Source organism: Thalassophryne amazonica, chromosome 17, assembly GCF_902500255.1.
Source record: "Thalassophryne amazonica chromosome 17, fThaAma1.1, whole genome shotgun sequence".
Classification (NCBI taxonomy): domain Eukaryota; kingdom Metazoa; phylum Chordata; class Actinopteri; order Batrachoidiformes; family Batrachoididae; genus Thalassophryne; species Thalassophryne amazonica.
The window spans coordinates 4,366,147-4,438,235 of record NC_047119.1 but is presented as its reverse complement, the minus strand read 5'-3'; the positions used below and the strand labels follow the sequence as shown (position 1 = coordinate 4,438,235).

The window sequence follows — 72,089 nt, the reverse complement described above, 5'->3', positions numbered from 1 at the left end:
CCACAAATGAACACAGTTTTTTGATTAGTTTTTGAGAACATTTTTCCCATACAGTCAGTGAATGTTTCAATACTAGATCCTGGTGCTCTATATATACAGCTGACTAATACATTTTTGCTTTTTTCTTCACATATTTCAATAGTTATACATTCTAATAAGTTATCAATCACAGTTGTCATATTGTCTACTATTTTATAATCCATGTTCTTATCCACATACACAGCCACTCCTCCTCCACTCTTATTTTTTCTGTTTACACAATTAAATTCATATCCATCCAGTTCAAAATCCATTCCTTTATCTTCATTGATCCATGTTTCTGATATAGCAATTATGTTAAATATTTTTTTAAACTGACTTAAATATTCTTTAATGTTGTTAAAGTTTGCATATAGACTTCTGCTGTTGAAATGGATTATTGATAATTTGTTATCCGTTTTAATGATCCGATTAAACTGTTCATCTGTATAATAGCAACAACTGTCATTGATATTTGAGAAGAAATTATTGTCCGGGTCTATATCGTGCTCCAAGTCCAATACATTGTGGTCTGTGTATTTAAATGTTCTCAGTTCTACTTTTCCATGATCAGCAATCCTTTGAGTTATATCCTTCTTGTCTCCAGATGTAGATGAATAGGTAGTAGATGAATAGGTTCCTCTGGTCTGTGTCATGGTGTTGTGATGTGTTTGTGTCCTCATACCTTATTGGTCATATCTGTCCAGATCCTCGCTTTAAGAAACACTATTGGTCATATTTGTCCAGCTCCTCGATGTTCCTTATTGCCATGACTTTTGCTTGTTCTGGTGATCCGTTCAGTTTGATGAATATTTTACAGTTTGAAGTCCATGTGTGCTGGATTTTTCCCTGTTTCTTCAAGAAGCGTGCTTTCCTGGCGATGTCGGCATTCCGTTTGGTGAGATGTTCATTGATGAATACGTTTGTCCCTTTCAGTTTTCTTCCTTGTTTTAACAGTGCTGTTTTGTGTTTTCTGTTGATGAATCTCATGATGACGGTTCGTTTATCACCGTCATTTCTCCGGGGCAGAGGGTGGCACGCTTCAATGTTATTTAAATCCATTTCTATACCTTTAGATAGGAGGAAATCAGCAACCTGTTTTTCCACAGAGCTGACCTCCTGTTCACTGGGCTCCCCTCCGCTCTCATCTGTTACCGCCCGTGCGTAGGACCGTGGTTTGATGTGAAGACCTGTGATGATGACGTCGTTATTCTGGTGTACTGCTCCAATTCAGCCACTCTATTTTCCAGCTGCACCAGATGCCGGTCTTTCTCGGCATTCTGGAGCCGTAATGCCTTCACCTCCTCCACCAGATCCATGATTGATTTCTGTTGCTGCTTCACAACAGAAATCTCCTCTGATAAAAAGTCCAGAGATTTTTTAATATCGTCACCTTCCTCCGCTGTCAGAACCTTCTTAGGCCCCATGGTCGGCTTATGAGCAGCTTGTCGATCGCCGATGTTAACAGCCTGCGTTGTTTGTCACCGGGATGGATCTGCACTGCGCTGGTGCCGCGCGGCCTCGGTGTTTCCGCGCTGATGGATGCGCGGTGGCTGCACGAGGCCTCGGGGAAGCGGCACTCGTGACGCGCGGTTCTAATGACGCAGCGCGCGGCCTCAGTGAATTCACCACGTTGGGCCTCGGACGTTGTTGCTGTCCAGTCGCGGGGCTAAGTTGCCGGTTGAGGTGGTATTCCCACTGTCCGGGTTGGCAAACACCGGCGTGGCAGATGGCAACTACAAACACCACCTCTGAAAACTCAGGTACAAACTTTTTGCAGCTCACTCTGACGACACGCAGCTCTGACTGACTGTGACTCTGGAATGTGGAATGTGGAATAATCTGGAATGTGCCCGAAACAAAAGGCCAGTGACCTCTGACCTGCAGAGCCTGAGCCAAAGACAGGATAAGGGTTCACTCACACATCATAACCCCCTGACTTCTGTGTGCATTCTGACAGAAGGACCTCAAACACACAACCCAGCGGTGCACAGAGCAGGGTGCTGCAGCCACTAAACACAAGGCTCGGCACAACCAGCCTCGGCACAACCGCTGGATGCACCCTAAGTGTGGTACTGAAGAGCCACACCATTAAAAAAAATATACAAAATCCTCCAGATGGGGTTTGGAAATTAGTAACCAGTGTTGATAACTTCAGCAATATCAGCATTGCCCTCAGAGCTAAGAGATTACAGACATGGATGCTATTGTATTGAAAATTGCTGACTTTTTTTTAAATAACATGACAAATTAAATCCTTCATGGACTAGTGCCTTTGTATATAACCAGTCTAATCGAACCTTATGTACCGGCCCTTGCTATGCATTCTCATGATGCAGGATTAATATGTTTTAAAGGTTAAAAAGAAGTCAGCAGGCCACAGAGCTTTTTTCTTATAGTGTACCTGTTCTGTGAAACAATATATTCTGATTCTCTGGAGAAATTCAAATCCAGATTAAACCCCCATCTGAGCTCCCGCTCTTGAGGGTATATCGGTGGTATACTGAACTACTTTTCCCCTCCATCTTAATTTTACTAACAATGGAGCAGGTCTCAGTCTCAACTTTTTGTGACACAAAGGGCTCGCTGCCGGTGACCACATTAGTTCTCTGTGATTCTGCTTATTTTACTGTTGGGAAATCGTGTTCGAGTTGTTAGTTCCAGCGGATGATGCTACTCTCCCTTTCTCAGTTTGAGGTGTGGTCATTGGATTCTTTGATTCTTCGTTGAGGAAGATTTTGGATTTGGATGAAAACGAAAGGATGAGAACCTGACCTGTTTTATTTTCTGTTCATGTTTGCATGTGTGAAAATTCTTTGGTATCTGATCTTTGTTATTATTAGTTTAGCCTAAGCAGTTGCCCCCCACCCCGTTTGGTCTGCTTGAGGTTTCTTCCTCAAAACTTACCTGGGGGAATTTTTTCTGACCACTGTTGCGAACTTGGTCCTGGTTAGTACTTGGATGGGAGACCTCTTCCAAAGACCAGGGTCTGTGTGTGTTTCTCCAGCTAAAACTGGAATTGCATCAGGATGGGCATCCAGAGTAAAACTTGTGCCAAATCCCAAAGCAGATCTGTGCTGGATCTGCGGTGGTGATGCAGCTCAAAATGGGAAGGAGTCGAAAGGCAAAACAAAACTGTTGCCTGTGTGGTTGCTCAGGGGGGTTGGTAAGTTTAGACCTTACCCTTGTGAAGCACCTTGGGGTGAAATTGAATAAACTGACACATTATAGACACATTTTAAACAGATGGGTGATTCTTAGACTACGGGCACTTATGTCCTTTGATCATATTGTATGAAAAACAGAAAAAAGGGGAAATTTCACACTTTTATAGTTATCTTTACAATGAAAGTGTGTTAAGAAATTTGTTCTAGTAGTCTATGATGACTTTTTCACCTTTTTTCAGCATCATTATATGCAAATATTGCCGTTTTGTGCTTGTTCCACACCCAGACTTTTGATATTCAATGATAAAAATGAATGGTAAAGAAACGTTTTTTCTAATGTTTTAAAATATCTCTGAATAAAATATCAGTAAAATAATCAAAACATAATTGGGGTATTCAATGTCATACAACTGTTGTGATTTTTTTTAAACAAAATGTAGTTGTCCCACACTATTGCCGTAATTTCCACCACAACACTGTAATGTCCCTTTAAACAGTTTGTATGAAAGATTGTTTGGGTAGTTTCTATGGAGATAAACAGTGACATCAGAGCACATGTATATAGCGCCAAATCACAACAAACAGTTGCCCCAAGGCGCTTTATATTGTAAGGCAATGGTCTGGTGGAAATTACATTTACAAGGCCAATAGTGCCCGTAGTTAAAGAATCACCCAGATGAGAACTAAAAAGATTGAGAAAACTAATTTCAAACACTTTTTCTCTAGATGGGCTGAGTGTCATCGCCCTCTTGTGGACAGCTGCCTCCTGATATACGTACGTTATTTTGTGTATTTAAAGAGAAAAAGAGTGTGTGTGGTGTGGGCGAGCCTGGCATGTAGACACATTTGTGTGTAAAGCAGTATGTGAGTGTAATTAATGATGTTCCCCTTCTTCATGGAGTAACAGGATTTCCCACCCCAGGCGGTACAGAGAGTAGGAGGGGGATGAAAACAATGCTGCATTTTCCAAGTGTGTGTGTGGAGGGACGAGAGAGAAAGTGTGTTTACAGAAATAGCGAAGGGAAGCCTCATGTTGATATGCCAAGCAGTTCTTGACACACTATTCCACTCAGTTGAATGAGATAGTGTGTACAAATGTTTGACTGGTACTGTACATACGTACAGTACGTCATCATCAACATACGTACATTCATCAATAGCTGATATGAGGGCTTACAATACAATACGATACACTTTATTGTCCCTTCTGGGAAATGTGTCTTGGACTCCAAGAGCTGCACAAATAAAGCTGCCATGGCATAATTACATAACTCATGCATGTTGCCCATAACTTAATACACACACCAATATTGCACACACCCCTACTGCACAACAATCTCACACAGATGGTTCATGCATATTGCACATATCCCTAATACACACATACCCCTATTGCACAGCAGTCTCACACAGATGGCTTACTTTGGGAAACCTTTGTCAATCACCACAATAGGGAGTTACATTCACAAATGCCACCTAAAATGTTACTGTGCAAAAAAAAAAAAAAGAAGCCTTATGTTAACCTTGTCCATAAGTAGCATTGACTTCCATCACACAGTGGAAATGTCCATCGTTATCAGACAAATCAGTATTCCACATCTTATTTGGATAAAAGTACACCATGTGGTCCAGGCCAAGGGTGAAAATGATGCTCAGACTTCAAATTCAGGGTCTGTCACGATATGTGGGCGTGTTAGTGCCCTTGACAAAGTTAATTTACATCTCTGTGATGTCAGCATTAATGCGGAAATGTACACTGAGATTTTAGAGGAACATATGCTGCTTCAAGATGACATTGTTCCCAGGGACGTCCATGTATTTTTCAGCAAGACAATGCAAAACCACATTCTGTACAAATCACAAAGTCCTGGCTGTATGATTAGTGGACTGCCCTGACCTGTCCACAGCAGAGAATGACAAATGGGGAAAAAAGAGACAAAGTTGATAGAAAACTGGTCAGGAAGCATTAAACACCACTAAACTCCATGCACAGGCAACAGTCAGACAGCAAACAAGCGCAGCAGTCACATAATGCGCAGTCAGAGGCATTCCCGCCAAGTACCAGTGGGTATAGCATACTAGGGTAGAGCCAGATACTTGTTTCAGACGAGTATCCAGTACGGATAAAGCATTTTTGATGAGCACGAACATGATACGAGTAAAACTCATCAATATCTGTGCTCGTGCTGAAGGAAAATCCTGACTGGCTGACTGTCTTCACACTCTGTGATTGGTCAGTCAGTCAGTCAGTCAGTCAATCAATCAATTTTTTTATATAGCGCCAAATCACAACAAACAGTTGCCCCAAGGCGCTTTATATTGTAAGGCAAGGCCATACAATAATTATGTAAAACCCCAACGGTCAAAACGACCCCCTGTGAGCAAGCACTTGGCTACAGTGGGAAGGAAAAACTCCCTTTTAACAGGAAGAAACCTCCAGCAGAACCAGGCTCAGGGAGGGGCAGTCTTCTGCTGGGACTGGTTGGGGCTGAGGGAGAGAACCAGGAAAAAGACATGCTGTGGAGGGGAGCAGAGATCGATCACTAATGATTAAATGCAGAGTGGTGCATACAGAGCAAAAAGAGAAAGAAACAGTGCATCATGGGAACCCCCCAGCAGTCTAAGTCTATAGCAGCATAACTAAGGGATGGTTCAGGGTCACCTGATCCAGCCCTAACTATAAGCTTTAGCAAAAAGGAAAGTTTTAAGCCTAATCTTAAAAGTAGAGAGGGTGTCTGTCTCCCTGATCTGAATTGGGAGCTGGTTCCACAGGAGAGGAGCCTGAAAGCTGAAGGCTCTGCCTCCCATTCTACTCTTACAAACCCTAGGAACTACAAGTAAGCCTGCAGTCTGAGAGCGAAGCGCTCTATTGGGGTGATATGGTACTACGAGGTCCCTAAGATAAGATGGGACCTGTTTATTCAAAACCTTATAAGTAAGAAGAAGAATTTTAAATTCTATTCTAGAATTAACAGGAAGCCAATGAAGAGAGGCCAATATGGGTGAGATATGCTCTCTCCTTCTAGTCCCCGTCAGTACTCTAGCTGCAGCATTTTGAATTAACTGAAGGGTTTTTAGGGAACTTTTAGGACAACCTGATAATAATGAATTACAATAGTCCAGCCTAGAGGAAATAAATGCATGAATTAGTTTTTCAGCATCACTCAGACAAGACCTTTCTGATTTTAGAGATATTGCGTAAATGCAAAAAAGCAGTCCTACATATTTGTTTAATATGCGCTTTGAATGACATATCCTGATCAAAAATGACTCCAAGATTTCTCACAGTATTACTAGAGGTCAGGGTAATGCCATCCACAGTAAGGATCTGGTTAGACACCATGTTTCTAAAATTTGTGGGGCCAAGTACAATAACTTCAGTTTTATCTGAGTTTAAAAGCAGGAAATTAGAGGTCATCCATGTCTTTATGTCTGTAAGACAATCCTGCAGTTTAGCTAATTGGTGTGTGTCCTCTGGCTTCATGGATAGATAAAGCTGGGTATCATCTGCGTAACAATGAAAATTTAAGCAATACTGTCTAATAATACTGCCTAAGGGAAGCATGTATAAAGTGAATAAAATTGGTCCTAGCACAGAACCTTGTGGAACTCCATAATTAACTTTAGTCTGTGAAGAAGATTCCCCATTTACATGAACAAATTATAATCTATTAGACAAATATCATTCAAACCACCGCAGCGCAGTGCCTTTAATACCTATGGCATGCTCTAATCTCTGTAATAAAATTTTATGGTCAACAGTATCAAAAGCAGCACTGAGGTCTAACAGAACAAGCACAGAGATGAGTCCACTGTCCGAGGCCATAAGAAGATCATTTGTAACCTTCACTAATGCTGTTTCTGTACTATGATGAATTCTAAAACCTGACTGAAACTCTTCAAATAGACCATTCCTCTGCAGATGATCAGTTAGCTGTTTTACAACTACCCTTTCAAGAATTTTTGAGAGAAAAGGAAGGTTGGAGATTGGCCTATAATTAGCTAAGATAGCTGGGTCAAGTGATGGCTTTTTAAGTAATGGTTTAATTACTGCCACCTTAAAAGCCTGTGGTACATAGCCAACTAACAAAGATAGATTGATCATATTTAAGATTGAAGCATTAAATAATGGTAGGGCTTCCTTGAGCAGCCTGGTACGAATGGGGTCTAATAAACATGTTGATGGTTTGGATGAAGTAACTAATGAAAATAACTCAGAACAATCAGAGAGAAAGAGTCTAACCAAATACCGGCATCACTGAAAGCAGCCAAAGATAACGATACGTCTTTGGGATGGTTATGAGTAATTTTTTCTCTAATAGTTAAAATTTTATTAGCAAACAAAGTCATGAAGTCATTACTAGTTAAAGTTAATGGAATACTCAGCTCAATAGAGCTCTGACTCTGTCAACCTGGCTACAGTGCTGAAAAGAAACCTGGGGTTCTTATTTTCTTCAATTAGTGATGAGTAGAAAGATGTCCTAGCTTTACGGAGGGCTTTTTTTATAGAGCAACAGACTCTTTTTCCAGGCTAAGTGAAGATCTTCTAAGTTAGTGAGACGCCATTTCCTCTCTAACTTACGGGTTATCTGCTTTAAGCTACGAGTTTGTGAGTTATACCACAGAGTCAGGCACTTCTGATTTAAAGCTCTCTTTTTTAGAGGAGCTACAGCATCCAAAGTTGTCTTCAATGAGGATGTAAAACTATTGACGAGATACTCTATCTCACTTACAGAGTTTAGGTAGCTACTCTGCACTGTGTTGGTATATGGCATTAGAGAACATAAAGAAGGAATCATATCCTTAAACCTAGTTACAGCGCTTTCTGAAAGACTTCTAGTGTAATGAAACTTATTCCCCACTGCTGGGTAGTCCATCAGAGTAAATGTAAATGTTATTAAGAAATGATCAGACAGAAGGGAGTTTTCAGGGAATACTGTTAAGTCTTCTATTTCCATACCATAAGTCAGAACAAGATCTAAGATATGATTAAAGTGGTGGGTGGACTCATTTACTTTTTGAGCAAAGCCAATAGAGTCTAATAATAGATTAAATGCAGTGTTGAGGCTGTCATTCTCAGCATCTGTGTGGATGTTAAAATCACCCACTATAATTATCTTATCTGAGCTAAGCACTAAGTCAGACAAAAGGTCTGAAAATTCACAGAGAAACTCACAGTAACGACCAGGTGGACGATAGATAATAACAAATAAAACTGGTTTTTGGGACTTCCAATTTGGATGGACAAGACTAAGAGTCAAGCTTTCAAATGAATTAAAGCTCTGTCTGGGTTTTTGATTAATTAATAAGCTGGAATGGAAGATTGCTGCTAATCCTCTGCCTCGGCCCGTGCTACGGGTGTTCTGGCAGTTAGTGTGACTCGGGGGTGTTGACTCATTTAAACTAACATATTCATCCTGCTGTAACCAGGTTTCTGTAAGGCAGAATAAATCAATATGTTGATCAATTATTATATCATTTACCAACAGGGACTTAGAAGAGAGAGACCTAATGTTTAATAGACCACATTTAACTGTTTTAGTCTGTGGTGCAGTTGAAGGTGCTATATTATTTTTTCTTTTTGAATTTTTATGCTTAAATCAATCAATCAATCAATCAACTTTTTTCTTATATAGCACCAAATCACAACAAACAGTTGCCCCAAGGTGCTCCACATTGCAAGGCAAGGCCATACAATAATTATAAAAAAATAGATTTTTGCTGGTTATTGGTGGTCTGGGAGCAGGCACCGTCTCTACGGGGATGGGGTAATGAGGGGATGGCAGGGGGAGAGAAGCTGCAGAGAGGTGTGTAAGACTACAACTCAGTCACTCACAGCACCCACCCCTCCCCACACAGACACGTCTCTGCAGCCTCTCTCACACACACACAGACAGGAACTGATCTCTCTCTCTCTGTGCTTGGCTTGATTCTACCTCACGTTGCTCTCTTAGCACTCCTTAGGTTTTCTTCAATTCACCTCTATTTTCGGCTTGGCTCTTGCTTGCCTCTACTGGTGGTTGGCTCTCACTGCGGTATTGTATCACTTCCTGTTCCGGAGCACAGCGGTGTTTTTCTGTATCTGTTAGCTGTTTAATCTGCGCAGTTAGATTGATCTAGATAACGATTTGCTTCACAGTGTAATCTTCACGTGCCTTAACTAAAGCACTCCGTCTGCTGAATCACCTCTAAATTATTTACACAGTATTCACTTTGTGTGTTTATAGGAATCCGCTAGCTTAGCGCAGCTACTAGCTCTTAGCAGGTTTAGCATGGCGGCTTCTGTCTCTCCTGCACTTTTCTGCTCTGGGTGTGAAATGTTTAGTTATTCCTCGGCCTCCTTTAGCAGTAATGGTACTTGTAATAAGTGTAGCTTATTCGTAGCTTTGGAGGACAGGCTGGGCGAATTGGAGACTCGGCTCCGCACCGTGGAAAATTCTACAGCTAGCCAGGCCCCTGTAGTCGGTGCGGACCAAGGTAGCTTAGCCGCCGTTAGTTCACTTCCAGCAGATCCCGAGCAGCCGGGAAAGCAGGCCGACTGGGTGACTGTGAGGAGGAAGCGTAGCCCTAAACAGAAGCCCCGTGTACACCGCCAACCCGTTCACATTTCTAACCGTTTTTCCCCACTCGGCGACACACCCGCCGAGGATCAAACTCTGGTTATTGGCGACTCTGTTTTGAGAAATGTGAAGCTAGCGAAACCAGCAACCATAGTCAATTGTCTTCCGGGGGCCAGAGCAGGCGACATTGAAGGAAATTTGAAACTGCTGGCTAAGGCTAAGCGTAAATTTGGTAAGATTGTAATTCACGTCTGCAGTAATGACACCCGGTTACGCCAATTGGAGGGCACTAAAATTAACATTGAGTCGGTGTGTAACTTTGCAAAAACAATGTCGGACTCTGTAGTTTTCTCTGGGTCCCTCCCCAATCGGATCGAGAGTGACATGTTTAGCCGCATGTTCTCCTTGAATTGCTGGCTGTCTGAGTGGTGTCCAAAAAATGAGGTGGGCTTCATAGATAATTGGCAAAGCTTCTGGGGAAAATCTGGTCTTGTTAGGAGAGACGGCATCCATCCCACTTTGGATGGAGCAGCTCTCATTTCTAGAAATCTGGCCAATTTTCTTAAATCCTCCAAACCGTGACTATCCAGGGTTGGGACCAGGAAGCAGAGTTGTAGTCTTACACACCTCTCTGCAGCTTCTCTCCCCCCTGCCATCCCCTCATTACCCCATCCCCGTAGAGACGGTGCCTGCTCCCAGACCACCAATAACCAGCAAAAATCTATTTAAGCATAAAAATTCAAAAAGAAAAAATAATATAGCACCTTAACTGCACCACAGACTAAAACAGTTAAATGTGGTCTATTAAACATTAGGTCTCTCTCTTCTAAGTCCCTGTTAGTAAATGATATAATAATTGATCAACATATTGATTTATTCTGCCTTACAGAAACCTGGTTACAGCAGGATGAATATGTTAGTTTAAATGAGTCAACACCCCTGAGTCACACTAACTGTCAGAATGCTCGTAGCACGGGCCGAGGCGGAGGATTAGCAGCAATCTTCCATTCCAGCTTATTAATTAATCAAAAACCCAGACAGAGCTTTAATTCATTTGAAAGCTTGACTCTTAGTCTTGTCCATCCAAATTGGAAGTCCCAAAAACCAGTTTTATTTATCATTATCTATCGTCCACCTGGTCGTTACTGTGAGTTTCTCTGTGAATTTTCAGACCTTTTGTCTGACTTAGTGCTTAGCTCAGATAAGATAATTATAGTGGGCGATTTTAACATCCACACAGATGCTGGGAATGACCGCCTCAACACTGCATTTAATCAATTATTAGACTCAATTGGCTTTGCTCAAAATGTAAATGAGTCCACCCACCACTTTAATCATATCTTCGATCTTGTTCTGACTTATGGTATGGAAATTGAAGACTTAACAGTATTCACTGAAAACTCCCTTCTGATCATTTCTTAATAACATTTACATTTACTCTGATGGACTACCCAGCAGTGGGGAATAAGTTTCATTACACTAGAAGTCTTTCAGAAAGCGCTGTAACTAGGTTTAAGGATATGATTCCTTCTTTATGTTCTCTAATGCCATATACCAACACAGTGCAGAGTAGCTACCTAAACTCTGTGAGTGAGATAGATTATTTCGTCAATAGCTTTACATCCTCATTGAGCACAACTTTGGATGCTGTAGCTCCTCTGAAAAAGAGAGCCTTAAATCAGAAGTGCCTGACTCCGTGGTATAACTCACAAACTCGCAGCTTAAAGCAGATAACCCGTAAGTTGGAGAGGAAATGGCGTCTCACTAATTTAGAAGATCTTCACTTAGCCTGGAAAAAGAGTCTGTTGCTCTATAAAAAAAAGCCCTCCGTAAAGCTAGGACATCTTACTACTCATCACTAATTGAAGAAAATAAGAACCCCAGGTTTCTTTTCAGCACTGTAGCCAGGCTGACAAAGAGTCAGAGCTCTATTGAGCCGAGTATTCCTTTAACTTTAACTAGTAATGACTTCATGACTTTCTTTGCTAATAAAATTCTAACTATTAGAGAAAAAATTACTCATAACCATCCCAAAGACATATCGTTATCTTTGGCTGCTTTCAGTGATGCCGGTATTGGTTAGACTCTTTCTCTCCGATTGTTCTGTCTGAGTTATTTTCATTAGTTACTTCCTCCAAACCATCAACATGTCTATTAGACCCCATTCCTACCAGGCTGCTCAAGGAAGCCCTACCATTAATTAATGCTTCGATCTTAAATATGATCAATCTGTCTTTATTAGTTGGCTATGTACCACAGGCTTTTAAGGTGGCAGTAATTAAACCATTACTTAAAAAGCCATCACTTGACCCAGCTATCTTAGCTAATTATAGGCCAATCTCCAACCTTCCTTTTCTCTCAAAAATTCTTGAAAGGGTAGTTGTTAAACAGCTAACTGATCATCTGCAGAGGAATGGTCTATTTGAAGAGTTTCAGTCAGGTTTTAGAATTCATCATAGTACAGAAACAGCATTAGTGAAGGTTACAAATGATCTTATGGCCTCAGACAGTGGACTCATCTCTGTGCTTGTTCTGTTAGACCTCAGTTTTGCTTTTGATACTGTTGACCATAAAATTTTATTACAGAGATTAGAGCATGCCATAGGTATTAAAGGCACTGCGCTGCGGTGGTTTGAATCATATTTATCTAATAGATTACAATTTGTTCATGTAAATGGGGAATCTTCTTCACAAACTAAGGTTAATTATGGAGTTCCACAAGGTTCTGTGCTAGGACCAATTTTATTCACTTTATACATGTTTCCCTTAGGCAGTATTATTAGACAGCATTGCTTAAATTTTCATTGTTACGCAGATGATACCCAGCTTTATCTATCCATGAAGCCAGAGGACACACACCAATTAGCTAAACTGCAGGATTGTCTTACAGACATAAAGACATGGATGACCTCTAATTTCCTGCTTTTAAACTCAGATAAAACTGAAGTTATTGTACTTGGCCCCACAAATCTTAGAAACATGGTGTCTAACCAGATCCTTACTCTGGATGGCATTACCCTGACCTCTAGTAATACTGTGAGAAATCTTGGAGTCATTTTTGATCAGGATATGTCATTCAGTGCGCATATTAAACAAATATGTAGGACTGCTTTTTTGCATTTGCGCAATATCTCTAAAATTAGAAAGGTCTTGTCTCAGAGTGATGCTGAAAAACTAATTCATGCATTTATTTCCTCTAGGCTGGACTATTGTAATTCATTATTATCAGGTTGTCCTAAAAGTTCCCTGAAAAGCCTTCAGTTAATTCAAAATGCTGCAGCTAGAGTGCTAACAGGGACTAGAAGGAGAGAGCATATCTCACCCATATTGGCCTCTCTTCATTGGCTTCCTGTAAATTCTAGAATAAAATTTAAAATTCTTCTTACTTATAAGGTTTTGAATAATCAGGTCCCATCTTATCTTAGGGACCTCATAGTACCATATCACCCCAATAGAGCGCTTCGCTCTCAGACTGCAGGCTTACTTGTAGTTCCTAGGGTTTGTAAGAGTAGAATGGGAGGCAGAGCCTTCAGCTTTCAGGCTCCTCTCCTGTGGAACCAGCTCCCAATTCGGATCAGGGAGACAGACATCCTCTCTACTTTTAAGATTAGGCTTAAAACTTTCCTTTTTGCTAAAGCTTATAGTTAGGGCTGGATCAGGTGACCCTGAACCATCCCTTAGTTATGCTGCTATAGACTTAGACTGCTGGGGGGTTCCCATGATGCACTGAGTGTTTTTCTCTTTTTGCTCTGTATGCACCACTCTGCATTTAATCATTAGTGATTGATCTCTGCTCCCCTCCACAGCATGTCTTTTTCTTAATTCTCTCCCCTCAACCCCAACCAGTCCCAGCAGAAGACTGCCCCTCCCTGAGCCTGGTTCTGCTGGAGGTTTCTTCCTGTTAAAAGGGAGTTTTTCCTTCCCACTGTTGCTCACAGGGGGTCGTTTTGACCGTTGGGGTTTTTCTGTAATTATTGTATGGCTTTTGCCTTAAAATATAAAGCACCTTGGGGCAGCTGTTTGTTGTGATTTGGCGCTATATAAATAAAGTTGATTTGATTTGGGTTTGTGTGGTATTTAAAGTTATTTGGTGAACTTGTTTCGTAATGTACACGGTGCATTTGACAAGACAGAACTGAAAACGGCTCGTGTTGTGTCAGTCACCGCCTCCACTCTGGTCGGGTTTGTTCTTTTGGTTTTATTTTTTAACCGTTTGTTTGCTCTTTTCGCTGGTGATATAAAGTCAGTTGGAAAACTTTGCTTGTACTGAACGTGGTGCTTTTGAGAAGAATACAGTGAACAAGACTGACATTATTTCCCTGTTTGCATCACTGGATGTTTGCATGAATCACCAAGTTCACACAGATCATTAAAAAAAAAAAATAGTCTTAGAACAACCTCCCTCTCTCCCTCAGGCACACACACAGACACATAAGCACAGACACCTTAATCAACATAGTTTAACTTTGCGTGGAAAGAAAAATGCCAAGAACGTTAGGTAGTAAAAATACAGTGAGGAAAATAAGTATTTGAACACACTGCGATTTTTGCAAGTTCTCCCACTTCGAAATCATGGAGGGGTCTGAAATTTTTATCTTAGGTACACGTCCAATGTAGGAGATATAATCTAAAAAAAAAATCTGGAAATCACAATGTATGATTTTTTAATAATTTATTTGTGGGTGATTCTTAGACTACGGGCACTTATGTCCTTTGATCATATTGTATGAAAAACAGAAAAAAGGGGAAATTTCACACTTTTATAATTATTTTTACAATGAAAGTGTGTTAAGAACTTTGTTCTAGTAGTCTATGATGACTTTTTCACCTTTTTTCAGCATCATTATATGCAAATATTGCCGTTTTGTGCTTGTCCCACACCCAGACTTTTGATATTCAATGATAAAAATGAATGGTAAAGAAACGTTTTTTCTAATGTTTTAAAATCTCTCTGAATAAAATATCAGTAAAATAATCAAACATAATTGGGGCATTCAATGTCATACAACTGTTGTGATTTTTTTTAAAACAAAATGTAGTTGTCCCACACTATTGCCGTAATTTCCACCACAACACTGTAATGTCCCTTTAAACAGTTTGTATGAAAGATTGTTTGGGTAGTTTCTATGGAGATAAACAGTGACATCAGAGCACATGTATATAGCGCCAAATCACAACAGTTACCCCAAAGCGCTTTATATTGTAAGGCAATGGTGTGGCGGAAATTACATTTACAAGGCCAATAGTGCCCGTAGTTAAAGAATCACCCTTCTATGTTACTGCTGCAAATAAGTAGTTGACCACCTGTGAAAATCAATGTTAATATTTGGTACAGTAGCCTTTGTTTGCAATTACAGAGGTCAAACGTTTCCTGTAGTTTTTCACCAGGTTTGCACACACTGCAGCAGGGATTTTGGTCCACTCCTCCATACAGATCTTCTCCAAATCTTTCAGGTTTGGAGTTTCGGCTCCCTCCAAAGATTTTCTATTGAGTTCAGCTCTGGAGACTGGCCAGGCCACTCCAGGACCTTGAAATGCTTCTTATGGAGCCCCTCCTTAGTTGCCCTGGCTGTGTGTTTGGGGTCGTTGTCATGCTGGAAGACCCAGCCTTGACCCATCTTCAGTGCTCTTACTGAGGGAAGGAGGTTGTTTGCCAAAATCTCAGAATACATAACTCCATCCATCCTCCCTTCAATAAGGTGCAGTCGTCCTGTCCCCTTTGCAGAAGAGCACCCCCAGAGTATGATGTTTCCACCCCCATGTTTCACGGTTGGGATGGTTTTCTTGGGGTTGTTCTCATCCTCTAAACATGGTAAGAGGAGTTGATTCCAAAAAGCTCTATTCTGGTCTCATCTGACCACATGACCTTCTCACATGCCTCCTCTGGATCATCCAGATGGTCACTGGTGAACTTCAAACAGGCCTGGACATGTGCTGGCTTGAGCAAGGGGACCTTGCTGACCTGCAGCATTTTAAACCATGACAGCATCATGTGTTCATCAGCTCTCTTCAGGTCATTGACCGGGTCCTCCTGTGTAGTTCTGAGCTTTCTCAGAATCATCCTTACCCACAAAGTGAGATCTTGCATGGAATCCCAGACTGAGGGAGATTGACAGTCATCTTGTGTTTCTTCCACTTTCTAATAAATAATCATAACAGTTGTTGTCTTCTACCAAGCTGCTTGCCTGTTGTCCTGTAGTCCATCCCAGCCTTGTGCAGGTCTACAGTTTTGTCCCTGGTGTCCTTAGACAGCTCTTTGGTCTTGGCTATGGTGGACAGGTTGGAGTGTGATTGATTGAGTGTGTGAACAGGTGTCTTTATACAGGTAACAAGTTCAAACAGGTGCAATTAATACAGGTAAAGAGTGCAGAATAAGAGGGCTTCTTAAAGAAAAATTAACAGGTCTTTGGAGCCAGAATTCTTGCTGGTTGGTAGGTGTTCAAATACTTATTTTCAGCAGTAACATACAAATAAATTATTAAAAAAAAAAAAATCATACATTGTGATTTCAGATTTTTTTTTTTTTTTTTTTTTTTTTTAAGATTATGTCTCTCACAGTGGACATGCACCTAAGATGAAAATTTCAGAACCCTCCATGTTTTCTAAGTGAGAGAACTTGCAAAATTGCAGGATGTTCAAATAGTTACGTATTTTCCTCACTGTAAGTCCTTGAATTTCAGAATATTCGAAGAAATAGTGGGTTTGGTGGATCATGGTAAGGTTTAATACTGATAATTCTTATGGCTTTCTTTTGCAATAAAAATATTGAATTAGCATCTGTTTTTTGTGTTTCCCCAAACCTCAACACAATATAAAAAAAAAAAAAAATACAATAAAAAAAAAAAAATCACAGTTTGATCATAAAATACAAAAATAAGTGTTGAGTATGGCAACTCTTGTTCATGCATACTTAGTTCATAATTTCCTACTACACTGAATGTCAATTCTGAGGCTGTTCTGTTATTTTTTTTCATGCCCTTAAGAATATTCATGCTCTGAGTTTATAAAAACTTGTTCAACAATATTAAAGGAACTATTTACAGTTCCTTTAATATTGTGATCAAAAACGTTGAAGCTCAATTCTGAGGCTGTTCTGTAAATATTCATTCATAAACATAAGAATATTCATGTTGAGTTCATAAAAAAAAAAAACTTGTTCTGTAAATAGTTCTCTTACTTTTGTGATCAAAAACACTGATTTGAATCTCAATTTTGAGGCTGTTCTGTAAATAGTTTTCAAATAAACAATAAATATAGCAACTTCTGATCAATCCATATCGATTTCAGATTGAAAATAATGTACAGATGTAACCCCTGCCCATTTCCGGCCAAACCATGTCCACTTCCGGGTTAGGCCCCGCCCACTCAAAGTATCGCTACAGATCACTTTGATGGCTGAAGAGATACAGATAGTGGTGTACTCGTTAATTCCTATAGCATACCTAGTGCAGCATATAAGGAATCCTTAAAATCTGGAAACAAGCACCAAATTGGCACAAATACTCCTTAGACATTACTCTTTTGAAAAAACTGAGTATCCACTTGAATTTTCAGTAGGCGGCCAGGTAGGGGTCAATTGAAGAATTACACAGGGGTCAAAATTTAAAAATGTTTCAATCATATTGAAAGCTATACCACATTATTTGTCTGCTCACAACGATACCAAAAAGGTATAGTTTAGACTATCTAGGTGTAACAGAGACTGGGGGGTTTCATTCCACTTGCTTGTTGTGTGGTTTTCATTAATTCCATGGCTCAAGAGCGCCCTCTCTCTGTGTGGACTATATAAACCTGGTAGGCAGAGGTACCGCCTTATCAGTGTATGAGAGAGACGCTCAAGGTGAGTTGCAGAGCGCAACACCGTTAGGCATTTCTTTTGTTTTATTTCACAATTGGTATGACATGAAGCTGTAACTGAGCTGAAATATGTATTAGCGGTGCTCATATCATTTACAGCTGTGTACATCTTTGTAACATATATTTAACTACCTGTTTGTCCCCACACCAACTTGTGTTGTAGTGTGCTGTCGGAATGAGACACCGAGCTGTGATGTCTGATTATTTTTCCATTTTGTTCAGAATAAACCACGATCTGAAGTGAGCCTCCCGATCTTCAATAAAATCACACAACGCAGAGTCGAGGGGTTTACTGAAGCGGCCCAGTTGCATGAATTGCGACTGAGAACGGTTACATATGACTGAATGTTATGGAGTTATGGGGTAAAAACAGCAAGAATGGTGACAAAATTCAGCATTAGTTTGTACAGGGGTCAGATGTTAAAGTTGCTCTAAATATTGTAAAATGTGATGCAAATTATTGGTTGAGTTAATAGGGTTTTAAAAAGGAATAGTTTGCACTATGTGTCATGCTTAGTTATCATGTTACAGGGTAACATATGTCACATGTCATAGAATCCAATGGACGTCGACATTGTTTGACCTTTACCTTGCAGACCAAGCATTCAACACAGTCAAAACTATTTAATTTATTAATCCTATTAGTTCAACCAATAATTTGCACCACTTTTTACCAAAATTGGAGCAACTTTAACTTCTGACCCCTGTACAAACTGAAATTGACCTTTGTCACCATTCTTGTTGTTTTTACCCCATAACTCCATAACATTCAGTCATAGATAGTCCAAACTATACCTTTTTGGTATCGTTGTGATCAGACAAATAATGTGGTATAGCTTTCAATATGATTGGAACATTTTTAAATTTTGACCCCTGTGTAATTCTTCAATTGTCCCCTACCTGGCCGCCGACTGAAAATTCAAGTGGACACTCAGTTTTTTCAAAAGAGTAATGTTTGAGGAGTATGTGTTCCAATTTTGGCACTTGTTTCCAGAGATGAACAATTGTTTCAGTTATCTGCTCCACTATCCACTGTCATGAAACACACAGGGGTGATTCTTTAACTACGGGCACTATTGGCCTTGTAAATGTAATTTCCACCACACCATTGCCTTACAATATAAAGCGCCTTGGGGCAACTGTTTGTTGTGATTTGGCGCTATATACATGTGCTCTGATGTCACTGTTTATCTCCATAGAAACTACCCAAACAATCTTTCATACAAACTGTTTAAAGGGACATTATAGTGTTGTGGTGGAAATTACGGCAATAGTGTGGGATGACTACATTTTGTTTAAAAAAATCACAACAGTTGTATGACATTGAATACCCCAATTATGTTTTGATTATTTTACTGATATTTTATTCAGAGATATTTTAAAACATTAGAAAAAATGTTTCTTTACCATTCATTTTTATCATTGAATATCAAAAGTCTGGGTGTGGGACAAGCACAAAACAGCAAGATTTGCATATAATGATGCTGAAAAAAGGTGAAAAAGTCATCATAGACTACTAGAACAAATTTCTTAACACACTTTCATTGTAAAGATAACTATAAAAGTGTGAAATTTCCCCTTTTTTCTGTTTTCATACAATATGATCAAAGGACATAAGTGCCCGTAGTCTAAGAATCACCCACAGGCATTCTGTTGTGAGAGGTGCTGAAAGCGCAAAACACCCTCTGGTGACAATATCAATGTGCCACCTCTGCAGCTGACTAAACCTCATCTTTAGACCTTCACACCTTCATCAGTGCATATGGTGTTAGGATGTCAAGGACACGGATGCAGGGATCCAAAATTACAACTGTCTCAGGTGGAAATGACAACAGTAGAGACACTCGTGCTGGGCTTAACACAGGGAGGGAGAGCAGATAGACTCTGGGATTTTAACACTAGTCTTTGCTGTGGAGGCTGTTCACAACCAGGAGACACAGAACAGAACTGTTGGATAAAGCCACTGCTGATCAGCATCAACAGACAAGCAGCTGGTACACGTACGTTAGTGGTTCGATATTTCAGCAGTGAGACACTGGACGGGGACATGGTTTTGCAGAGCTGCACGGACGCTCTGTGGTACTGATGTCCACACTGCCTGCAGACATCTTTAAATCAGATTTAAAGATAATTTGCAGTGCACACACAGGATTAGTCAAAATTTTGAAAATAATATGTTAAAGTAATTGATTTTTAATCCAGATTATGCAATAGTTTAATAAATGCATCACTGTGAGGATGGCTGTGGGTGGGGTGGGGGGCTGAGTCTCCCATCAGCATCTCGCTGGTGACGCCTGTGTGTGTGTTTTAAAGGGGGAGGGGCAACAAGCAAGTGATTTATAACAGCTACTCCAGGTCTCTCCTCTTTCACTGCAGCACCACAAACACATCCATTACAAAAGCACTGATGTTAATGGGTCTGTGTGTGTGTGTGTGTGTGTGTGTGTGTGTGTGTGTGCGCGCGCGCACAGGCTGAGAGAGAGAGAGAGATAACCAGATGCTACTGGGTGAAAGGAAGGTGAAGGTTACTGAAGGTGTTTTGTACACACACACACACACACATACACACACACACACACACACACACACACACACACACACACCCTGTAGTCATATTTCTGTATTGGGGTAAATGTGTGACGTAATAGGATGTAAGCAGTGTTGTGCCATTCAGCTGTTCAGTGGCGCCATTTTTTAAGCCGCCGTTGTCTTAGTTTCCGACCGGCTGCACCGTGAGGAGGTCAGGTAACGATTGTTCATCTGTTTCTTGATGCTGCAGAAGAATGTTTTGAAAGCCGACTGGCCAGGGACTTTTGGCAACGCTGACAATACAGCAGTCAAGAAGGGCGCAGCGTTCTTCCGTACCGGCTCAGAGGACACTGAAGACGCCTGCTGAGGAAAGTAGTGAGGCTGTGAGGTTGGTCTCCCACTAGCTGATCCCTGAGCAGTAGTACGTTCACAGGGAGATGTTACACAAAATCTTGAGCCTCTTCATCACAAACCTTGAGGACTTCCTGAATCAACTTGTTACTGAAGATGAAAAATATGAGTCCCTCACTTTGATCCTGAAGGAAATTCACGGCGTTGCTTTGCACCATGCGGAACCACCACGACGTGCGGAATTCCTCCACACGTCTGTCTCAATGTGTCGAAAAAGTGCTGATGTCCACGTCTTTTCACAATTCCTGTGCTAGTCAGATGACATCCGGGATAAAACACAGCGTCCAGTTTGGAAATGAACGGCACATTCCACTGTTACAGGAGTTTTTGTCATGGAAAGAGGAGGGGAGGCTTTGCGCGTCGCGGCAGTGCCACATGGCGCAAAGCAACGCCGTGATGAAGCCTCACAGGACATGTTCTGGCACGTCCAGGCACATCCACAATTTCTCGGATAATCACTCGATGGAAAAACCACCGACAGCTGTCTGAACGCCATCTCAAAGCCGTCCTGTGAGACCAAAATGGAGGTGGTTTTGTCTCGCTCCAGCAGTGAATCCATCGTGACGCACGAAGCCTCCACTCGGCTTTCCATGACAAAATCTCTTGTTAAAAGTGAAATCTGCCAGAAAATGGTTGATGTCCAGCTCTTGTGATAACCAGAAAAATTGTACACGATGGTCACGGATCCAGACAGCCATCCGTTTAGAAATGAAATCGTCACTCAGCCTGTCGATGGCGGCTTCTGAGCGCGGCGCACCACCAGTCGCTTTGGGCCATCCTTAAAGCGACAGTAACACTCTGTAATCTCTTTGAAGCCCATAAAATTTTCACCAAAAACCATCTGAATTTCTCAAATGGTGTCCACTTTGATGTCCCTCACAATTTCTGAAAAAACTTTGAGCAAGCAAAGCGGCAGTCTCTGAGCCATTCCTAAACAATGAAAAAAATGACGAGAGGGCTGGACCACTCCTCACTCAAAGCCTGCTCACAGGCGAATGATGCAACCGACAGGCATGAAAAAACTCACGCATGCGCACGAAGGTTCAAGCTTGTCTGACGCAATCACACGTGATTCAAATCCATATGGTTTTTGAAAAAAATAATAAGGTCTGATACTTTTCTAATAGACCTCGTATACACCAAAATGCAATAAATGGAAACTAAAAATTCCAAATTTTCTTGGGGTGGGGCGAGGGGGAGCATGCCCCCAGTCCCCCCTAGGGAAGCAAGACAGTCACAAATTCCTCCCCCCTTTACAATATGCTGGATTCAATTCAATTTCAATTTATTTTTGTTTATACAGTATCGCGCCAAATCACAACAGAGTTTCCTCAAAGCGCTTCACACAGGTAAGGCCTACCCTTAACCTGACCCCCGGAGCAACAGTGGTAAGGAAAAACTCCCTCTGAGGAAGAAACCTCAAGCAGACCAGACTCAAAGGCGTGACCCTCTGCTTGGGCCATGATACAGACATAAATTACAGAACAATTCACAATATACAGGAAATGCTGTTGGTGCACAGGACAGAAGGGTCTCCAGCACAAATACCACATCCATCTCTGGATGGAGCTGCACCTTAAACAGTGAGAAAAAAACAGAATCAGGCATCAGAAAGATAAGATAATTAATAATATTATAATAATATTAAAATATCTAATAATATAATATCTAATTTATTATATCAGGATAATTTATCAGCATTAAACAACAAGACAAACAGGATACTAAGGTGATCGCCAGCCACTAGCCCTAAGCTTCACTAAAAGACCTAGAATTTAGGTAAAGTTGGGGCCGCGGCACACTCCGTTTACTAATATGAATTAAAAGGGTAAAAGGCGCAGAACTATGCTATGCCAGTATGCTAGCCGTATGAAAGGGAAAATAAGTGCATCTTCAGTCTGGACTTGTAAGTCTCCACGGAATCTGACTGTTTTATTGATCATTCCACAAAACAGGGGCATGATAAGAGAAAGCTCTGTGACCCGCAGACTTCTTATTCACCTTAGGGACACAAAGTAGTCCTGCACCCTGAGAACGCAAAGCCCAGGCCGGTACGTAAGGTTTAATTAGGTCAGCGAGGTAGGGAGGTCCCAGTCTGTGAATGATTTAATATACTAGTAGCAGAACCTTAAAATGTGATCTCACTGGGACAGGAAGCCAGTGAAGAGAAGCCAAAATGGGTGTAATGTGGTTGAACTTTTTGCTTTGTGTCAAAAGTCTGGCTGCAGCATTTTGAACCAATTGGAGAGCCCTAATGCTAGACCGCAGTAAACCAGAAAATAGAACATTGCAGTAGTCCAATCTAGAAAAGACAAATGCATGAATCAGGGTCTCAGCATCACCTATAGACAGGATGGGATGAATCTTCGCTATATTTCGCAGGTGGAAGAAAGCAGTCCTAGTAATATTTCTAATGTGGAGGCCAAAGGACAACAAAGGATCAAAAATTACGCCAAGGTTCCTCACTTTGTCAGTGTGATGTATGACACACGAGCCGAGGCTGAGTGTTAACTGGTCAGATTAATGCCGATGTCTCACTGGACCAAGAATCATCATTTCAGTCTTATCAGAGTTTAAAAGTAAGAAGTTTCTAGACATCCAACTTCTCAGTGATGCAAGGCAATCTTCTAAGGATTTTATGTGAACGAGATTACCAGCAGTTATCAGCATATATAACTGACTATCATCAGCATAGCAGTGAAAGGTAATCCAAAAATGCCGCAATATGTGCCCAAGGGGAGCTATATAAAGGGAGTATCCACTGTATCAAATGCAGCACTGAGATCTAACAGCACCAGAACCGTAGTGGTGTCCAAGTCGATTGTAAGCAGAAGATCATTCACCACTTTAGTGAGAGCCGTCTCTGTGGAATGATATTTTCTAAAAGCAGACTGCAGTGGCTCAAAGAGATTATTCTCAGTAAGATAGTCCACGAGCTGCCGTGAAACCACTTGTTCCAGAATTTTAGAGCAACATGATAGATTTGATATCAGCTGATAGTTTTTCAACACACTAGGGTCAAGATTAGGTTTCTTAAGTAATGGTTTAATCACTGCAGATTTGAAACATTTAGGAACACATCCAGAAGTTAAAGAAAGATTAATAATTTCCAGCACAGTCGGCCCAAGAGTGGACCACAGGTCCTTAAACAGTTTTGATGGAGTAGGATCAAATAAAGAGGTTGTGCTTTTTGTTGACATTCCGAGTTTTTTCAGCATGCCTTGTGAGATACTGTCAAATTCTGTAAATCTGGGTAATACCTCAGTAGTGGTGCCCACCTCAATAGCAGGGTGTAGTGACTGGATCTGCCACTGTATATTTTATAAGCATCTGATCTGCACTTTGTGTGGACTCTGCAGTGATGCAGCACTCGGCAGCTGTGTGCCGTTGTGTTTCCTTCTCGTGTTTCTCCCTCTGTCTGTCCCTGCTCTGCTGGAGGAGAGGAGCCGAGGAGATGGAGTGATAAAAACCGGAATTGAGGAAAATACTCTAGAGAATAAACAGAGTGAACAAAGAAGAAATAAACAGAGAGGATCTGGAGCTGCTTGGTAATGGACTAGCTGATGCTGAGGAGACCACATCCACTCGTGTGTTTGGGGGGCTGTGGGGGTCTTCTCTCACATTACCCTTTACATTAAAACCAGTCAGGGAGAAAATTACTACAGACCTGGGCCACCGTCTGCCCACCTGGCCCCACGGCAAAAGAGGGGGACCCAGAGCCAGCGTTGGGGATAAAGAGGAGGATGCGGAGATGAGGAGGTGGGGTCAGAGGGACCGGGCCGGCCAAAGGCGCTGCTCACAAGTCCGTTTCATGGGAGTGTGGAATTTGTGACTCAGCTCACGAGCCTCAGGTACTAAGAAGAACTCAGTCTGTTATGTCAGTCTGCATTTAAAGGGGTACAGAGAGTTTATAACCACCGAGGAACTAATGTTGTTGCCTAATTAGCAGAGTTATTCAAAAAACACAGAGACAAGGTGTCATGAATATTACTGGCTGGGTCTTGCTGTTGATGCCATGACATTTTGTGTTGATCCACTTAAAGACACGAGTGTAGGAATTTTATATTTTTGGCCTGTGCTCTGAAAATTGCTACAGCTCATGAATAAGGGAAAAATTAACTGTCAAAACCGATAATTTAACTTTTTTTTTTTTTTAGGGTCCAGTACTTATATATAAGGGATGTAATTCCAAGAAACTGGATAGAGATACACCTCTAGTTGTGGTGTAGCAGATAAAATATTTTGAAATGTTTCAAATGGTGAGCCAAGCACCAAATTTGGCAAATAAGTAATAATAATAATAATAATAATACTTGTTTCTCATTATTCTTTTTAAAAATGCCCATGAGCCACTCATGTTCAAAATCGCAATAGTTTTCCAAGAATGCTGCTGTGCCTGCTATTTAGTTTAATTTAATCTTTATTTAACCAGGTTAGTCCCGCTGAGATTGAGATCCTTTTGCATGGGAGACCTGGACAATTATAAAGTTTCCAATTCACCTAACCTGCATGTATTTATGAAACTTACTGTATTCTTTCAGTGAGATATATACATACACACACATATATATACGAGGTCTGTCCAAAAAGTATCAGACCTTTTTATTTTTTTTTCAAAACCTTATGGATTTGAATCATGTGTGCTTGCATGAGCCAACCTTGAATCTTCGTGTGCATGCGTGAGTTTTTTCACGCCTGTCGGTTGCGTCATTCGCCTGTGAGCAGGCTATGAGTGAGCACTGGTCCTCCCCCCTCGTTGGATTTTCATTTCGAGGAAAACGTCTGAATGATTGGAGCAGCACTGAGTCAAATTTTTCCAGAAACTGTGAGAGACAGCCAGGTGGAAACCATTCGGAAGATTCAAACGGCTTTCGGTGGCTTTTCAGTCGAGTGAGTATCCGAAGAATTGTGTAAGAGCTGGACATGTCACAACATGTCCTGTGAGACTTCCAACTTCCGCACGTCTTTCATTACAAAATCTCCTGTAACAATGGAATGTGCCGAAAAAGTGCTCATGTCCACCTCTTCTGCAATTTCTCTGGTAGTCAGACGACGTCCAAGATCAACACAGCGTTCACTTTGGAAATGATCTGGTCGTTTCAACATGTTGATGGCCGATCGGAGCGCGGCGCACCCTCCGCCATTGTGCGCCGTCTTTAAACCAGTTGTAACGCTCCTTAATCTGTGTGATGCCCATAGGATCGTCACCGAAAGCCGCCTGAATCTTCCGAATGGTTTCCACCTGGCTGTCTCTCACAGTTTCTAGAAAAATTTGATGCAGCAAAGCTCCAAATCGTTCCACCTCGCAATGAAAATCCAACGAGAGGGGAGGACCAGTGCTCACACAAAGCCTGCTCACAGGCGAATGATGCAACTGATGGGCGTGAAAAAAAAAAAATCACATGCGCATGAAGGTTCAAGGTTGGCTCATGCAAACACACATGATTCAAATCCATATGGTTTTTGAAAAAAAATAAGAAGGTCTGATACTTTTTGGACAGACCTCATATATATATATATTATATATATATATACACATACATACATACATATACATATATACACAGACTTGCCCGATACTGATGATACAAGCATCACATCCTATTTTTTTTAACTATGTGGAATTCACAATTACTCAAGCAACATTACTTCAGCATACCAAGCCTAGCTCCAGTACTTAGTTCTGGGTTTGATTCCATGTCAAGCTACCTGTCTGTGTCCTTGAAGAGACAATTTCCATGTTTGCAGCTCAAGCATGTAAATGTGTCCCGGTGTCACAGAATGAACAGTGCCCCCCTACAGATTGGGCCCCCCTGTCTTCACTGTGCATGCCTCATTTCAGAGCATCAGCAGTGATTCACTGATTATTGCCTTGTCAGTTGCTCTGTGTCACTCACACACAGTATGTGTGTTTATCATGCTGCTAGCGTGCAGCACACCTACTGTATTCAACATGGAAATGATATATTTTAAAAATATCTGATATTTTCAGGTCCTCATTTGGTATGCACGTGCTGTATGTCATTTTCAGATTTGAAATGATATTGTATGTACCTGTTTCTAAGAAAAATAAAAAATCCACCCCATCTCACCACTTTTTCCTGTCAAGGATGATTTTTTTTTTTTTTTTTTTTTTTTTAAATAAATGGGGCCTTATTTTTGTTGTGCTTTTCAGGTTTTACTTCCTGCTGATTGTGCTCTGTGGTATGTTGTGTTGTGTGTGTTGGTGAACTGGATACACACTTATGTTTTTTTCCATAAAGCCATAACAGTGGTGTATTGGTCATTTGACCTTTGATCTTGGGTGACCTTGAAAGGTCTAAGTCAGAACTGTTTATTTCAAACAGTTTGAAGCCACTATGGATTAAAGATAGTGGAGAGGTTGTGTGTTGGTTCAGGATAAAGCGGGTCAGCCTCAGACAGAAATGAAGCATAGCGATAATTCTCCCAGAAGACTCGCAATTCAGCCTCTTTCACAATCAGCTAATTGACTTCAGCCACGTACACAATCCTAAACACATGGCACCGTTAATCACCGCAAACCAATCAGATGCAGGCATGCCCTTTAAAAGCTGGGATGTCTCACTAACCTCTCATTGTTGTTCAGATCCCCGCCTGACGCTCCCTCCGCCACCAGTTGGTCCTTGTCTGCAGTGGGGAATGGGCTTCGGCCTGTTTCCTCCATCGGCAAGACTCAAGATCATCTCATCTCATCTCCACAACAGGGACTGATGCCAAATCAAATTTAGTCACAATCACTTTTGTATAAATCACTTTCTTTAACCCATTGAGTCTTCTGGAAGAACTGATCAAAGGCCACACAGGACCACATATTGTGGTGTCAGTGAATCACAAAGAATGAATTTGCATGATCCGGAGCCAAAGTGTGTGGTGTCTGAGTTCTTCTTCGTAGTTAAATGCTGAAGATGAAACATGGTGAGATTCAGAAACACACATCTTCCAGTTGTAAGTGAAGTTTTTATTACCAGTGCTATTTACATAGAAACAATACAGCTTCATTCCCTTTCTACTTTAAATGTGCACATACGAACGACACACACACAAGCACCCTCACACACGCATACACACACACACACACACAAGCACCCTCACGTGCATCACAAGTGCACAACCACTCACATTTGTATCCAAGGAAAACTCAGCACGTCAGAAATAAAACACATTCTTTCTGGATTTTTATACAACATGGAAATGAAACACACAGTGCATCTCAAAATAAGCCCCGACTGACTGTGGATGTGTGTGACAGGAGACAGACCTGAGAGAGTGAAGGCTAAATAAAACTGTCATAAGGAATTATGGGAAAGTTTTCATTCAAGATTGACAAAGTGTCTCTTTTCAGAAGCAGATTTGTAAGGGGGGGGGTCTCAGAGGCCGATTCTCCAATCAGGAGTCCTTGGCCCTGAAAACACTATTTTATTTTGTCATTATGTATTTGAAAAAAAATAAAATAAAAGAATTTAACCTCTGCAGTGCAATGACGCTCGTGCACACGCGCAGCCCGACTCGGCTGCTCGGTAGCCCATTTTATTAAACCGTATGCCTTGGAAACGCGGCCGCTAGGTGGCAACGAGAGCTTGAGAGGCGAGCGCGGAAATGTCACAGATGTTGTCTGCCCCCTCTTTTGTTTCCTCTCCTTTAGAGGAAGGAGACCTCAGCTGTTCAAGGAGATTCTCCATTATGGGTTCAGTGTTCTTTTGAAAATCATTTCCATTAAAACATGTTTTTTTTAAAAGGGATAGTAACAAAAGGAAGGTCAGACCAAGCCTTGTGCAGAGCGCAGCTATCAGGGCCGCCTGCACGGGTGTGAGGTTGGCGTGCACGTGGGGCGGAGAGAGAGAGAGAGAGAGAGAACAAGTGTTTGTATAATTGTCTCTGTCTTTTCAATAATGCTTTTGACAGCGTTCTTCTAAGCTTTTGTGTGTTCGGGGAGTTACAGCACGGGATGCGTGCAGCTGAGGTGCACGTGTGTGCACAATGTTTCAGATCATTTTTGACTGAACAGACTCCCCCCCCCCACCCCCTTTTTTGTTGTCCTGATATATGTGAGCATTAAAGCATGTATTAAAACCTTGGGGGTTTATTTGTATTGTATTGTTCCGATTACACTGAAGATAAAGAAGTGACGCATGAATGAAGACAGGTGGAAAGCAAACAATTTGAAAGCTAATATTGCTTTAAAGCAATGTTTAAAAACTGTGGTGAGGCTTTGAGGAAATTAAACAGGTCCCCTTTGGCATTTCGCTCTAACGTGTTCCAAGAGCATTAGAAGATACCTTTGCTAACATCAAGGGGAAGGCAAAGGAGCAGTTTTGCTGGATGGAAAGTCAACAATGTTTTTAAATTGTTTGAGTCCGGTGGAAGGAGATGATCAATCCCATTTGTCACCTCCTCCATAAACAAGATTCCATTTCAGCACCATCATCAGATGGGTTTAGGAAGTCCTCCACTTACATTTCATTGGTGCTTCCCACTCTTTAAAGTGGGTTTTCCAATCCACCTCCTGAATTGGTTGGGGCCAGCACAGCCTAGGAATGGTCTCTGTGGGTCCACCTCTACCAGGCTGTGGTTTCTCCCATCTCTTGGCCTTGGTGTGACATGGGAGCACTGTAGCTGGAGTTACTAGCCAAGGAGAAAGGAGGGCTAGGTCCACCTCCGTATGCTTCCCCTGGAACAGGCTGCAAGGAGCTGGGTAAGCCCGGCTCTGGACTTGGGGTTTCTGCGTGAGAGATCATGTCCGTGAACCTTTGGTCATCTGAAGGGTGGTGGCCTGATCCCTCCATAGCTCCGGGTCCAGAGCCGAGGATGTACGGGGACTCGGCTGGAGACTGGGCCTGTGAGGATGGGGGGCCGTGGGGGAAGAAGTCGTAGTTACTGCCTGGTCCGTAATAGTCACCCTGGTATTCTGCAGGAGTACAGAAGAATTCATACAGTTACACCTTTTATTACAAATATACATAAAAACGTGGAGCTCATTTAAACAATGACATTTGCACTTTTCCACGCAGCTCTCACAGTCCAACTCCATCCCTACCTAAGTGGTGAAATTGATCATAACCAATTTGTGCCCAAGCAGTCTCCTGCAGCCTCATTTGAGTGTATAAACAAGTCCATACCTCTCCACCTCAGTTCTCCCACCTTCCACACACTACATTCATCTCCCTCACTCATTCGGCTCGCAGCTGTGCGTGCCCCTCCGCGGCTTCCCCGCGAGATTTCATTCTCGCTCTGGATGAGGAATTCCAAAATGAGATTCCCGTCTCCTTTCAGCCCATCCACACGGCTTGTGCTCAGCAACACTACTGCCACTCACGTCACTCTCCATCATTCCTCCTCCTCCTATCTGCTTGTATTTCTCCCTCCCAATCAGTTTTCCTTTTTAGTTCCAATTCATATTCTCCTGTCTCACTTGTAGGGCTCCAACATCTGAGATAACATCTTTCCAAGATTGCAGCAGCATCTCATTAGCTGTAATTTCAGCTCCCGTTGCTGCTTCAAATTGATCCACAATTACACAGCTGGAATAACTGATCAGACTTGAGTTAACCAGAGGCAGTGACCAGGTTTGCCACTTCCATATTGTTATGAACTGTTTATATCAGCCGAGCTTTTATGTGCGTCTGTTTTGTGGCATCACAAGACTAAAGAAATGTACCAAGAGGTAGCTGTATGAGCTGTGCATGACCAGACTAACCCAATCTGACAAAACACAATGAACTCTTTACACCGTGTTCCATCACATGCATCCCTTTGTGTGGGCCTCCATGGGTGTTGAGTCAGAAATGCCTGGTCAGATGGTCTTAATTGTTAAGTCTTTATTCATTGTAAGAAATGAAATTCCATGTTTAGTTAAATTGGCTGTTTAAATGAAAAGCAGAATATGCAATTAATTGCAAAAACTTGGTACAATTAGTTATACATTCTGTATATTTTGTTACAACCTGTTATCATTAATTATGTGTTCTGTAACAGTTGTTACATTTTGCAACAACTTGTTACAATTAATTGTATATTCTTTCCAGTTAAAACACTTAATTTATTTGAGACCAGTTGACATTATTAGATTCAGTAAACAGCATATCATTTATTAGAACACAGATGCTAACAAAATATTTTGACAGAAACAAAAGTGTTACAGTGATGACCGTTAAGACAGTCAAACCTTTCAGACCAAGGACCACTTAACTAATCAAACAAATCTTGCAGCCCACTTAACTCTGTAAATAACCAAAAATAATAGGTCTGCATACTACTCCAACAGTATAATACAAATTACAACCTAAATGCACAGCTGTATTAGCATCACAAAATAGGCCATTCAAATTCAAATTTTTGGATTAACATACGAGTTGAGTTAATGTAAAAAATACATACATGATACTAGCTATCTGATTCTGGAATTGTTTTTAAATAGTTGGAGAAACACTTCTTAAGTTAGACTATAATATTAATTTAAAATGTGATATTTTACCAATATACTCACAGACCACTAGGGGTCATTCATTGACTGAGGATAGACAGCATATCTGGGGACTGAATTAGTCGGTGACCCCATGTTTCCCCAGGCATTTCCATTCATTTTCAGGAAAATATTTCATTGGTTTAAATATTTTCCAGAAATGAATGGAAATGCTTGCTTTGACCTGTGACTACAATGAAATTGCTGCCAGCTGGGGCATAGTAGCCACTCAGGCTACAAGCACATTTTGTGCTTGAATTAATCAATGACTGAGTGACTTTTTATCTGAGCCAAATTAAAAGTATTTTTCCTTACAAAATATACAACTGATTGTAACATCTTGTTACAGAATATATGACTATTTGTATCAACTAGCAACACGTTGTTACAAGTTGATATATAATATACGAGGTCTGTCAATAAAGTTATGGTCCTTTTTTATTTTTTCAAAAACTATATGGATTTCATTCATATGTTTTTACGTCAGACATGCTTGAACCCTCGTGCGCATACATGAGTTTTTCCATGCCTGTCGGTGACGTCATTTGCCTGTGAGCACTCCTTGTGGGAGGAGTTGTCCAGCCCCTCGTCGGAATTCCTTTGTCTGAGAAGAGAGACTGGCGCTTTGTTTCATCAAACTTTTTTCTAAACCTGTGAGACACATCGAAGTGGACACGGTTCGAAAAATTAAGATGGTTTTCAGTGAAAATTTTAACGGCTGATGAGAGATTTTGAGGTGACACTGTCGCTTTAAGGACTTCCCACGGAGCGAGACGTCGTGCAGCGCTCCCAGGCACCGTCGTCAGCCTGTTTCAAGCTGAAAACCTCCACATTTCAGGCTCTATTGATCCAGGACGTCGTGAGAGAACAGAGAAGTTTCAGAAGAAGTTGGTTTCAGCATTTTATCCGGATATTCCACTGTTAAAGGAGATTTTTTTAATGAAAGACGTGCGGACGGATTGCAGCGTCGGCTCGCAGCCGCCGCGACGCTCCGCCACAGGAAAAACACCTCTGTTGGAAGCCTTAAGGACAAGTTGGAACATGTCCAGCTGTTAAACAATTTCTCATATACTCACTCCACTGAAAGCCATCAAAAGCCGCTTGGATTTTACAAATGGTTATCAACACGGAGGTGTTTTTCCTGTGCCACCGCACTGCGCCGTCCGCATCCCAACGCGCGTACCTGTCCGCACGTCTTTCATTAAAACAAATCTCCTTTAACAGTGGAATATCCGGATAAAATGCTGAAACCAACTTCTTCTGAAACTTCTCTGTTCTCTCACGACGTCCTGGATCAATAGAGCCTGAAATGTGGAGGTTTTCAGCTTGAAACAGGCTGACGACGGTGCCTGAGAGCGCTGCACGACGTCTCGCTCCGTGGGAAGTCCTTAAAGTGACAGTATCACCTCAAAATCTCTCATCAGCCGTTAAAATTTTCACCGCAAACCAGCTTAATTTTTGGAACTGTGTCCACTTCGATGTGTCTCACAGGTTTAGAAAAAATTTTGATCAAACAAAGCGCCAGTCTCTCAGCAACTTCTCAGACAAAGGAATTCCGAGGAGGGCCTGGACGACTCCTCCCACAAGGAGTGCTCACAGGCGGATGACGTCACCGACAGGCGTGGAAAAACTCACGCATGCGCACGAGGGTTCAAGCACGTCTGACGTAAAAAACATATGAATGAAATCCATATAGTTTTTGAAAAAAATAAAAAGGACCGTTACTTTATTGACAGACCTCGTATAATTGTAACAAATTATTACAGAATGTATAATTGTAACAAAGTATTTTTCTTGGTAATGATCAGGAATTCAATACCTCACTGTATCTTAGCTGAGAAGGGTTTGTTCTAAAATTACTCAAGTTTCAATTTGATCCAATTAAATACTTTTCCTGAAAAATGATCGAACATACCATTTCAGTGTATTTAAAGAACAGATTATAGTGGCTTAGTGGTTAGCACTGTTGCTTCACTGCAAGAAGGTGGTGGGATCGCATCTGTGTGGAGTCATGCAGAATGAAAATGACTGCAAATGTTGGCAATGACATGACATCAAAATCAGGATGATACCAATAGAAAAGAGTGGGTTGGGTAAGGTAGTGGGTTTGCACAACAGGAAACATTTTCTATGATCACCTAACTGTACATGAGAATATGATCAAAGTTTTTTTTGGCACCCTTTCAGTGCACATATTCTCAAGAATATAATTCACACACTGATACAGCACTTAGAAAAAAAAATCTTTTGAAACGGCTTTAAAACATGCTTCCTCAGCACTGTCAAAAAAAAGTTATTCATGACTTAAACCAGTCATCAAAATTTCTCCAAGTAAAGGAAAATTCAAAAACATCCACTTCAAAGCCCTGAGCTTAAACTGACATATTAATGAACAAATCAAGTCCCAACGCATTGCTCACACAAAAAAATCTGTTGCACAAATTCGGTTTCAACAGGATTTTCTTCACTGACAGACATGACATTTTAGCATTTACATTTATATAAGATGTAACAGCTATGTTCACAATTATGTTGGTACAGCTATATTCACAATTATTTTACATGTTACGGCTATAGTCACCATTTTGTTAACTTATTACAGTTATATTTATATTATTTATTGTTGTGTATATTATTTATATACAGTTATATTTACCATTATGCTAAGTTGTCACAGTTACAGTATAGTCAACATTATGTTAGCTTGTTACAACTATATTTATCATTATGCTAACTTGTCACAGTTATAGTCACCATTGTTTACTCATCACAGTTATGTTGATAATCATGTTAGCTTGTTACAGCTATAGCCACAATTATGTTAACTTATTACAGTTATATTTATATTATTATTTATTGTTGTGTATATTATTTATATACAGTTATATTTACCATTATGCTAAGTTGTCACAGTTACAGTATAGTCAACATTATGTTAGCTTGTTACAACTATATTTATCATTATGCTAACTTGTCACAGTTATAGTCACCATTGTTTACTCATCACAGTTATGTTGATAATCATGTTAGCTTGTTACAGCTATAGCCACAATTATGTTAACTTATTACAGTTATATTTATATTATTATTTATTGTTGTGTATATTATTTATATACAGTTATATTTACCATTATGCTAAGTTGTCACAGTTACAGTATAGTCAACATTATGTTAGCTTGTTACAACTATATTTATCATTATGCTAACTTGTCACAGTTATAGTCACCATTGTTTACTCATCACAGTTATGTTGATAATCATGTTAGCTTGTTACAGCTATATTTATCATTATGCTAAGTTGTCACAGTTATAGGCACCATTATGTTTACTCATCACAGCTATGTTGATAATCATGTTAGCTTGTTACAGCTATAGCCACAATTATGTTAACTTGTTACAGTTATATTTATATTATTATTTATTGTTGTGTATATTATTTATATACAGTTATATTTATCATTATGCTAAGTTGTCACAGTTATAGGCACCATTATGTTTACTCATCACAGCTATGTTGATAATCATGTTAGCTTGTTACAGCTATAGCCACAATTATGTTACACTTTACAGCTATATTCACCATTATGTTAACTTGTCACAACTACATTGACAATTATGTTACATGTCACCTATGGTCACAGTTATGTTAGCATGTTAAAGCAATGTTCTTCCCTGCATGTCATGGCTATAGTCACATGTATGTTATGTTGTGCTATTTTCCAATTGCATTTATATTGTATGTTAGATGTATTTATATGTGTTAAATGTAATGGCTATATTTACATTTTTGCTTGCATGTTTGTCTGTTAAGTTCCATATGCTAGAGTGACATTTATACAGTTGTATGTAAAACATTGGGCACCCCCTAAGCATTTTCATGATTTTCCTTCATAAATCATTGGTTGTCTGGATCAGAAATTTCAGTTAAATATATCATATAGCGGATGAAAAGACAGAAGTGAAATGAAGTTTCTCATATTTACAGAAAGTGTGCAAAAATTATTTAAACAAAATTAGTCAGGTGCATAAATTTGGGCACCCTTGTCATTTTATTGATTTGAATACATTTAGCACTAATTATTGGAACACAAAATTGGTTTGGTAAGCTCACTGACCCTTGACCTCCTTACACAGGTGAATCCAATCATGAGAAAGGGTATTTAAGGTGGCCATTTGCAAATGTTCCCCTCTTTGCATCTCTTCTAATGAGTGGCAACATGGGAGCCTCTAAACAACTCTCAAATGACCTGAAAACAAAGATTATTCAACATCATGGTTTAGGGGAAGGATACAAAAAGCTATCTCAGAGATTTCAGCTGTCAGTTTACACTGTGAGGAACATAGTGAGGAAATGGAAGACCACAGGCACAGTACTAGTTAAAGCCCAAAGTGGCAGGCCAGGAAAAATCTTGGATAAGCTGAAGTGAAGGATGGTGAAGGAACAAGTACAACGTTCTGGAATGACCATCTCAGTCCCCAGACCTGAATATTCTTGAAAATCTGTGGTGTGATTTTAAGCGGTCTGTCCATGCTCGGAAACCAACAAACCTGAGATGTTTTGTAAAGAAGAATGGTCCATCATACCTTCAACCAGAATCCAGACTCTCATTGGAAGCTATAGGAAGCATTTAGAGGTTGTTATTTCTGTTACAGGGGCTGGTGGCCAAGTGGTTAATGCGCTTGGTTTCAGTTCAGAAGGTTCCGGGTTCAAATCCCACCCCTGCCACATTTCTCCATGTAATGTGGAGTTGCGTCAGGAAGGGCATCCGGCGTAAAATTTGTGCCAATTCAACATGCAGATCCACCTTGGATTTGCTGTGGCGACCCCAAGTGCAAACAAGGGAGCAGCCGAAGGGACTTACTAGAGGTGGTTATTTCTGCAAAAGGAGGATCTACAAAATATTGATGTATTTTTTCTGTTGGGGTGCACAAATTTATGCACCTGCCTAATTTTGTTTAAAGAATTATTGCATACTTTCTGTAAATTCTATAAACTTCATTTCACTTGATATATTTAACTGAAATTTCTGATCCAGACAATCAATCAATGATTTATAAAGGAAAATCGTGAAAATTACTAGGGGTGCCCAAACCTTTGCATACTACTGTATTTATGTCACGTTACAGCTATGTTCTTGTCTATATTACACTATAGTCACATTTATGTTGTGTGATGTAAATGCTATTTTTACATTTATCTTATATGTTACAGTAAAATTCATATTTGTTTTAAAAGTTTAATCACTTGCATTGTGGGGAAGCATGAACTTCAACATTGTGGCCAATGTAGCCATTTCTGTCTGCATGATCCAGCACATAGGTGTCCGAGTGCTGAAGACCCCTGTGGGCTGGAGAAGGCCGAGCAGACGCCCACATTTCACTTGGCTGCAGCAGATAGATGGTTATTTTAGAGATGTCAGTCTGTCGGCCTCAGTGTTTACAACAATCCAGGATCCAAGACGAGTCATGGATGCAGCAACATGCGGCAGCACGCTCTCAGACTAGACTTCACTTTAAATGTTACAGCTATCTTCACATTTACGTTCGTCTGTGTGTCTGTGAGCAAGTTCACTGTTTAATCAGATGTTTTTTGGGTGAGTTTTGGACAAGAAAACAGTAACAAAAGCTTCAAGCTCCAAATAGGGAAAACACAATTCCTTTTAAAGTGTCCTTCAGAGAAACAACCAGTTTCTTCACACTGGATGACATGATAATTTTCATGACACAGGATATCACCTTGGCTTCACTGCCCCCGCCACAATTAAACCGATCTGGAATATGATCAGAATTCTTTTAATACTGTCTTTAAAATTATTGATGAAATCAGTCCAGCGTCAGGCCGTCAGAACAGCACTAATGGTTATGTATATCATCTGGAATTCTCCTTTTGAAGTGACTCAGGGTGGTTCAAGGTCACGTGAGGCAGTTTGAGTTAGTCTGCTGCATTTTCACCCAAACATTGATAGGTCTGATAGGCACTAATATGAAGCCAGCCTGACGGCACAAACACCTCATAATCCTTTCAACATAAAGGCAAATACTGGCATCTTAGAACAATGAATGTTTTCAGGCCTGATCTTTGTGAAAGGCACAACATCCTTCACTACTCCACTTCACCATGAAACTGTGACGAGTGATGCAACAAGCAAATGTTACACCATTCACATCCACAGAAGTCTATACGGCCTTTGGAGTTGTCTGGATGTCTAGGTGGCTTCCCTTATGAGTCTTTTTTTTTTTTTTTTTTGCATGGACACACAAATTTGAGAACTGCCTGTTCCTGATAAATTTATCATACAGTACCAAACACTTTGTATTTCTTAATGATTGATATAAATGAAGGGGAAGAGACTATATATATATATATATGCACACGGACAGTAGTGTTCAGAATAATAGTAGTGTTATGTGACTAAAAAGATTAATCCAGGTTTTGAGTATATTTCTTATTGTTACATGGGAAACAAGGTACCAGTAGATTCAGTAGATTCTCACAAATCCAACAAGACCAAGCATTCATGATATGCACACTCTTAAGGCTATGAAATTGGGCTATTAGTAAAGTGAAGTGTGGTCTGAAAATGTCAGACAGCTGTCTCAGAGCAGTGGCTTGAATGTTTTGCACATGTCCAAAACAGTCATGGTGCATTTGAGGTGGGACACCCATAGAACAGCAGCCTATGTGCAGTCTGAGCACAATCCCACTGCAATCTAGATATTTGTACGCCATCATAACAGCATTCAGAACAATCCAAAACCCCAAAATGGATCAGACACGTCAGATCCTGCCGGCATGTCCTGTTTGTGCCACATATGTGCACCTTCACTGGATCCCTTCTAGGGAGCGCAAAGGAAATGTTGATTTGCAACATGTATATGGCACACATCCATCATGTGAACTGGATGTGAACATTGCGCAATCAAACCAAAAGCACCATCTCCCACTGCGAGTCAATGTGTCATTGTGTGCATCAGGGGCTCAGAGCGGCGCCTGCAAAGCAACTGCACGGGATGTCACCCCATAATACACACATTATAAAATCTTCACCATCTAACTCTGTCGGAGGAATGACGGCAGAATGTTTTGTCAGCCCATGACACCATAAATATACATGTAAACTCACCTCCAGTACAGCCCTAGGTGCATGTCACAGCGCAGGATGGACAACGTCAAGGGGCTGCAGCCTGTGGTGAAGTCCCTCTTGCCTGGCTGCGCCACCATGTCCTGCCAACATCGGCTCACAAATGCCTTGTCCACCACAGCATAAATATATCTCATGTCAGATGTCGTCCCGTGGTGCACGCCGACGATCCCACCGGACAGCGCGGTGCACATTTCCTCCGTGTGCTGAACACATCATTGTTGTTCATGTTGCGTCTGTGAGCACAGTGCTAACATTCCATCATATGTGGGACACACATGTTAATCTTGCCGGCGTAATGTCGTGCTCAGGGGTAAGTGCGTGTGAGGCAGAGAGTGAACAAGTGACTCAGTGAGTGAGTGGGTGAGTGACAGCACTCAAGCGCATCCTACCGGCAGACTGAGAGCTTTATTTATGATCTTGATGCTGTGACAGCAGTCTGTGTCTTCGTACTGTTGTCCAAAACGTTTGGGCTACGGTTGTGCAGGTGTGCATGACTCAGTCTGGACTGGATCCGCCCACATTCTTCATGGTTGTCCAGCAGTCATACACAGCTGTCCAACTGACTGTCTGTCTCTCCTGACTGCGTCTCGATTATTGACGTTTTGGCCTCAGTTCATGCACATTCGTACTACGTGTGACAGGGGTCTAAAGGATGTCAGTAGCTCTTTGTTTGTCAGTTCTTCTTAACCTTTTTGTCCTCATGCTGGATACCCTTTCTCTTTTATCCTACATACTAAAGCATGTAGCTCATGTGTGGCATGTGCTTTTCCCCATTTTTGTCGGTTATGAAGGCTCAATATTAGTTTAGCTGCACCCACCACTACAAATGAAGCACTGTTCACTAAATTAGTGAAACAGTAACTCCGGCACAGTGATTTCTCATACTGTCTCAATCCATTAACAACTTAAACCTCCCCAACAGGCTTCTTCATGCTTTCACACACACTACAAATTTACGCCTCCCTCAGATGCACATTGAACGTGTTACACTCTTTGTATTTCAGCACCACAATGATCTGAGATGGATGGCAGACAGGTTCACAGCAGCCCAGATGTTGCACTTGCATTTCTCTCACCATACGGCCTTCTCACTCTGAATATACAAAAACCGGAGAGCAAATCTCAAAAGCTGCCTCTTGGTGATGCTTTATAGTCTGCCACAACGGCATGCAGGTTTTTGGACATAAAGGTAATGATGCGACGACACAAACAGGCCTGTGCTTGCACGGGCGACCTTGAGGAAAAGGAACGAGAGATGTTGGTGTTGTTGACTGTGTGTGAGACAGAGGTGGGGGTTTGTGGTGTGAAAACTATAATTACACCCATGCATGCAGGCGCACACACACACACCCTTCTCAGCAGACACACAGGAGCATGAGCCCAGATACAGGCGAGCGGGACGGCCTGTGCCGCCGCCGCCGCACAAAAGCATGTGAAAAGGTACGTGCAAAGAAAGGACCAGAGATGAGCGTGAGGGATGAAGGTTTTGTGTCCTGCTTTCCCATCCCACTCAAGCCTTGTGTAGCGGCTGCACTCTGCGTTGTGTTGTTATGACTCCGCCCATTCGCTCCCCTCAGGACGCGAACTCACGATCTCCGGCATGGGAGTCGGACTCTCTAACCAGAAGGCTAAAACCCTAAAACCCTGGCCTTGTGACCAGAGAATCCTTTTTTGAGCTGTTGGGAGTGAGGTTTACTAACTACATCTGCACAGCGACACCTGCTGGCCTCCGTTACACTTGCAAATCCTGTTGTGTCCTCAGCGGCCACATGCATCAGGCTGGTGTGCAGAAGCTGCACGAGAACCTCACATCTCAGAGGATCTGACCGTAAACATGGCAGCTGTGTCTGATTTATTCCCTCAGCTCAAAGTAACGCTGCTGTGTTCATGCTACGACGCTATCTGATGCCTATCTGCTGTCGTCGTGAAATTTCCCTTGATCCACAGATGAAAAACAGAGGATCAGTCAAACAGTCCCGATATGTTCTGAGTTTTTGTTTTTTTCACACCTTCTGATAAGCTTTTTAAAAAACAAGGCATGTTGATTTAAAGCCGTCTTTACACCGGCTGAAGCGCAAACTACACAGATGATTAGATCAGAGTAAATTAAATGAACTGATCAGAGATTCATTTTGACAAATTATTTGTACAAAAAGAGTGCAACAACTAACCTGTAATCAGTAATCATTCACACACACCTTCACCATTTAACTCCTTGTGACCCCTGATGGTGTTTGTGATTATTCCAATAAACATCTTACTCAAATATCAAATCTTATTACCGTTGAAAATACAAGCAACACACGTGTTAGTTCATGTACAGCCCCTGAGCTGACTGTAGCCTCTAAATACGACATTCATATTTTGAAACAGATTCACATTCCTAAACTGTCCAGCAGGTGTCACTGTTCACTAGATGGCACACTGATTCCTAAACAATCTTCAGAATGTGACAGTAAGCAGCCGGGGGCCAGAGCAGGCGACATCGAAGGAAATTTGAAACTGCTGGCTAAGGCTAAGTGTAAATTTGGTAAGATTGTAATTCACGTCGGCAGTAATGACACCCGGTTACGCCAATCGGAGGTCACTAAAATTAACATTGAATCGGTGTGTAACATTGCAAAAACAATGTCGGACTCTGTTGTTTTCTCTGGGCCCCTCCCCAATCAGACCGGGAGTGACATGTTTAGCCGCATGTTCTCCTTGAATTGCTGGCTGTCTGAGTGGTGTCCAAAAAATGAGGTGGGCTTCATAGATAATTGGCAAAGCTTCTGGGGAAAACCTGGTCTTGTTAGGAGAGACGGCATCCATCCCACTTTGGATGGAGCAGCTCTCATTTCTAGAAATCTGGCCAATTTTCTTAAATCCTCCAAACTGTGACTATCCAGGGTTGGGACCAGGAAGCAGAGTTGTAGTCTTACACACCTCTCTGCAGCTTCTCTCCCCCTGCCATCCCCTCATTACCCCATCCCCGTAGAGACGGTGCCTGCTCCCAGACCACCAATAACCAGCAAAAATCTATTTAAGCATAAAAATTCAAAAAGAAAAAAATAATATAGCACCTTCAACTGCACCACAGACTAAAACAGTTAAATATGGTCTATTAAACATTAGGTCTCTCTCTTCTAAGTCCCTGTTAGTAAATGATATAATAATTGATCAACATATTGATTTATTCTGCCTTACAGAAACCTGGTTACAGCAGGATGAATATGTTAGTTTAAATGAGTCAACACCCCCGAGTCACTCTAACTGCCAGAACGCTCGTAGCACGGGCCGAAGTGGAGGATTAGCAGCAATCTTCCATTCCAGCTTATTAATTAATCAAAAACCCAGACAGAGCTTTAATTCATTTGAAAGCTTGTCTCTTAGTCTTGTCGATCCAAATTGGAAGTCCCAAAAACCAGTTTTATTTGTTGTTATCTATCGTCCACCTGGTCGGACCTTTTGTCTGACTTAGTGCTTAGCTCAGATAAGATAATTATAGTGGGCGATTTTAACATCCACACAGATGCTGAGAATGACAGCCTCAACACTGCATTTAATCTATTGTTAGACTTGATTGGCTTTGCTCAAAATGTAAATGAGTCCACCCACCACTTTAATTATATCTTAGATCTTGTTCTGACTTATGGTATGGAAATTGAAGACTTAACAGTATTCCCTGAAAACCCCCTTCTGTCTGATCATTTCTTAATAACATTTACATTTACTCTGATGGACTACCCAGCAGTGGGGAATAAGTTTCATTACAGTAGAAGTCTTTCAGAAAGCGCTGTAACTAGGTTTAAGGATATGATTCCTTCTTTATGTTCTCCAATGCCATATACCAACACAGGGCAGAGTAGCTACCTAAACTCTGAGTGAGATAGATTATCTCGTCAATAGTTTTATATCCTCATTGAGGACAACTTTGGATGCTGTAGCTCCTCTGAAAAAGAGAGCCTTAAATCAGAAGTGCCTGACTCCATGGTATAACTCACAAACTCGCAGCTTAAAGCAGCTAACCCGTAAGTTGGAGAGGAAATGGCGTCTCACTAATTTAGAAGATCTTCACTTAGCCTGGAAAAAGAGTCTATTGCTCTATAAAAAACAAAGCCCTCCGTAAAGCTAGGACATCTTACTACTCATCACTAATTGAAGAAAATAAGAACAACCCCAGGTTTCTTTTCAGCACTGTAGCCAGGCTGACAAAGAGTCAGAGCTCTATTGAGCCGAGTATTCCTTTAACTAGTAATGACTTCATGACTTTCTTTGCTAATAAAATTTTAACTATTAGAGAAAAAATTACTCATAACCATCCCAAAGACATATCGTTCTCTTTGGCTGCTTTCAGTGATGCCGGTATTTGGTTAGACTCTTTCTCTCCGATTGTTCTGTCTGAGTTATTTTCATTAGTTACTTCCTCCAAACCATCAACATGTCTTAGGTATTAAAGGCACTGCGCTGCGGTGGTTTGAATCATATTTATCTAATAGATTACAATTTGTTCATGTAAATGGGGAATATTCTTCACAGACTAAGGTTAATTATGGAGTTCCACAAGGTTCTGTGCTAGGACCAATTTTATTCACTTTATACACGCTTCCCTTAGGCAGTATTATTAGACAGCATTGCTTAAATTTTCATTGTTACGCAGATGATACCCAGCTTTATCTATCCATGAAGCCAGAGGACACACACCAATTAGCTAAACTGCAGGATTGTCTTACAGACATAAAGACATGGATGACCTCTAATTTCCTGCTTTTAAACTCAGATAAAACTGAAGTTATTGTACTTGGCCCCACAAATCTTAGAAACATGGTGTCTAACCAGATCCTTACTCTGGATGGCATTACCCTGACCTCTAGTAATACTGTGAGAAATCTAGGAGTCATTTTTGATCAGGATGTCATTCAATGCGCATATTAAACAAATATGTAGGACTGCTTTTTTGCATTTGCGCAATCTCTCTAAAATTAGAAAGGTCTTGTCTCAGAGTGATGCTGAAAAACTAATTCATGCATTTATTTCCTCTAGGCTGGACTATTGTAATTCATTATTATCAGGTTGTCCTAAAAGTTCCCTAAAAAGCCTTCAGTTAATTCAAAATGCTGCAGCTAGAGTACTGACAGGGACTAGAAGGAGAGAGCTTATCTCACCCATATTGGCCTCTCTTCATTGGCTTCCTGTTAATTCTAGAATAGAATTTAAAATTCTTCTTCTTACTTATAAGGTTTTGAATAATCAGGTCCCATCTTATCTTAGGGACCTCATAGTACCATATCACCCCAATAGAGCGCTTCGCTCTCAGACTGCAGGCTTACTTGTAGTTCCTAGGGTTTGTAAGAGTAGAATGGGAGGCAGAGCCTTCAGCTTTCAGGCTCCTCTCCTGTGGAACCAGCTCCCAATTCAGATCAGGGAGACAGACACCCTCTCTACTTTTAAGATTAGGCTTAAAACTTTCCTTTTTGCTAAAGCTTATAGTTAGGGCTGGATCAGGTGACCCTGAACCATCCCTTAGTTATGCTGCTATAGACAGACTGCTGGGGGGTTCCCATGATGCACTGTTTCTTTCTCTTTTTGCTCTGTATGCACCACTCTGCATTTAATCATTAGTGATTGATCTCTGCTCCCCTCCACAGCATGTCTTTTTCCTGGTTCTCTCCCTCAGCCCCAACCAGTCCCAGCAGAAGACTGCCCCTCCCTGAGCCTGGTTCTGCTGGAGGTTTCTTCCTGTTAAAAGGGAGATTTTCCTTCCCACTGTCACCAAGTGCTTGCTCACAGGGGGTCGTTTTGACCGTTGGGGTTTTTCTGTAATTATTGTATGGCCTTGCCTTACAATATAAAGCGCCTTGGAGCAACTGTTTGTTGTGATTTGGCGCTATATAAATGAAATTGATTTGATTTGAGCAAACTGAGAACTTGCATAATATTTTGGCACCATTTATCTTCGTGAAAGTCTGACTTAATCGGAAGAATTTATGTTATTTAAACTAAACTCTTTTTTTAAAGAATAATGCTCTGCTAAGTTCATATGCACACTACCAAACAGTAGGTGGTGTTATGCACTACCATGCATGTCAGTTGGAATCTGGCAGTTAACTACAACCCCAAATGCAAAACATTTAAATAAATATAAAACACAGTGATCTGTACATTCACTTTGTAAAGTTGCAACAGCTAGTAACGAGATCATTTAAAAAAACAAAACAATGATGTTGCTTCAAACAGGTGATTATAATCATGATTTGGTACAATCATTCTTTGAGGAGCAAAGATATGCATGAGAAAATGATGAAAATGTTTAAAAACAATGTTCCTTGCAGGAGGACTGGAAGGGATTTGCATATTTCTTCCTCTACAGCACATAATATCATGAAACAAGTCAAGGAATCTCAGTGCATAAAGAGCAAGGGTGCACGCCTAAGCTCCAGACCCGTAACCTCTAATCCATCAGAAGGTATTGCTTCAAGAACAGTCATTCATCAATAGCCGATATAACCATACAGACAAGGAATTACTTTGAGAAACCTCTGTAAAGCAACAAAGCCAAAAAGGACCATCCAGACTTATCAGCAACAAGTACAAAAGCCAGAGTCTGTCATGGGATGGAGTTGTGTCAGTGCCCTCGATAAGGTTAATTTACACTGCTGTGATGGCAGCATTAATGCAGAAAACTCCACTGAGATTTTAAAGCAATATATGCTACTTTAAGATGACATTTTTTACAGGGATTTCTATGCATTTTTCAACAAGACAATGCAAAATGCCACTCTACACATATTACAAAGGCACAGCTGCAGAAGAATTGGGTGCAGATACTGGTTAATAGAGAATGTGTGGAGAATTTTGACCCCCCCCCCCCCCCCAAAAAAGAAGACCCTGTACCATTGCATACCTTAAGAGGTGTTTGCTGGAATGATGGTACAAAATACTACTTGAAACGTTTCATCTGTTAGTAGCCTCAGTAGCAAACCATTTTTTCGGTGTTGTGGGAAGGAATGCCAACATTACAAAGTGATAAATACTTTAGTGCCCCAACTTCTTTGGGAATGAATTGCAGGCCTTCAACTGAAGAATGGGATGTATATTAACAAATGAAGTTGACCATACAAAACATGAAAAATCTTGGGTTCATACCTCCTGCAATAAATCAGAAGTCAAAGTAAATGTAAGAATCACAGAGAGATTGGTAGATTTGAAATTATTGAACAAACTGGATTGGGAGGTCTGGGCGGCTTTGCTTGAGCTGCTGCCCCCGCGACCCAACTCCGGATAAAGCAGAAGAAAATGGATGGATGGATGGATGGATGGACAAACTGGGGAAAATGGCATTTTGGCACCAATGTACCTGTTTTTGTTTTATGGATATGGATGAGAAAGGAAAATCCTCCAACACCAGTTTTAACATTGCTGGGCTCACACAGAGTAGAGTTGTTCAAAAAGGTTTACTGGTGAAACAAGCAGGGTTTGGTACACAAAAAGGCAGTCCAGAAAAAGCAACAAGTTCATCAGGCAGAGGTAAGGTCTAAAAAACAAGCAGGTGGTCATGAAAACAACAAGAGGCAAGCAGGACAAAAAAACCCACTAGGAGCAAGGCTGGAAGTGAAGGCATGGAGCACAACAATCTGGCGGGGAACTGGTGGACAAGGTGAGGCTTAAATACAGGAAGGCGATGAGCAGAAAATGAGGAATAGGTGCGAGGGAAAGATCCAAGGTGTGGCAGTGGAAAGACAGAGGGACATGCCCACCACCGAGCACCAAGTGACAGATGTCGGAACACCCCCCCCAAAAGGGTTTATGCAATCAGCACAAATCCACGTAGTGTCCGCCATTAAAATAGGAGCCGTCATTTGATGCACATTTAATCCAAAGGAATCTGTAACTATTGTCAGGGCTAAACAAAAGCTGATAAGTCCATCATCCCATCAATTAAGTCCTGTGCCAATCTACCACCAAGAAACACAAAAATAATTTAATGTTAAAATTACATTTGTGAAGTAAGAAAACTACACTGCAAAAAAAGGATGTTTAAAAACAAGATAAAAACACTAAATCACAGGGAGAAGGTACTCAAAACAAGCAAAATTATCTGTCCAAGCAGCAAGATCATTTCACTTGACAAGATTTCTTGATTTAAGACTATAGTGTAAAGTTGATTTAAGAATATAGGGTAAGAAATTAACTCTTAAAACAAGAAAAAATGATCTAACACTTCTAAATCTAAGTTGTTGTTCTTGTTTTTTTTAATCTTGGTATGAACCAAATAATTTGCAGTGTACATTTTAGCCCACAGCCTATCTTGTACTTTTGCTGTCTGTATATTGGGATTGCAGTGCCCTGCGTGTCCTGTTTGGGCTAATTTTGTCCCGTAAATTTTCAGGCTTTCCATAGAAATCAATCAACTTGCCATATTGCTGAGAAACGGGAATTATAAAACATCATGACTGTTGCTCAGTTTTTAAGCATTTAATGGTTATATTTGTCAAAATCAACCAAGAACATGAAAACATGTTAATTTCAGAAAAAAATAACATTCCAGCGGTTGATGAAAGCCTGCTTTGATATGCATGGCCAAGACTGCAAATTGTTTTTAATTTGCACTTTAGTGATCAGTGAATAACTGGCAACACAGTGCAAACACCTCCACGTGGTTTTACTACGTCAAATAAGTATATAAACATATTTCATTGTACCACAAAATGCTCAAGTACAGTTAAATATACATTTAGCTCACAATAAAGTCCATGTTTTATTTACCATTAATTGCAAAGCCTCCATAGTTCAACTTCAAACTGAAACTACCACAACTACTGGATGGGGCCACTTTTTAAAAGAACATTTCCATCACTACAGTGGCTGGAAACTTTACTATATCTAAAGGGATGCGGCTTCAATCAAACAAATTCTGCTGTAAAGTGACACTTTACAAGTTCCCACAAACATTTTGTGTTTTCCTCACGTTACACTCATTGCATCCTCCGTTATGAAGGATTGTTAATAAAAGAAATATGTCACTATTTGGAGGTGCAGTGCATAACTGAAGCATTCCAGCCACGTTAGTTGTGGCTTTGTTTGAACTGTAAATCACATTCATTCTCTAAGCACTGATACTACATCATACATGTTTTATGCACAATTCAGCCTGAAAAACATTTGCATATTTTCTTGGGATGTAACTAATGCAAAGCAGATTGTTCTTTTTGTTTGTTTGTGGTTTTTTGTTTATTTATTTAATTTAATTAGCTTATAATGTGCCAAATCACAGCAAAAGCCATCTCAAGGCGCCTTACATAAAACAAGTCAACATAAAATTGAATAAATAATTAAAAATGAATAAAAAATTTGAATACATAAATAAAACAGAAGTAAAAGAATAAAACAAATAAAAATAAAAACTATCCACAAGAAAGAAAATAAAAATAGGTTTTGAGTCTTGAATTAAAAATGTCCACAGACTCAGACTGCCTCACGGTCGCAGGAAGACTGTTCCACAGGGTGGGTGCACGATACGAAAAGGCTCTTTGACCTGCTGACTTCTTCTTCACCCTGGGAACACAGAGAAGTCCCGCATCCTGTGACTGCAAAGCCCGGGCCGGCACGTAGAGTTCCATCAGATCAGCCAGATAAGATGGTGCCAAGATAAGATGTAAAAGCTTTCTGTAGCTTAAATACAGGTGATCCATCCCGGTCTCACTTTTTTCCCCTCACTTTTATGCCAACTACATTTGACGTCTGTGTCAGACGTGAGTAAAGACTGTTTGTGGTTTTCTGCTCAGGGTCCCCACCAGGACACCATTTGTTATATTCTCAGACTATTACAGGATTTGTATATTCTCACAGCAACAGGGCACTGAATTTATGCTGCACATGCTACTAACACATTACCTCCGTAGTACCCATAGGCACCGGGTCCCAAAATATCTGCGTCCTCCAGCCGACCTCCCAGTGGTCTCATCCTCCTGGGGCCCCTGAAGAAGGCGTGCCGCCGGGCGCCCAGCGCACTCAGCTGCTTCATGCGTCGCTCTTTGGATCTTCTGTTCTGGAACCAAACCTGATAAATGCCACAGAGACAAATGAAGTCAGAATCCATGGAAAGATTCAGTTGACTGCTGTACCAAAAAGGTCACATGAAGCACAATCGACAGAAAGAGAACAACATTCTACAGATATGATTCATTTCTTTAGATTTTTTTGAGCCATTTCATTTCAGTGTTTAAAAGTCATAGGTCTTGGTTGGTATTATTGGCACCCCTATATGTTCAGTACAGAATTTAACTCTTTTTTTTCCAAAAAAAAAAAAAATAAAAAGGTCCAAAGTTAATAAATACTACAACAAAAACAAGAAAGTGTTTGTGCTTCAGTCCAGCACTATCTACCGCTGTGTAAAGAGGATAACACTCATGTGCTCCGCATGTGAGCAGGTTCACAACCCATCCAGTCTGCTTGCCTGCACATTTAGCCAGTCTCATGCAACAGTGTATAAGTTTGATGCCATCAGAGTGGGAGGAGAGAAAAAAAAACCCTCACAAACACACACACCTTTTTGTTCCAGTAACACATATGACAATATCAACATGCAGCCATGTTTAAAGCTATTGCATCTCACTGACATGTACAATGATGTTTAGCTTCAACATCTGTGATATGAAGCTGCAACGTGAAACGATGTTGTTTGTGATACACCCCCCCCCCCCCACACACACACACACACACACACACACACACCACGACCACCACAGGTGACATTCAAATGATGTGAAAAAATAAACATGATGGATGGGAATCAAAACAAATTCTAAGGGAAATAGGAGTAAACACTAGTGAAAAAATACAAAATCCCACTTTACTGCAGGCTTCACCTCAGGGAGCTTTGCTGTCCACTGTGCACTCTGACAGTAATCGTTAGCTCACCAGACATGCTCAGACACCACCGCACTGTGCACCTTACATCCATCTGGTTTTTGATTTGTTTTTGTTTTTTGTTCTCTGTGAAACAGGTTTGTTTTTCCTGGGGTGGGGGGCGGGGCGAGGCATGCATTCATCACAAATGTGCAAAAGGCCAAATGAGTAGATTAGATTCAATAGAACTTTATTAATCCTTTGGGAAGACTCCCTCAGGGAAAATGAGGTTCCAGCAGCATTGTATAGCAGCACACGGGGTAAGAAGCACACAGAGTATCAAAGGTGAAAGTAAAAAACAATTTGTAAATATAAATATAAATACACAAAGATAAATACAAGACATACTGACTGGTTTACTGGCTTATACTGTTCCTCTCCTTACCGTCCTCTGTCTTCCTGTTACGTGAGGAGGATCCTATGTTCTGAAATATAAGGGGCATTTTTTTTTCCACACCTCAGTTTAAAAGGAAGAAATGTTATCGCTCTGATTGGTTGATACCACATTCAGACTCCAACATGTCCATGGCTAATGAACACAGTAAATCCCAACCTCTTATCCTTCAAGCGATCAAGCTGTTTAAGCGACTAATATGACCGAGTGGGTTATTTATGACCCCATTGACTTTATATTGGAATACGTCTGTATAAATGATTGTTTTAGGTTTCTTCATATTTATTTCTCTAATATATTTGTCCATCATCCTTTTCATCCTCATTCTGGCCATCAAGAATCAGTCTCAATGCAGCTGTAAATCTTTCTATTCCAGATCTGTTGGCTTCCCTGCAAAACAGTAAAATATGAGGTCTGTGATAAAAGTAACAGACCTTAGTTTTTTCAAAAAACCATATGGATTTGAATCACGTGTGATTACATCAGACATGCTTGAACCCTCGTGGGCATGCGAGAGTTTTTTCACGCCTGTCGGTTACGTCATTCGCCTGTGGGCAGTCTTTGAGTGAGGAGTCGCCCACCCTCTCGTCGTTTTTTTTTCATTGTTTAGGAATGGCTCAGAGACTGTTGCTTTGTTTGATCAAAATTTTTTCAAAGCTGTAAGGCACAACTGAGTGGACACCCATTCGATAAATTCAGCTGGTTTTCGGTAAAAATTTTAACAGCTGATGAGAGATTTTGGTCTGGTAGTGTCACTTTAAGGATGGCCCACGGCGCCTGACGGCGATCTGCGCTTCGAGGCGGCAGCGTCTCGCTGTTTCAAGTTGAAAACTTCCACATTTCAGGCTCTGTTGACGCAGTAAGTCGTCAGAGAACAGAGAACTTTCAGAAGAAGTCGGCATGAGGAGTTTATTCGGACATTCCATTGTTAACGGCCATTTTGTAATGAAAGAACGTGCGGGCAGAGTCGCATGTCGGGCCGGACCCGACCGCGGGGGGGCGCGACAGGAAAACACCTCCGTTGGAAACCTAACGGGCAGTTGGAACATGCCCAAGCTGTTAAACAATTTCTCAGTTACTCACTTGTTGAAAGCCATCAAAGCCGCCTGAATTTTACAAATGGTTTCAACACGGAGGTGTTTTTCCTGTTGCGGCGCACACAGATTCACCGAGTCGTCACGGAAAACGACTCGGCGAATTTGCACGCACTGTCTTTCATTAAAAAATGTCCTTAAACAGTGGAATGTCCGCATAAAGTCCTCATGCCGGCCTCTTCTGAATCTTCTCTGTTCTCTCAAGACGTCCTGGGTGAATTAAGCCTTAAATTAGGATGTTTTCAGGTCGAAACAGAGCCGACGACGGCGCCTGGCAAGCGCTGCACGATGTCCTGCTCCGTGGGAAGTCCTTACAGCGACAGAAACACCCCATAATCTCTTCATCAGCCGTTAAACTTTTCACCAAAACCAAATTAATTTCTCTAGTAGTGTCCACTCGGATATTCCTCACAGGTCCAGAAAAAATGTTGATAAAGCAACGCGCGCCGTCCGCAGCGGCTATTCAGACAAAGATTCCTACGGGCGGGGTGGAGCACTCCTCACTCAAGGCCTGCCCACAGGCGAATGACGTCACCGACACGCGTGAAAAAACTCACGCATGCGCATGAGGGTTCAAGCTTGTCTGATGTAAAAACATATGAATCAAATCCATTTATTTTTTGAAAAAAATAAAAAGGACCGCTTTTTTCATCACAGACCTCGTAAAATGATTAGAGTTGGAAAATTACAAAACCATCTGAAGCTAAAATGTCGAAAATCTCATAGATCTTCCCGGGGGATCATAAGTGACCATGCACAGGTTTGGATTATAACCTGCCACACGGATCAGCTGATCCCTGCGAAATTCTGTGAACAAATGCAGGACAAATAGATTGACAAATTCATATTAGGAAACCTTTTTTGATTAAAATTAGAAAAATGGCGCACAAAAATATATGCCCGGGGTCATAAATGACCTCACTCAGTCGCTTGAGGGTTAAATAGTAGTGTATGTCAGGACACACCTCCAAATGGATTTTTGGTTTCTGCACGGTATATTTTTGCATTTGCTGTGAAGATAGGGGCCCTATCTTCACAGCAAATGCAGGCTTCTGTACCTGTGAATGGATAAACTGTACATAGTTAAGATGTTGCATCAAAAGAGGAACAGGTAAGGATTTTCTACAAAAAAAGTGGAATTTCAGCTACAGTTGGCCAGAAGGCACTTGGGAGATATAAAGCCAGATTTGTTCTGTTTGTTGTGTTAGAATCCGTCTCTGCTGTACTCGATCATGAAGCTGAATAACTGGTGATGCAAAAGAAAACATTGCACCACAGCCACAGGAGCCTATAACTCCATCACAGCTGGTACAGTTGACTTGGTGGCTTCCCTCACTCATTGTCTTCTTTAAGGGTCACTGCCTTCTCCAGTCAGGTTTATCAAACAGTACCATAAGGTTTTTGATTCTTAATGACTGATGCAAATCAATCCCAAGACATACTCAAGACTTGGAAATATCCATGTATCTGTCCTTTGACTTATGTAAAGAAGACTGGCTGTAAAAGTGACAATTTGCTTAAAACTCATCAAAACATGTCAATTTTATGTCTAGACTTTTATTTCACTTCATGAAAGCATTTTGTTTTGTTGTGGCACAACTTTAAGCATTTAAAAATATATTATTACACAAAGTGTATTTATATTTACTTTGTGAACATATTTTCTCTTGATAAAATATAGAGGTGTCAATCATTCTGGCCAGGACTAAAACATATATAATTTGTTGTGTTGTATGTAGCGGACCAGTCCTTTCACATACAGACGTGAACGAAGCGTCGGTGACAAATGACACCGGATTCTAACACTCCTTCTGTCTTATTGTTATTCTCTCACGCTGACATCTGTGCAGCCGTTTAGAGTCACGTTTAGCTGACGAGGTGCTTCGTTTGCTTTATTTTGGATAAATCAAATAGGTTTTTTTTAATGGTTAAAAAAGCAATTCAAGTCTGTTCAATCAACAAGCTCGTAGTTACATAAAAACACTACAAATGTAGTGATAAGTGGAAAATGTATGATACATCACTGTTGGTGTGTAATTAACAACTTAGTTTTGATAACCAATAATCCACTAACTGAAAAGTTAACCTTGATAACGCTCAACCAATAAACCACTAAAACATTTAGTTGAAGCTTTCGCTTTTATGTATTATATGAATTTGGCTGTAATATTTTTGGCTGTAACCCCACCAAAAAAAACCCAGACCTAAGGGGCTGAAATTTCAATATGTCGTAACAAACATGGAGGTTCCCAAAAAAGGTTTGGTGTGTCAACATCAGATGATGATGAACATGTGCATAAACAGTTACAAGAACAAATTAAATTAAACAGTAGTTTCCATTCCACATACAGTATAATCACAGTACAAAAAGTTGAAGAACTAAAAAAATATTTAAAAGTAAAAATACACATGCAAAATAGTTTTACTAACCTAATAATTTAAATGAATAATCTAAGCATTTACTTTGATTTTCTACTCCTCCATCTCCTCGAGGTAATGCTTGTTGACGTTGTACAATGTGTCAATTTTGCATTTTGGATTAGTGTATAAACAGGAACAAAAGTGCATGATTTTTACCCGACGACAAAATACGGTCATCGGGTATCGCCCATCTGTCTGTCAGTGCTCAGAGTAACTCCATTCCTATTACTGCTAAGGTCTTCAGAGTTCAGAGATGTTCAGAGATGTCTAACCTTGACCTATTTTAAGCGGTCAAAAGGTCACATTCTTTCTACACACTCTTTCATTGATAACGTGCTCATGCAGCGGAGGGCATTTTAGCATTATGGTATATTTAGTGTTTACAAACATTTTTGATTAAACTTCATGACCAAAAAATGACTTAAATTTAACAGAACTAAATTGTTTTCAAAATTAGCTGAAAAGCTAACCCGTGAACAAAAAACCCAGCATATATACTGGACAAAACCAGTGGCGGTGCCAAGGGGGGGCTTAAACCCACCAATCCACCAATCCACCAATGCTGAATCACCCTTCACAAACAGAATTTTCAGTTTTGCAAATAAACATTTATTTGTAAAAACCCACACATAATTTACAAATCAGAAATTTGTGTTTGTGGACAACAAAGCACGTGTACAACTCAAAGGATATTTATAAATCACCTTCTGTGCATTTGCAAGTATTAATGAGACAAATTTAACTCCAAAAACTTAGGTTTCCTAAATATTTATTACGGCCACTCTTAAAACTTCACTTATCTTTATTTATACCTATGTGCAAGTTTGCTGAACTTGCAGCCATTCTAAGTGATGTGTGTGTGTGTGTGCATTGATACCACATTTTAAAGGAGCACAGGTGACTAAACATATACATTTGTATTTATAAAGCAATTTACTATATATTGTTCATTTCAACGACATTTTGTGGAACCCCTCCAACTTTTACTCCAGCTCCCCCTCAGCCCCCCCAACAAAAATATACACACACACATATATATACACACACACACACACACACAGAGAGAGAGAGACCCAAAACAGCAGATATGAAGCCCATATCTGTGTGTCGCCTTGTTGGTGGCAGCAGTGGTGCTGAGTGGTTATGTCATATGAACTGATTAATGCATAAAGGTGGAGCACAAGTGGCTCAGTGTGTGACAAAAGATGCCTGAACACAGCTCTCTCTTCTCGTTCGAGGCTAACATCGGCTAACCTAATTTAATAACACCCACACCCAATATTTGTGTGTTTTTTCTATTAATGATTTACTTTGGTGTAGACATTAAAAGTTATGAGCCGCTTATTTTCTCATTAATCGTGCATTACCAGGGCTTCAGGCTACCGATAGCTGCTAAAAGTGCTATCGCTATTAGCATGCAATCAGGTGTTTCTAAAAACAATACTCCAAACAAAAGAGACACAGCCTCCACAATGGCTGGTACCCCCTGCCAGCAAACTCTGAGGTTACAGATGTTCTGAGAGGCGGAGACGCTGGGCTCTGCTGCTGTCACTCAAAGCAACCACGCCCCCAATTATACAGAACTTTATGGCTTAAAACATCTTAAGAAGTTTGAAAAACAATTCACCCCCAGTTGCCATGGAGGAGGAAACCATCTACGGAGACCAAAACTTTTTTCGACCAGGCTGCAAACATGTTTTATTTCTGCTCTAAAGTTGGACATTTTAACCTGCTCTGTTTTGGGGCCAGCCTCAAGAGGCCAGTCAAGGAACTGCAACTTTTTTCTTCTTCCAGTAGGACTTCATCTGGGGCCATCAGAGCTTCCCGCTTGCAATAAAGTTATCTTCCCTGATTAGGTGTTAACTGAACTGTGCCCACCGCTGGTAATTAAAGGAAGTAAGTTCAGTTCAGGCACAAATGGATTTTTTCACACCGTAAAACATGAAAATATTTATTACTCTCAGATTATCTGATGTCAACATCTGATCGTGCATTGTATTTTGAAAACCCGTGATTTCACCACATTCCGCGTGCATTTGTGTTTGCCTGTGCAAAATGTGATTAATTGTAATGTCTACGGCAAAACACAGCATCTCAGCGCACGTGGATTTTGAGAGAAAAAGCCACAAATGAGAGTAAAATACGATCATCACTCACGTTAAATAAAGTGTCTTTGAAGAGGGACAAAAAGGGGGGTGGGGGGGCTTCAAATTATTAATGCTGCACACCATGTTGGAGGATTTCTTTGCATTGCGAGCACATAACGTGTCTTGTTTTGCCTTTGCATCACTGCTGCATAATGATGTGTGTTCACACCAGCCGGGCTGCACCAGAGGCAGAATCCCACTGTGCTGCAGATTAACAAAAACACACAGAAAGGGAGGAAAAAAAAAACTACCTAAAACCACTTAGGCTGTGCTCTGTGTGCTGCTGCAGCAAAGGCGGCACCTGCTTATTGAGAACAATCGTCTAACTGTAGGGTACATTTTTATGGAAATGCTCTCGCTCCCGTGGAGAGCGCGTTGCTTAGGGATTACATAGACAAGCTGGCTCACAGGGCTCCCTGCGTGGAGAGCAGCGGTATTTAACGCACAGCCAGCGAGCAGGCCGCTGACGACACACAGACTCCATTTTGGCTCCTGGCTACGCACAGGGCCGGCGATCACAGACAGATGGGCAGACTGCCTGGCTGATCAGCTGACTGATTGATCTCCGTTAACGGGATCATGTTGAAGAAAATGGCTTTTTAATCTATTTTTTACAGTCAAATATGGTTGGGATTTCAGGTTGAAGAGGTCTTCATAAAACTAGACGGGAACACGGAAAAGCTCATCTCTCTGCCTTTTATCCTGATTCCTGATCTCTGATCCTGACAGCTAAATGTGGATCCTGAAGTTTGTGTTTCTCATTGAATCTGATGACTGAACTTTGACCCTGATTTCTAATCTTTAATCATGTTCCAGACTTTGGTCCTTATTTCTTATCTTTAACCTCAATGTTTAACCTGTTCCCTGAGCACTGATCCTGATTCCTGATCTTTGATCCTTACAGCTAAACATGCATCCTGAACTTTGTGAGTGTTTCTCTTTGAACCTGATGACTGAACTTTGACCCTGATTTCTAATCTTTAATCTGTTCCAAATGTTTGATCCTTATTTTTTATTTTCTTATTTTATTCTCAGATTCTAAAACTGTTCCCTGACCATTTATCCAAATTACTCATTTTTGATCTTTGTGACCATTTATCTTTGAATCTGATGTCTTAACTTTGACCCTGATATCTAATCAGTGGTCATATTCAAGACTTTTGATCCTTACTTTTTTTTTTATCTTTAATCCTTACCTTCAGTCCTGTTTTGCTGACTACTGATCCTGATTCCTGATCTTTGATCCTGACAGCTAAACATGGATCCTGAACTTTGATTGTGAGTGTATCTCTTTGAAACTCATGCCTAAACTTTGAACTTGATTTCTAATCTGTGGTCATATCCTTTACTTTTGATCCTTATTTTCTATCTTTAATCCTGACCTTTGATCCAGATTCCTGATCTGTGACCCTAGCAGCTAAACCTAGATCCTGATCTTTGTAAGCATGTGTCTTGAACCTGATGACTTTACTTTGCAACTGATTGCTAATCTGTGGTCATGTTGCTGACTTTTGATCAGTATTCCTTATCTTTAACCTTGACGTTTGATCCTGCTCACTGACCTTTTATCCAGATCACTGTTCTTTGATCTGTACCCCCTTGTCCCAGACTGAACCAAATTTCAAGGGGTTCTTTCTTGGCTCATGCTCCACCCCTTCACAAAGTTTTATTAAAATCAGATCTTGAGTTTTTCTTATCCTGCTAACAGTCCTGTTAACAAACAAACAAACTGAACAAAAAGTGAAAAACCCATTTTCAGCTTTAACCAGACCGGTTCTGTGGGTCAGTCTCACAGGGTAGCAGAAATCCGAACATAGGCTTCTGTGACATATAATATGAGCTGTCTCAGAGCTAAATTTTGGTTATAACAGGAGAGTTCCTACACATCTATACAGATCTTTGGGAGTTTGAAAATTTTATCATGAAATCTGAGCAATATTTAAATGCAAAAGTAAAAATATTATATATATATATATATATATATATATATATATATATAGCTTTAATGCCATAATTTTAATAAAAAAAGATACACGAGGAGCACAGTTTACCGACTGAGGGACATACAGCCAAACCGATGGTTGGAGTTATTCCGTTTCTTTCAGCTGCTCCCCTTAGGTTGGGGGGGGGGGTCACCACAATGGAGCATCCACCTGTGATTTGCAAGTCCAGTTTTTATGATCCGCTTGGTGATTTGGTGCAAGTTTTACTCCAGGTCCCCTTCCTGAAGCAAATCAAGGTCAAACGGTAGAAATCTAAGGTTCATGTTGTGATGCTGGAAGGACATCGAAGCATTCAGAAGAACCCACGCAGATACAAAATGCAAAAAGAAACTTAAAGACCAGCGCAGAGCTAAAGAGCAGAACTCAAAGCAGCAGGTGACTGATTTTTCATCTGTTTGTTGTTGTGGTAGTATTACATTCTAATCTAACCTGACCAGCAACATCAGTTTTTAGAGTTTTCTGTGGCAGTGGCTGGCCTTGGAAAACAGCCTTCATATCATCACAGTATTTTATCTGCACTCTTATCTGAGTAACACAGTGGTGTTTTTGTTGGGAGAATAAATAAATAAATATGAGTGCAAATGGCACAAATGGTGTTGGACACTGCATTTTTTTTCTAACAGTGTTGAGTAAATACTTAATACAATGGAACTACAAAATTAATTAGAAAACAAGTGTAGTTGTAATCTGCTACAATTACTGAGAAAAATTATGTCATCAAATTGCAGTTACAACTTAAAATATTGGTGATTGCAAAGGGATTAAATTTGGATATAATAAAAACAAATCTAATGTGGAAAATGTGGTTTTGTGCGCAGGAATGGATTATTTATGAACAACATGATCCTTATTTTTAATTTGCACCATCACATCCTGTCTGCTAAGCAACCTCTCTCTCAGCGTTACCAATGTAGTGACTTTGTCGCTCGATTTATACACTGTTTTAATACCTTCACCACGTAGCAACAAATCTGCCAACATTTATTCTACACAAACGGGTTAATTTTGTAACAATTTGAAATGTTCAGGACAGAAGACAGGTACATGCAGGGGAGGATCAGATGTTCTCTGCAGGTGATTGTGCAATCTTAAAACTGACATTATACGGAAGAAAATTTAATAAAATGAATCATTTTTGTAAGGTTTAAACTTGCCAGGTTTAAATTTGCATTTTTAAGATTTCTCATCTGTGTCCTCTTTAACACATTTGTTCATAAAGTAATCAAACAAATAAGTTACATTACCCTGATGAAGTAATAAGAAATAGTCACATAACTTACTATATTTTCAACATTTTTAATCTAAAACATTAATTTCGAGAGTAACTTTCCCAACACTGAATTTTAAACAAGAAGGGCATATATTAAAAGGAAAAGCAGGATTGCAAAGCAAATCCTTCTTTTTACATCATCTACAGGCCCGTACACTGTGATGTGTTTGTCTTTTGGCGAGTCACATGGTGTGATGTTCTACAGACGTCACGATGAGCTAAACTAGAACATTCACAGAGAGCGACTGTTTGTTTGCAGTCGCCTTTTGGAATGAAAGAAAAAGACAAATCAAGGCACATGCAACTTCAACAACACCTTCTCCTAATTTCTGTCATGCGTGTGATGATAAGCTTATTGCCTGCAATAAGCCCAAACACATATTACATCACCAAAACAAACTTGTTTTGTCTGATGATCTGCTGCATTAAAAGTCACCAAATTTGAATCAGTGCATTTGAGGTAGAGTTGTGACAGGATGGGCTTGTGCCAGATCCTAATGTGGAAAAAAGAACCAACTTAAAAAAGAATTGGTAAATTGGTAAATTTTAACACTTTTTAATGTTGGTTCAACTATCCTCTTTTTTCAGTGTACTGGATCTATTATGGTGACCCTCAGTAATTGGGAACAGCTCAAAGAAAAAGGAAGGAAAAAACCCCACACTTTTATTGATCTTGAGTTATCATATTAACAATCTGCAGAAAGGAGGGGCTCGCTGTATGTATTTTACAGCGTACGTGCCTATATGCTTTTGCCAAAGCCCAGGAAAAATGCATGAGTGGAATTATATGACATTTGATGATCAGGTATCCAAATGGGTCAAGAAATAACTGATTGATTGATAATTGATGCCCCCTGGTCGTCTCCCTTGGGAGTTCTTCCAGGCACATCAGTTGGCTTGGGAACGCCTCAGGATCCCCCCAGGAAGAGTTGGAGGACTTGGCTGAGGATAGGGAAGTCTGGGATGAGCTGCTTGCTTGATCTACTGCCACCAGGACCAGGACCCAAATAAGCAGCAGAAAAAGAATGAATGAATGATTAGATTTTTTTTTTTAAGCGAGATTTGATCCAAGGATCATTTTTACTCTGTGCACCAGAGGTGTGGTGAAGCGGGGGTACAGATTTTCACCACAAGTGGTAAAAATACTAATTGAGCAAATATCTTAAACTTTTGTCGAGTCAGCAGATTGAGGTGAAGGTCAGCGCAGACACGATGTGGAAAACATATTTTCATATATCTCTACAACCAAGAGAGGTAGAGAGATGATCAAACACTGATATTGATCAGCTAAATATTTGTGATTGACTGGTATAAAGGTATCTCATGATGGTGTCACAAGGAAGTCACGTTTGTAAAAAAATAAAAATAGAATCACATTTCATTCTCATTTTGGTTACCTATACGCTTAGTTTGGGAGACAATAATAGACATTGAAAGTTGTGTTACCTTTCAACAAAAAGCTGGAGGATTCTAAGAAACAAATTCAAAGGCTTGCAGGTAACATGAACCATCAGACATGGATATATCCCAGTGTGCAGAGTGCACAGGGTTTGCATCAGCCCTCTGAAGCCTTTCATAATTTGGTTTTGTTTTTTTGCTGTGTTCACGTGCTTTGGTAAAACAACATACATACCCAGCAGGCCGCTGGGCCTCGTCAGAGGGACACACTCTCTGAGCACAGCTCAGTTATTGTGCTGAAAATATGCATAATATGAGCCCTTTAATGCACAACTGCCTGCACTGTATGTGACATATCCACCGGTAGCTGCACATTTCCCATCACTCCCTGCTCCACTCACACTTTATTATTCAAGGCTGTTGTCTCCCAGCTGTTCATTGGCTGAGCCCACCTGACTGAGCTAATCAGGAAAACGTGCAGTGGTGGGGGTCCCCGAGGGCTGGACGGAGCAGCGAAGAGGCCTGGTTGGCTGTAATTAGCAGTGGGAACCAGGCTGCAAGTGAGTAGGAGCAGAGAGGTGTGAAAGGGGAGGGCGGTATGTAAATCTGTGAAATCAGCGATAATTACAGTGAGTGCACAAAAAGCCACATCACAGTTGGCAGAGATGGTGCTAATCATTGTGACACAGCTCGTGTGTGCACGCCGTTCCAGCCAGAGACAATGCAACATAGGAGACAGGAGAGATCCAAACCAGCGTGCATTATGCCCCCAGTCTGCAAAATATGTTTGGGTTCCACTTGCCTTTGGCAAAAACAAGACGAAGCACTGACTGGTTTACAGGCCTGTGCAACCACAGCTCGAGCAGACAGGAGCCATCAGAGGGTGTAGACCCTCACCCCTGCTGACCAGCCCCCCCGCGACAGCTTGACTGGAAACACACACACCAAAGCCTGTTTCTGCTCCACACATTCTGACCCAAATCATTTCAGTCAGATGGATCCAAAACAAAACTGTGATCTGTAGTCCAACTTCCTTGTGAAAGTTTGAAGTCACTGAGATCAAAATTTTTTAATTATGCACGCATGCACGCATACACACACACACAACACAAAAAATATTTAGTACTGTTCACGTGTTCTGAAATTGATTTATCTTAATTTTAGAAAATAATTTAACTCCCATGGAATGAAGAAGAAATTAAAGTAGAAAGGATTTAACCCAGATATTTTGTGCGTGTGAAAAAAGCAAAAAGAAAAAAGTGTGTGAATATATATAAAAACTAAAGAATCTGGTTTCAATCATGTGAGTTCAAAGCACACATATTTTTCATAATATTAAAATACAATTTAAAATGGCAATTCAAAATCTGGTACACACACATTACTGTTATTGTTTTTTTCTTTTCTTATTACATGTGGAGTTTAAATTTGGATCTTTTCCAGAAAAAAAAACTTTTGTATTTTGATATTTCGTTACAAATTAAAGTACCTTCATTGTGGTTTTTGGAGAAAAAAAAAATTAAAAGCACTTTTTATTCGGTCCTTCTCCAGGCGGAGGAACGCACGGTTGAACGTACCTGGATCACCCGCATGTTCAGTCCCGTTTCTTGCGCCAGCTGCTCTCGGATGTGACGGGTCGGTTTGGGCGTGGCCACGAAAGCGGCCTTTAACGTTTCCAGCTGCTTGGCCTTGATGGTGGTTCGGGGTCCCCGCCTCTTGGCCCCGGAGTTCTGCTCCTCATTCTCAATATTGTTCGTTTCCTTATCGGAGGACGTGGAATTGTCCGTCTCCTTTATGTCGTCCTGTGTCGGGTCTTGCAGATCCGGCGATAAACTCCGATCCGTGCACGACGACACTGAGAACAAAAACACAATCAGGTCACACGTGTAGCGGGGAGGAGGCGGGAAAGAGGGCGCGCTTTAATTGGGCCTTTAAAAAACAACATGAGTCGTGAAGCCCTTTTGTTCTCAGAAAATCTGTCATTATTTTGTGCTTATTTTCAGATTTGTTTTTAACGAGTTGCTTCTGTCTGGTTTGTAAAGACAGCAATACGCCGGAAAACGCGTCTTCTTACACTACCTGGCAACAAACGTTGACTCTCTATGAGACCGTTGTTATTAAAATAACGTGATTATATTCATGAAGAGGAGCGTGCGCGCGGCTACATGCAACAACAACAGGCAGCCTTTGTCCTGCAGAGGGAAATATTACAATAATTTAACTCATCAAAGTTGGTGAATAATAACAGAAATCACGCATAAGCGTTTGGTCGCGTGGAGAACTCAAATAGCCTAAATGTGCGCGTGTGCACTGCTTCAAATCAGACAATTCTCTCTTTACCTATAAAAAAAAATACACATACATATATATAAACACCCACAAATATTACAATCACACATGCGGTGCAGCACAAATGCACAATAAGCGTAAAACGCGCTTTTATTCCGGTTTACCTGAATTCAAATTGACTTCTTTAATGGCTCCGGAGCTCAAATAATCTTCTTTGCAGACAAACTTGTTCTCGTCGATCACGTAGAGCTCCTCTCCCGTGGACAGCTGCTTGTTGCACACCATGCAGGTGAAGCAGTTCAGGTGGAACACCTTGCTGCGCGCTTTGCGCACCAGGTCGTTCGGCGAGATCCCCTGCAGGCAGCCTGCGCATTTTGTGCCAAACCGTCTGCACAAAAAAGGCAGAAAATGCTAGTTAATAATACCTATATGTGTATGTAAATAATGTTAACATCTTAGGCTCAATTGCTTTATCAGCACGTCCAACACACGTATAATAAAAATCACCCCTTATATTTGAAGCACATATCAGAAAAATTAAATAATAATTCGGTTAAAAGCTGATCAGAATGACAGCAATTCTTTGAACAAGATTTAAAAGACTATGAAATAAAACAAATATAATGAATGCAATAAAAAACAACACTAATAATAATAATAATAAATAGGAAGAAGAAGAAGAATACTGTTTTTGTCGTAATGATTCCGTAAATATGACTGGGTAAACACACGGTCGATCGTGCTTTCAAAAGAAAAAAAAAAGGGAAAAATAAAATACATTGAAGAAGGTCTTCATTTTGATTGAAATGCTGCGACAATAACCCCACGCAAAACGTATTAGTGACAATCAGCTCATTGTAGCTTCGGATATATTATGGGATTAAGCAGAGTAGAAGCATCTTAGTGGGAAAATCTTTTCTTAATCCATATTCACCCTGGAAGGGGGGAAGCCTCATCAATTTGATACACAAATAATGTAAATAAAACACGCCCTCTGTTTGTGTAAGAGCACGAACGTGCGCACGCGGAGGCCAAACAGCACCTTTTATTTTTTTTGAATATGCACATAATGTTGCATGCAGGCTGACATTATAGTCCTACAGTAAAGCCTCTTTCTTAACACTAATGTGGGCTTGTGTTTCCATTTGCAGCAGGGATGTCCCTTTCACATGCACGCGGCCAAACCTCCCCCCACCCAGCCAAAGGGCGCAACTCTACTCCCACAACAAATGGACACATTACGGTGATTACTGTTTCGGCCGGCTAATTGCTGCACCATTTAAATGGCTAATATGAAGGCCAAGGCCAACAATAAGCGGCCCAACAAAGGCTCCTGCGTCTTACATGTCATTAGACAATTTGGGAGAAAATAATCGCGAAAAGGACGCGGCCAGACAAACAAGAGCTTCACTTATCATTCAATTACCTGCAACACTTGTTCGAAACTGTGCACCGGTTAACAGCCTAATGGGTACTTTTTATTTAAAAAAAAAAAAAAATGGGGGAAATGGATGCATTCACTAAGCAGAATCCACACAGGAATGAGATTTTAACAGGCTCACACACCTTTAGAATATTTAATAACAGGGGACAAAAAAAAGTTGAAGGCATGTCAAGCAATTATCAAATAAGCCTGTATGTTAATTACATCATATCATGTGGCCGTGTTGGTGCAATTTTAACTCGGCTATTATTATTATTATTATTATTATTATTATTATTATTATTATTATTATTATTATTATTATTATTATATTCAAATTAATATTTAGAACATATTAGAAATCACAATAAAGAACTATAGTATAAAATAACACTAGAATTTTTTATATCTAAAAGAAGGAAATAAACATATTGGAAAATAAATATTAAAGAAAAAATAACATATCCAAATCTAACATTTAATAAAAGTAAAATGAAAATAAATAAATAAAATAAAATGGTAATAATGATAAATGATAATGATGATAAAATGATAAATAATAATGATAATGAGAAGAAGAAAAAGGTCAAATTTCAAAATAACTACTCAGGAAAACGTAAATATAAAGAAAATTACATAGGTAATAATAATAATAATATTAATAATAATAATAATAATAAATCAGAATAAATAACAAATAAATAAATATTTAGGGAAAAATGAATAGAAAGAAAATTACATAGCAGCAACAACAGTAACAACAACAACAACAACAATAATAATAATAATAATAATATTGTGGTTCACAGTTTATGATTATGGAGACTTCTCGTGTTGCCATTCTCCGTGGTGTTACCTGAAAAAGTCCATTTTGCAATAGAGCTTTCCATCCCTGGAGAAGCACTTCTCGGTGAGGTTGCAGCTGCAGTCGCAGCACTGCACGCACTTTGCGTGCCAGGCTCTGTCCAGCACGTTTAGTAGGAACCGGTCCAGGATGGGCCGTTCGCACCCGGCGCAGTGGACCATCATGTCTCCGGCCTGCAGGACGCCGAGTGCCGACCTTCCCACGCGGACTGCGCTGCTCGGACTGGGACAAACCGGCTCTACGCGGAACACCGTCTTGGCTCCGGGAGGTGCGCTGTCAGGCGAAAATCGAACAAACCTCCCGTGGAAAAAGGCCGCGGAGTGACAATCCTGCCCGTGAGTCGCTGTAGTCCTGCTCCTGGCTCTGGTCACAACCCACAATCCATAACAAGAGAGACTTCAGCCGCGCCAGCTGCTGGAGTGCGCAACGGCCAGAAGAGGCATATTTAAAAGCAACCAAACAGCCGCTAAAACACCATCGTTTACACACATGGATTAGTTGTGTGTCATCCGCTGGTTTCCTCTGGGCTCGCCTGACGTCGCCACTTTGGCATCACTGTTCCAGGTTCATCACGCGCTTTGCGAGCGCGACGCACATCCCGCGCTCAGATTGGACGGCGCCGCTCTTAATTCCTGCGCCTGGAGAGCCAATCACAGCACAGTTGTTATGGTTACACGCTCGTAGCTGTAGCCTCCGAAGTGTCCAGAAATACGCGCGGCCGTGGACCTGGGACGTGGAGTCCACCGCCGACCCGCGAGACGCTCCAGAACTTTATGAAAAAGGAGCCGCTCAGATTTCCCACATCGACCAATCAAAACACCTGCGCGGCTCAGTGAATCATAATAGGTGATGATGCTCCACAACCTTATCACGGCTTTGTGGCTGCAGAGGGGCCCCGGGGCCCTTTCTCATGCGCGCACCTATTTACAGGCAAATGCGTGCGGATTATCTGCAGCTCCTGAATGGACGCAGGCTGGTCACCTGGTGCTCGAAACCAGAGGCCTCCAGTCCGGGTCCATCTCAATATTTACCAACAGCTTCAGCGCCAAAGCAAACAGCAGGTTTTTAATGAAGGTGCAGTTAAGTGACCCCAGGTGTGAAGATGTGTCATTACTGAGCTGGAAGGGCACTCAGAGTGCACATCCTCCAGCCGAGGCCAAACACAACGGAAAACCTCCGTTCAACGCAAATCGTTTGAGGAAACCACTTAAGTCAAGTTAACTCAAATAATTCAAGCATTCCCAATTTGATGATAGTCATGTTTTTGTGTTATATTAACTCACACGATCTAAAGATACAATAACTTGAATATTTTTGCATTTATTCACACTGTTCCACAAATAGATGACATTTTTATTCTTAATTTGCCTGCAGTCTACACTGTAAAACAAAAATGCTATATTTACCCCATCATTATGTCAACAACTCCTACAAACCATGTTTGTTCAAATAAGAAACATAATTAGTTGTGAGAATTTGTTGCAGTTTGCTTTCCATTTAAACTATTAAGTTGTATGGGACCAGTTGAAATAACGAGATAAAGTAAAGTTCACTCGTGTGTTTCCTGTGGGGATCCACAGGCTCTCGATTGGGTAGTGTTTCTAAAATAGGGTAGTAATAAATTATGAAAAGTTTCTATAATCATTTGGTGTGTGAGTCAAGAATGTTTTTAGAACCTTAGACCTCAACAGTTTTTAGAAGAATTCAAACATTTTTTTCCTGTTAATTGTATCATTTTTTAAATGTTAATTTCCTGTCTTAATATCTTAATGTATTTATAATTTGTTTAGGATCATGTTATCATATACACACTCATTATCATTATCACTATTTTATTTCATTTTTGCTTCTTTACTACTACTTGTGAAAGAGGTTTCAATCTCAGTGGAATTCTACCTGGTTAAATTTTGTCATTTGATTTTTAAATGAACCACAATGGAAATAAGTGTTTTCACTTTTCTTGTGTCATTTATGTATTTTCAATGTATTTATAATTATATTATGTACCTACATTGAATGTACTAAATAAAACCATACACACACTAAGGCTTTAACATAAAGATGATTTATCGCCCCCTGCTGGAATGGCATGTCAGTGTTCAGTACAGAATGTAATTAGCAATGTCAGCTAATTATCGTAGTTTCTCCAAAAATATTAGTGCTATTAGTGGTCACTTATTTCTGTTTTTGCAGCGTTCATCCTTGAACCAAAATACATAAGCATACCAAACAGCAAATGTCAGCTCTCCACAGTTTGTCCATGACCGAAGTTATACACACGCACGCACGCATGCATGCATGCAATCCATGGAGAGCTTTTTGTCTTTTTCGCATTCTGCCACAAGCAGGTGCTTCTATTTTTAGACAGGCACAAACAGCTATGGTGGCAGAAGACATCAAGGCAATACACGTTCACTCATGGTAACAGCAACATGACATTAACTAAACTGACTAAACCAATTGAACTACAAAAACACAATAAATCAGTAATAGAAACAACACTGTTAAGCTAACATGAACCACAATAACAACATTTAAAACCCAAAATCCAGAACTCCCATTGTGCAATGCAGCACAATGTCCATTGTTTACTAGTTAGCTAAAATTGCTAATTTCTCCAAAATATTTGTCCTATCAACTTTCTATTTTTGCAGCATTTATCACTGATTCAAAATGCACAAGTATACCAAATGGCAAATGTAAGCTGTCCCCGGTTTCTCCGTGATCAAAGCCATACACATGGATGCCTGCACGTTCACAGAGGCCAATTGGCTATTATAATATAGATAATTAATATTTACATTTGTTACTTGGGTTTATGTCCAATTTATGATCTGAAATGTACAAGTTTTTATGTGCAGATGAACCTTTACCCACTTTTTTTTCTTATTAGAGCTATTTTTATTTATTTATTTATGTGACTTTATCAGGAACCAAGTACAGTAATATTTCCTGTTACACCTACACTCAAAAAAGAGAAAACCTAAGCAAATTGCTTCTATTGGCAAAATCAAATGAATTAAGTTTGTCCATATTATCTTACAAGTTGACATAAGTATTGCTTGTAAAGTTAAGATGGATTAACCAAATTCATTTGAGTGAAACCAGTTGAAGTACTTTATAGGCTGGTCCAACAATCATCTATTTTCTGCTTTAACACACAATAATTGACCCACCAACCTTGCATTTTGCATGCAACCTCTTCTACTATGAAGGTTACTTGAGTTTTCCTTGTTATTGTATTGATTTGGTCTTGCCTATTTTCTGCTTGAACATACTTTATTTTTAGAGCATACTCTTCACCAAACCCCTGTTTGTTTGTTTGTCTGTGAACAGCCTGTAACCCAGAATTTTTAGATATCCTTATGAATTTTTTACCTGATTTTTTTTTTTTTTTTTTTTTATCCTATCCTGATAGGCAAGAACTGATTCACTTTTCAAGGTCATAGATCAAAGGTCCAAGTTAGGAAAAATCTTGGAAAACTGGAAAAAAAAAATCCCCATCTTTAACACTGAATGAATTTTCAAAAATTCATAACTCTGTCAAAAAAGATAGAATTTCTTCATATTTGAGATTATTATGTAGGGTGGTATCCTTTATTGACTGATAAAGTTTGATCCAGATCTGATCCAGATTACAGATTTTGTGACCCATTTAATGTATATTTTACATTATATCTTAAAGAAACATGTCCCAATCACTCTCCTATTTGAAAGTAAGATGCAGACTGGCACTGACTATCACCTAACAACGTTTGATCCCAATATGACCCAGATTGTGGATTTTGTGGACATTTGAATTTAATATTGAAAAGCCCATTTGGTGTACATTTTGTATTATATCACAATCAAAAGTGCCCCAATCACTCTCATTTGTGAGAATGAGGTGCAAACTGGCACACTATGAGTAGACTAAATTTGATCTGCATCTGATCCGTATTGTCGATTTAGCAGATATTTAATTATAACATTTAATTATCTATATTTTGTATTATATTTTACCTTATGAAAAGTCAATTCTAACAGGACTTTGACCTTGAAATTTTTTTTTCAAGGTAAAATCTGTGGAATTGGAAACTAGTGTTGGCGGAGGTTTGCAGGCGCGGTACTCTAGTTTACTTTGTTGTTTCTTTCGTTGATTTGTCTGGGTTTTGTTTACTGAGCTGGAATCAGAGGATGCAGTAATTTCAGCAAGTGATGAAGTCATCCTGTTTGGCAGCTGGGACTCAGGTGGTAGAGTGGGTTGTTGGTGTACTAAGAGATCAGTGGATGAAATCCTGCCTACTTGTGCACGTCACCGTGTCCTTTGGCAAGCAATTAACCTGAAGTTGCTCCAAATCCCATGAATTGCAAAGTTTAGATTCTAAAAAAAGTCTTTTGTAAAGAAAGGTTGGTCAAAGCTGAAGAAACATTGTAGAAATGATACATGTGTGTTATTGAAAATTTTGATCACTTTAATAATGCAGAGATGTTATGAATGACTGCAAAGTACTACAATAAGTTTGATGTACAAAATGGAATGCCTTAATTTTAATCAAATCAACCAAGTTCATGGTACTTCATTAGAATAATTTTGAATCTTTTAATTATTTGAGTTGTCTAAACTTAAACTTGTCTAAACTTGTTTGCGTGGGTTCTCTCTGGAGCACCCAGAGAGAACCCACGCAAACATGGGGAGAACACGCTAACTCCACACAGAAAGGCCACAGCTAGGAAGCGATGCCATGACCTTATTCTTGTGAGGCAACAGTGCTAAACACTAAGTCACCGCACCACCCTATATGGAAACATATTTGTGTCTAAATAATCAAAGAATAAAGCATTCTATTAGAATTCTGTCCTGTGGGGAACCACGGGTTATTGATGTGGTTGTTTGTACTATATGCGGAGGACAGCTGACTTTTGGGGAAAATCCGTTTACAGTTTTGCTACATTTTTTAAGTATTGACATAGAAAAATTTATTGGAGTTTATGAAAGTCTTTATTGAAGGTTTAATCTGTTTTCAGTTGTGTTTAGTTTTCTAAAATGAATTTGTTGTCATCAATAAAGTTTTCTGAAGCTGCTTAACCAGGACAATATTACATGTAAAGAAATTACAAATAACCAAGTTTTATATTTGCACTGACAGTGTTCACATTAGATCCAATTTCTTTTCTTTTCTTTTTTTTTGCCTGTGTGAGACACTGGTGTTGAGATACAATTGTGCTGTTTTGTCTGGAGTGTGAACATGTTATTTCTGGGTTTTGGGGTCACATGCAAACAGAAAATGTCCAGATTTGAATCTGCTGTCTGGACAGACTGATGAATTCTGTCAGGTCTACAGCAGCCCCACAGGCTTTTATTTTGAATACAGGCTCTTATTTTGGAAGTGTGTATTGATCCGACCCCTTTGCTGTTTCACAACTTAAGTCCTCATGCCAAAGGATGAAAGTAAGCTTTTTGTGGATTTCAACTGATGCTCTGGATACACAGAGGCCACGCCCCTTTTATTATATGGAATAGTCCATAGTGTGGCGCAGATGAGAGTCTACAACTCTGTAATTTATTTCTGTAATTTATGTCTGTATCATGGCCCAAGCAGAGGGTCACCCCTTTGAGTCTGGTCTGCTTGAGGTTTCTTCCGCAGAGGGAGTTTTTCCTTACCACTGTTGCTCTGGGGTTGGTAAGGTTAGACCTTATTTGTGTGAAACGCCTTGAGGCAACTCTGTTGTGATTTAGCGCTATATAAATGAAAATAATTGAAAATTGAATTGAAATTGACTCTCCGTGGATGGGACATCACTCCACTGCAGGTTACATCCCCAACGGAGTCCAGCAGCAATTAACAGCTGGGTGGACTGAGACGATGCAGGTTTAGTGTCTTGGATACATACAGGAGGTAACACAATCAGGATTCAAACCCAGGCAGACCAGCTCCTTATCCACTTAGCTACCTGCTCTAAATAATCTCAAACGAAGCCTCTTAAATATCAAAGAAAAGGGACATGACAGGGAATAAACTCACTGAAACCAAGAAAAGTCATCTCAAAACTAAAACCTCTACCTCAACAAATGATTTGTGTACTCATGTAAACCTTTGGCATTTTACTTTTATGATAATTTGTTTTTGTAATTTGCTGCTCTCATACAAACCTTTTATGTGGGCAGGGTTTTTCAGGAGTCCTTTCCCAGTGGCTAATGAGTTTTTGAGTCACACCTCAGTGACTCAGACGTGGTTCAGTTTTGGCAGAAACTGACATCTTTTTGCTGCATTCACATGTTGGCTGAAGAAAAACTGTCATACTGACGCCAGAGAGTTTTTGTTATGTCTAACTGAGGAAGGTTTTGAACCCACAATGCAGGTAATGATGAGGCAAGCTGTAGGTGCAAACACACAGGTGATTTATTGTTCAATTGTGACCAAACTTCCCATCAAGAGCAAAAACAAGGTGCGGCAAAAGGGTCCAAAATAAACACACAAGCAAGGCTCAAACAGAGTCAACACTCAAGGGAGCACAAAGGATTAAATGATAAATGAAGTGTTAAGCCTTGATTATATATTTTGTCTGGACTTTGCTGTTTTAGAAGTAACAATGAGCTTTGGTATGTAAATTAGATTATATGTGACATCTTGGACAACACAGATCCGTATAATATAACATCAATATATATGATCAACACTTATACTCATTAATGTAATTGTATATTTTAAGTAAGTGGACAGACATTCTCATTCTGAACACAAATACGTTCGTTTTCCTACAAAAACAGTACCACAGTACACAAACACTGTCGACAAATCATAATAAAATGGACTCACAAACAGTGTTAGCAATATTATGGAAATGTTATAGTTGCTTGCTTGTAGCCACCAACCTCGACTGGTATTAATGTCATGTTTGTGTCTTTTGCTGTTTATTTAAATTTTTATGAAGACAACTGTGGGAAAGTGTAGTGACACAGACCCACAACAGGGGGTGTAAATGAACGGACAATGAAAGAGTCGAATATGAAACACTTTACTGTTGTGAATGAGCACAACCACAATACAGAGGAATACAGAATTTTGCAAACAGTCAATCCACAAAGGTGACGTGTGGCAGGCTCAAGGATAGAAGACGTCTGTCCTGAGAAGAACCAGAACCACACAGATTTCCTCCGCCACCGAACCCGGAGATACTGGAGCCGCAAGTCCCGAGACCCCAGGTGGCCACCGTCTCCGAATGTCGGATCGGGTACTGCTGGCGAGGAGCAGAAACAATAAGATGTGGGTGTGTGCACACCCAGTAACACAATGGTGGAGATTCCACCTCCACCTCTCACACACACTTGTGCAGCTCCTGTCTCAAACACTTATCTGGCTGGGGTGTGAAGCGAAGGCCGTGGCTGATTACGCCAATCTCCCAGATAAGCACTCCACGAGGAAAACAGCTGTAAAACCAAGTTCAGACTAGACCAGTTAGTTTTAAGGCTGAGTAATATTACCTTCACAGGTCGATGATATCTCGGCAACGAGGTGGAGATGACGTCCGGTTTTTATGGAGTGGTATGATGAAGTGTAGATGGGTGACACCTGTCATGAGATAATGAGTGACAGCTCGAGGGGACCGAGGCACACCGACCCTCTCCCTCCACCAACGGGAAACAATGGGGGCTGGTACCCTAGACACACTCAAATGGGGAGAGGCCGGTGGCAGAAGACACCTGGCTGTTATGTGCATACTCGATCAGGCCAGATGGTTACTCCAGGC

The 72,089-nt window shown here is 40.4% G+C and overlaps 1 protein-coding gene across 1 annotated transcript; it reads right to left on the bottom strand.

The window, feature by feature from the left end:
- Positions 1-28,637: 28,637 nt before the first annotated feature.
- On the bottom strand, positions 28,638-64,658 carry lhx5 (LIM homeobox 5). Its single transcript, XM_034192672.1, has 5 exons — positions 64,350-64,658; positions 62,235-62,458; positions 61,359-61,636; positions 48,041-48,206; positions 28,638-29,468 (listed from the first exon to the last, which is right to left on the bottom strand). The coding sequence occupies exons 1-5, from the start codon at positions 64,520-64,522 to the stop codon at positions 29,119-29,121; spliced, it is 1,191 nt and encodes a 396-aa protein (XP_034048563.1). The 5' UTR covers positions 64,523-64,658; the 3' UTR covers positions 28,638-29,118.
- Positions 64,659-72,089: the final 7,431 nt, after the last annotated feature.

Coding starts and splice junctions, on each gene's coding strand:
- lhx5 (XM_034192672.1), bottom strand. CDS start 64,522: ATGATGGTCCACTGCGCCGGGTGCGAACGGCCCATCCTGGACCGGTTC. Junction 48,207..61,358: donor TGAACATGCGGGTGATCCAG/GTACGTTCAACC, acceptor GGCATTTATCAG/GTTTGGTTCCAGAACAGAAG. Junction 29,469..48,040: donor TGCCTATGGGTACTACGGAG/GTAATGTGTTAG, acceptor GTACTCCTGCAG/AATACCAGGGTGACTATTAC.